Source organism: Gymnodraco acuticeps, unplaced genomic scaffold (assembly GCF_902827175.1).
Source record: "Gymnodraco acuticeps unplaced genomic scaffold, fGymAcu1.1, whole genome shotgun sequence".
NCBI lineage: Eukaryota > Metazoa > Chordata > Actinopteri > Perciformes > Bathydraconidae > Gymnodraco > Gymnodraco acuticeps.
In genome coordinates, this window is record NW_022991091.1 from 1,004,818 (window position 1) to 1,076,906 (window position 72,089).

The 72,089-nt window shown below is 40.4% G+C and overlaps 1 protein-coding gene across 1 annotated transcript; it reads right to left on the reverse strand.

Moving 5' to 3' along the window:
• Nucleotides 1-18,990: 18,990 nt before the first annotated feature.
• Nucleotides 18,991-29,972, reverse strand: stx19 (syntaxin 19). The gene is made up of 5 exons (XM_034236870.1): nt 29,831-29,972; nt 23,124-23,425; nt 22,621-22,857; nt 22,012-22,224; nt 18,991-20,590 (listed from the first exon to the last, which is right to left on the reverse strand). Exons 2-5 carry the CDS (start codon nt 23,337-23,339, stop codon nt 20,354-20,356), a joined length of 903 nt encoding a protein of 300 aa, XP_034092761.1. The 5' UTR covers nt 23,340-23,425; nt 29,831-29,972; the 3' UTR covers nt 18,991-20,353.
• Between the last annotated feature and the right edge of the window lie 42,117 nt (nt 29,973-72,089).

Genomic DNA, 72,089 nt, shown 5'->3' on the forward strand with positions numbered 1-72,089 from the left:
CCGCCACTGAACATAATAATAAAACAATTAAAATGTTGTATATTCAGCCCTGATTTAAACAGCGGGCCCAAATCCTGGATGGGCGGGCCCGGCCCCATGGGGCCCGCCCATGACGCCGGGTCTGGAAGCACTGCATCGGTCCATGTCGGTGGCAGTTAAAGGCAAGGTGAGCGGTATTCTCCTTACTTTACAGTGATATCTGCACTACTCATCAACTCAAAAACAACAGATTATCCTTGTTAATTACACAACATTGATTGGTTTAAATTGTGTACAATGCTTTTGTATTTTACCCCTTAGATTCGGAGAAACAAATATTTTTTCGAAGTTTAGGATGGCAGAAGACACTACACTACCCAGAATCCTCAGCTATCGTTTGGGACTACACAATGGGTGCGTTTCACTTCGGTTAAATGGATTCCTTGCGTCCCTCACTTGCGTCGTTTCCCTGCGACTAGTCCCTCCCACCAGGAAAGCATGGAGAGACGCAAGGAAACCACCAGAAGCAGGGAAATGAGTTTTAAGAGCAATGGGACGTCCTTTCCTCCGGAGCGTCACGTGAAGCGACGTCCGTTTGTGATGACACCGCACAGCTGATGTCTGACAGCAGCTCTGTCCCTGTTGTTTTCACAAACACCCCCGCCTCTGTTAGTACACATTTACTGACATATACATTTGTATCATCTGTTGTAGACCCAAATAAATAAAATAAAATAAGAACTCATTCTCAAAAGAGATAAACGCCATTCTTAAAATGTATAAACGAAAAAAGTGATCATGAAAATGTTTCCAATAAATGAATAAAATAATTTTTGACCACTTTGTTGTTCAGATATATCACATATTTGTAACTAAATGATACATTAATTGAAACAAACCACAGTATAGACTGAGGAGTGACTCTCGTGAGTTTCATGTATTTTCTTCACTGCTCTCATGTGTTACGATCTCAGGCACTTAGGATGTTGGACCCAATTGCAGACAGGGAGACAGAGGTAAAGTATTGGTAAGATACTTTATTTTTCCAAAAAACACGATGAACAAAAGAAGGTCACTAACTAATCTCAGGATGAGATGACAAAAAATGAGACCAAAAGGAAAATCGCTCATGTAGTGAGGAACAAAACTATTCTTGAGCATTAAAGAGCATAGACCTGACCATGGCAAGAGACAATACGAACTGACACTGAACACTGGGAGACAGGGGAATTTAATCACAGGGTAACTAGACACAGGTGGGAACAATCAGGGGCGGGGCTGACACTGATGAGCACAGGAGACACACAAGGAGTGACAGGTGAAAACAATCAGGAAATTAGACACACCAGGGAACTAACGACAGACATGAAAACACAGGGAAAAGAGACCAGACAATATACAGGGAGGAAAACATGACAAGGAGAACAGAAAAACACCCACACCTAGACATAGAAACGTGACATAACAAAATAATCCTGACAGAACCCCCCCCTCAAGGGACGGATACTAGACGTACCTAAACAAATAAAAAAAAACGTCCAGCAGGGTGGGTGGAGGGGGTCCGGAGGACGGGCCTTGACTGACAGCCCAGGGCACGGCAGAGGACCAGGAAGGGGTCTCGGGCGGACGGCCCGGGGGTAAGGCAGAGACCATGGATGGGGTCTCGGGCGGACGGCCCGGGGGCAAGGCAGAGTTCGAGGAGGGGGTCTCGGGCGGACGGCCCGGGGGCAAGGCAGAGTTCAAAAAGGGGAACTCGGGCCGACGGCCCGGGGGCAAGGCAGAGTTCGAGGAGGGGGTCTCGGGCGGACGGCCCGGGGGCAAGGCAGAGTTCAAAAAGGGGAACTCGGGCGGACGGCCCGGGGCAAGGCAGAGTTCGAGGAGGGGCGAAGACCACAGCTCTCAGGGGACGGGCAGGAGCCGGTGTTGACCGGACAGGAACCGGAGCCGGTGGGACAGGTGTCGGCAAGATCCCCCACGGAAGAGGACAAGGAGTTGGCAGGACCCCCGGCGAGACAGGTGATGTCGAGGCCTCCAACGAAACAGGACATGGGGTTGGCAGGGCCCCCGGCAGAAGAGTCAGGGCTCGAGCTTAAGGACGTCCCGTCGTCCCGGGGCCGAAAAAAATAGTGTCGGGGAGGATAACAAATAATTTTGGGACGAATTTGGGACGAGAGTTACAATCAAAATACTCTGCTAACTCTACTACAAACGGCGATGAAAATGAAACCGACTGCACGTTTTGTGTAGCACACAGTTATTAAACCTCCTTGTCAACATAAACACACACGCACAAAACATTTATAAACCCGCGAAATACACACACATGTAGACAGCTGTGCCGCTGGCTGTTAGCCAGCCGCCCAGCTGGCTGTCCCTGCAAATTCGCGGGTCTAGCTATGTAGCACTGAGTGTGTGTATTTCGCGGGTTGAGTGATGTACAATGGCATCCCGTGGAGGAATTCTGAAATGTTTTACCGTAACATCACAAAAACGCACAGCAGAACCAGACCCTGGAGCGCCGGCCTCTTTATTTACTTACTCCTCTTCATCCCCTATGGGTAATAAGGCTGAGATGAGAACTCTCCATCGTATTTAGTCCTTAGCAATATGCTGCGCCTCTCCCCATGTAGGGATGGGTACCGATCCCCGGTATTAAACGGGCCCCGGGCCGGAATTATTAAAGACAGTGGTAAGGTTAAGCTCCGACGTTATCAGATACTATCGGTACTGGAGACATTTAAAAAATATGTCATATGTATTATTGCTACATACACATTATATCGCAGTTTTAGTTTCACCAACTCCATTTCTAATACAATAAGACTACAAAATGCGTCTATGATGTATTTTCGAGCTTTCCAATCCAGACGAGATCTCTCTCTCCCGTCTGTGTGCGAGGGGGCGGGGCCGTTTGTAAAGGTTTCCTGACTGTGTTACAGACTGTCATCCTGGTTAGTGCTTACTCTGGGTTCTGTCTTCAGGACAGAGAGTTGGATTTTTTTGTTAATTGGATGGGACTTGATTGGATTCAATATTAGAGTAATTTTCTCGTTTGTGTGTTTGTTTAAATATATTTGGCCTTTGTTTATGTGATTGAATGATTTACTCAAATAAAAAGGTTGATGAATTATCCTCTAATGATTTGTATGATGTTTTATTTATGTTAAAGGTCACTTTGAATGATTTTAACTAATGATAATGTAGAAAAACTAACATTTTAAATTCGGGACGGTCCACATTAATTTCGGGACGGCTTAGATTGTATTTCGGGACGGTTCCGGAAGGATGGGGAAAAAAGTTAGTCGAGACCCCTGAGAAGAGTAGTCGGCGGGACCCCCAACGGGACAGGACACAGGGCCGGCAGGACCCCCGGCAGGAGAGCAGTCGGCGGGACCTCCAACGGCACAGGACATAGGGTTGGCAGGACCCCCGGCAGAAGAGTAGTCGGCGGGGCCTCCAACGGCACAGGACACAGGGCTGGCAGGAGCCCCGGCAGAAGAGTAGTCGGCGGGGCCTCCAACGGCACAGGACACGGGGTTGGCAGGACCCCCGGCAGAAGAGTAGTCGGCGGGGCCTCCAACGGCACAGGACACAGGGTTGGCAGGACCCCCGGCAGAAGAGTAGTCGACGGGGCCTCCAACGGGACAGGACACAGGGTTGGCAGGACCCCCGGCAGGAGAGTAGTCGGCGGGGCCTCCAACGGCACAGGACATAGAGTTGGCAGGACCCCCAGTGGAACCTCCAACGACACTTGAGTAGGGACTTGAGTGGGAACTCGAGAGAGGGCTTGAGAGGGAACTCGAGAGGGGACTCGAGAGAGGGCTTGAGAGGGAACTTGAGAGGAATCTCGAGAGGGAACTTGATCGGAGACTCGAGAGGTGACTTGAGAGGGAACTCGAGAGGGGACTCGAGACAGGGCTTGAGAGGGAACTTGAGAGGAGACTCGAGAGGGGACTCGAGAGGTGACTTGAGAGTTGACTCGAGAGGGGCCTTGAGAGTTGACTCGAGAGGGGACTCGAGAGGAGACTCGAGAGGAGACTTGAGAAGAAACTGGAGAGGAGACTTGAGAGGGAACTCGAGAGGAGACTTGAGAAGGAACTGGAGAGGAGACTTGAGAGGGAACTCGAGAGGGAACTCGAGAGAGGGCTTGAGAGGAAACTCGAGAGGGGACGGAAACATAGCTGTAAGATCCAGTTCTGGAGCCGGAAACATGGCCGTAAGGTCCGGAGCTGAAGCCTGGATCATGGCTGTGTGGGCCGGTTTTGGAGCCGGAAACATGGCTGTAAGGTCCGGTTCTGGAGCAGGGACCATGGCTGCTGGGGCCGGCACTGGAGCCGGAACCATGGCTGCTGGGCAAGGAACCTGAACACGGATCCATGGCTGTGTGGGATGGTACTGGAGCACGGTACCATGGCTATGTGGGATGATACTGGAGCACGGAACCATGGCTGCTGGGGCCGGAAAAATGGCCGCTGGGGCCAGAACTGGGACCAGAGTCATGGCTCTTGGGACTCGGGCTGCTAGCCTGGACTTGCGACTCCTTCTCTTAGAAGCCGCCTGAAGGCTTCGTGGACCTCCAAAAGCCAGACGAGTTCCACGAAGCCGCCTGAAGGCTTCGTGGACCTCCAAAAGCCAGACGAGTTCCAGAAAACGACTCCTGGACAGGAGCAGGAACTGGGGCAGAAGCATGGGTTGACCCCAGATGGAACACACGAGACGTCTGCAGTCAGCAGGCTGGAAATCACACATCCAGAGGAAGTTCAACATTCAGCCAGGTACGAATTTCACCAAGTCTGGTTTCTCCATAGCCAACCGGTGCGCCTCTACCAGAGCGGCCTCCCTCTGCCGAACACTGGACGCTCCACTCCACCAATCACAGGAGCAAGCCAAACAAAAGGAAAAATGCTGTAGCTCCACCTCAAATGGATCATCTGCTGGGTCCATTTCTGGTCAGTTCGTTCTGTTACGATCTCAGTCACTTAGGATGTTGGACCCAATTGCAGACAGGGAGACAGAGGTAAAGTATTGATAAAATACTTTATTTTTCCAAAAAACACGATGAACAAAAGAAGGTCACTAACTAATCTCAGGATGAGATGACAAAAAATGAGACCAAAAGGAAAATCGCTCACGTAGTGAGGAACAAAACTATTCTTGAGCATTAAAGAGCATAGACCTGACCATGGCAAGAGACAATACGAACTGACACTGAACACTGGGAGACATGGGAATTTAAACACAGGGTAACTAGACACAGGTGGGAACAATCAGGGCTGACACTGATGAGCACAGGAGACACACAAGGAGTGACAGGTGAAAACAATCAGGAAATTAGACACACCAGGGAATTAACGACAGACATGAAAACACAGGGAAAAGAGACCAGACAATATACAGGGAGGAAAACATGACAAGGAGAACGGAAAAATACCCACACCTAGACATAGAAACGTGACATGACAAAATAATCCTGACACATGTCAAGAAGCATCAGATCAGTGCATGCACTGCATCGTCCAATCAGTGAGCGATACACAGTAAGGGGGCGGAGCGAGTGGCTGAGGATTTCACTGGAGGATGGTCTGGTGGTTCCTCGGTTATCGCTCCTCCATTATCGCTCCTCGTTCCTCGGTCCTCCGGCACAAATAAGGCCACTGGGACGCTACTCAAGATGGCACAGACAAATCAACTTCCGGTGATACAGAGACCGAGGAGCGAGGAAATAAAAAATAAGAGAAGTGAAACGCACCCCATGTGCTTTGCTTGACAAACCCCATGATTAGTCCTCATGCTCTGTGATTGGATGTTGGAGTGGCAGTGCGCGAAGCTTACGCCGAGCGTCAAGCAGCACTTTGAAATGGAATGAAACCCATCAACGGCACACTATCCAAAACAGGCATTTAATGTGTCCTACCCCCCCCTCCTTTAGGTCACAGGCTAAAGTAAATACAAAAAGAAAAATAGTAAAAAGTGAGATAGTGCAATAAGAGTCTACAAGTGATTGGAATATGATATATTAGATAAATAATTTCTAAGTAGCAGCCAGATGAATGTTATGGATGTTGTTTCAAAGTTCAGGTGTTTAATAGTCTTATGGCCTGTGGGATGAAACTGTCCCTGAGTCTGGTGGTTTTAGTCCGGATGCTGCGGTACCGCCTGCCAGACGGCAGCAGACAGAACAGTTTGTGGCTGGAGTGATGGGGGTCTTTTGTAATGGTTAAGGTTAAGGTTAATAGAGTCCAGAGCCTCTTTCAAGAAGAGATTGAAGGGCCATCTACTAATGACCACCCTTGTGAGCTGTGAACCCTGATTTAATTTGATCTCATGCTTTGTACTGGTGGGTGTCTTGTGCACTCATCCTTGGCTGAGATTGATATTGAAAGTGGATGAGATTGTTGATGATGTTGGAAATTGTTGATGATATTGGTGATAGGGATGTCCCGATCTCATTTTTTAGCTTCCGATCCCGATATTTTCATATAGGTTCCGATCCGATCCCGATATTTCCCGATACTGGTTTTCCGATACCGATTTCCGATATCACTTTTTGTGTGGGCAAACAGCATTTAATTTCGTATACATTAAGAAATAGACAAGCACCCAAGCTGTGCTCAATAGATTTTATTCTCTCACTATCACAAATAAGAGCATTTTTTTTGCAATAATAATAAAACAAATCTGATCTTTCAGTTCCCTTTATTCTGTTAAATAGGACTTTGGTTGTTCAAGTTGCCAGTAGTTAGAAACTATAGTATGAATATTCTGCAGGTAAACTTTACTATCCAACATAAAGTACCCTTTACAACTCAAAAGGTTACTCATTTAACAGCAGTAAATAAGTAATAAGCAGTAAAGTAAGCTTCACTAAACTTGACTTCTTGGAAGTAAGTAACCATAACTTAAAAATCTTTGCATTAATTGTACACATAAAGTAAACATAACATAACGTACACAAAGTTTTGGTTACTTATTTGAGACAACGAGTTTCCACCCTTTTTTCAAGTAAACTGAACTTATTATTTTTCACAGTGTGGGTAATTAAGGGATCTCAGAGACATGTAATCACTAAACTTAAACATTTTTACAGTGTAATAGAGCTCCTTATTTCCTCCATCTTAATCTACTGCACTGACTTCTTCAAAGTGTAGTGCAGGTTTTTTTTTAATGAAAACCAACCTGCACCTTATCGGCTGTCAACCGGTTCCTTTTTTCATCAAGGACATTCGACACTGCACCACTGCACTAAACAGTCTCCCAAAATGTCCTCCGATGTACAAGGTGCACAAGAAACTTCATGGCTGTATCAGCCAGTGCGGGTCGCTGTGTAGCATGTGCCCGCCAGTAGTGTAGAGGATTCTCTGACCTTGGGATGGTTTGTTCAGCCAGGTAGGCCTCCACCTGAGTGACGACTGCTGACGTACTCACAGGCCTCGACTCCACCACATTCCCCTCTAAGATCTCGTCATATAGCCTGACAAAGCTGCACAGCCTACACCGCCTCGACGTGGTGACTTTCTTGGAGGCTCTTCTGCAGACACCACACTGCCAGCCTTCCTCTTTCTCTCCATGATCTCCACCTCTCTAATGAGAGCCTCCTTGGCAAGCTCCTGGTGGTCTGGACTTGTGAAGAATCTGAAAATGGATAGAATTTAACTTAGTTAAAAAGGATTATTTGTTTCTTAACATATTTTGTCGTCCCCTTAGCATATCGAAGTTATTGTTGTCAATGTCATAGAACAACATTTGGAACATTTATTTTGATGTTATAATCAAATGGTGAATTGATTAGGCCTGAGCAATTATATATCGCAAAAATAAGTTTTGAAACAAACAGGACTTGCCTTTCTTTGTATCTTGGGTCAACCAATGTAGCAACGGAGATTTTAACATCTCAAAAGTTGCACTGAATATTTTTCCTGCTGATAGGTAGCCTCTCAAAACTAGCTGTTTTGTCATTAATACGGTAGGCTACTTCCAAGTCTAACAAACGTATTGAAAGCCTGTAGTCTTAGATAAGACAGAAAACAGGATATTAATGTTTCGTTTTAATTATTTGCTGTCGCAATAACAACTAGTGCTAGTGGCTAAGCTGATGTGAGTTAGCTGACAACAAGCGAGGCTAACTTTTCTGCTAGCCTGTAGACGTGGTTGCCGTCTAAAAGACACGTTATCTAGACATCATTTTTAAATAAATCCAGGGCACACGTAATTATAATTGGGAATAGGGAACATTTAATATACATCCAGTATATCATGTCAAAATCATCAAATGGAAGTTAACCCCATGACCATTCATTAAAAGATGCTGTTGACGGAATTAGCATGAACTTTACTGACGTGGGTAATGCGTAGCTAAACATCAGTGGTCAATAACAAGAAGGCTTACCTTCTTCACGTTGTCTCTCATAACAACATGCACCTTGTCATTATCGATGTCCCACTTGGCGAGCATCTCTTCTATAGCATTCCGGATACGCATTGAAGTGTGTGAGAGCCACGCAGCTCACTTGCATGTAGCACCACGTTGTGCAAAGTAAAACTGGAGTCTATCCAGTGGGCGGTCAGACTGAGGAGCGACATCGGGGCTACACCTGAACTCCACAGGTCTGTGGTGAGGGCGATTGAGGTAGCCTCCTTTAGGTGCCGCTGCACTTGTTCACGCACTTTGGTGTGCAGGGCTGGGATGCCTTTTTCAGCAATGTAATGGCGGGATGGCATCCCATAGCTCGGCTCCAAATAATTTATTAGACGACAAAAAACTGAGTTTTTCACAAGTGAAATTGGCTGGTCGTCCTCTGCTATGCACTCCACAATCAGCTCAGTAATCTTGCGAAATCTCTCGGAGTCTCGAGGAAGTAAATCCTTTCGTTTCAAGCTGTCCCGCAGTGTTTGTTGATGGAGTCCATCAGTCGCAGACGCTGTCGCTTTACAGTAGGCGGCGTGTTCGTCGGGGTGGTGCTTTTTAACCTGTTAAGCCCGAAGGTCCCCGCCGGCGGGGACCCTGTTTTTTTTTTCACAACACTGTGTCTCAGGGTATCTTAATATTTAAAAACCTATTAATGTGTTATACCAGATTAACGAGAAGAATCTCAGCTAACTGACTATACGAACCATTTTTACCGAAACAAAACACAAGTCTCACAAGAAGCGTTAGCATTAGCCCTTAGCTAAAACGAGCAGATGCTACTTCCGGTGCTAACTAGCAAAAACGATCTTTAAAACTTAATATTCTGCACAAACTACATATTATCTGAAAGCTGATACTCCACAGATTATTTTGTTATAAGTATCATCACTGTAGGACACAAACTCACTGAGATATCAGCCAGAACAGAGAAGAAAAAAAACAACTGTTTTCAAAACCATAACAATAATTATGTCTTACCGTTGCTGTTTTGTGATCAAAGCTCGTGTTCAAGGGAATAACAACGCTGCTTAAGGTTAATCCAATGTCTATTAGTCACTTTAGAATTGTTCCTGATAATCTATCATTACATTCATGGCAGCAGAGTAGGTAAAACGTTTTGCAGTCCCGAGCTAATGCTGTCTCACGTGCTGTTTACGCAAACCTCTCTCTACTTGACGTAAGTGTTTCGCGGGACTTACTAACTGTCACTCGATTATATTGGCTCTAACGGTTCAGAAAAGGTGTCAATCACCCAAATCTACCAATGGGTTCCAAAGATATGATCCTGCGTAGTATAAACTACGCCCGCTCCGGCTTCATTACGCATTACGCAGCCAGAAGGGAGAGCTTCACCACCGAGCAGGTGCAAGAGATGCTAGCTGACGATAGCTCATACCAGATGACTCGTCGTCGGATGATGAAGATCTCCTCCAGCCAGACCTGGATCCAGACAGTAGTGACTCGGATGTTGAACTTCCACCACGGGAAAGGAATGTAATCTCTCTGTTTTTATATATTACTTATGTGTTTGGTGGAACTGCGTCACAGTGCTAGCTTAGCCAATAAGCTACAGGAATGATTAGGCAAAATGCTAAATAGTGTTACTTGTCTTTTTGGAGTTACATTTTCTAAATGAATGGCCAGTGAATGAACATGTGTTTACTTATTTATTTGGTGTAATATTATTCATTTATAGTCCAATATTATCCTTTTTATATATTACTTTTGTGTTTGGTGGAACTGCATCACAGTGTTAGCTTAGCCAAGAAGCTACAGGAATGATTAGGCAAAATGCTAAATAGTGTTACTTGTCTTTTTGGAGTTACATTTTCTAAATGAATGGCCAGTGAATGAATATACATGTGTTTACTTATTTATTTGGTGTAATATTATTCATTTATAGTCCAATATAGTCCTATAAGTATAAGCCAGTGAATTAATCTAATCTCTTTGTTTTTCCACATTTGTTAGATGAGGAGTGACCCCAGCAGGACAAAGCCACACACCCAGAAGACTTTCAGGGAGCAGCTTGCTGCAGAATTGTTGGAGTTTGCTGAAGGCCCTGCTGAAGGCCCTGCACCTCCACCACCCCCACCCCCTCCTCCACCACTCACATGCATGTCCGAGTATTATGGGGAAGATGCCACCAAGGTCAGGAAGAACTGCAGGAGGTGCCTAGATGCTGGACTCAAAAGGGTGAAGACACCTGTGTACTGCAGGAAGTGCCAGGTCCCTCTGTGCTTCACTGTCAAAAATAACTGTTTCAGGGAGTGGCACGACCTAAATACTGGAACATTCAGGTAGGTATAAAGTTCAGGTAGGTATAACGTTTTGCGAGTGTTTATTTAAAAAAAAAATACTTATACTTAAATATTTGTTGTTTTTACAAACCTACAGTGTGGTTTTATTGTATAGTACATTGGTAAAATGTTTGTTTTTACATGCCTATAGTGTGTTGGTAAAATGTTTGAAATAAATCTGCCCCAGTTAGAGTCAAATGTTACCTATGTTTCTGTTTTTTTTTATTGTGCAAGTACACCTACATACAATGACCTACAGTGTGGTTTTATTGTATAGTGCGTTGGTACAGTTACATACACACAGCTACACTTACACATACACACCTACACATACCCACACAGCTACACACACCTACACATACAGTACCCACACAGCTACACTTACACATACACACCTACACACACACACACACACACACACACACACACACACACAAACACACACACACACACACACACACACACACACACACACACACCCACACACACACACACACACACACACACACACACACACACACACACACACACACACACACACACACACACACACACACACACACATACCTACACGTACACACACCTAGTACACACACTCACAAAAATATATTAAAAAAAATATATATATATATATTTATTTTTTTGTGGGTGGAATGAATACCTATAGTGATTATTCAATGTAATACAATAATTGTTATAGTCTGGTACCTGAAAAAGGTCAAATGGCACTGATGGAACCAAATGTGCCCAAATGTGCCCAAAGCTTATTCCGCCTGGACTTTATTTTCATAAACCTCTCTAAAAAGGGCAAATGTCACTTGTTTTGCCTCAATCTTGATACAGGGTACCTATTATATGTTATACTTTGGATTCCTAAAGCTTTTAGGCTACTAACCCATCATTCAAGGTTGGTCTTCACTATAAGTAATGTGTTTTCTTTAGGTGGAGACAGGAATTTACATTTTTTTGCTATGTTCCATCTGAATTTACTCTGACACAGAACAATCTATATTGATTCTGACACTTCTACATCCAACTCACAGATGTAACCTTGCTTTGATAACAACAATTATTCATATAAACCTTTTAGAAGTGAAGTTATAGTCATTTGTTCTGGGAATGTCATTTTCGAGCCTGAAACCTGAAAAACAGGCTCGGGGTTTAACAGGTTAAGATGTTTTATTAGGTTTGTGGTGTTAGCACCACCTCGTGAGACTTCCACACCACAGACTTTGCATGTCGCAGTCGGCGACTCACTTCTAGTTATTTTAAAATGATGCCAAACTGCAGACATTTTAACTAGCTAACGATATGTGTCCGTTCCACTTTTCCAACTCGATAATGGCGGCTGATGCAATAGAACAACAACGACAAACAACGTAACAACGTAACAATGGAATCATGGGAAATATTAAATATGGATCGGCCATGACATTTAATTGGATCTGCCGATCCCGATCCACCTTAAAACCCAGTATCGGGGGCCGATCCGATCCGGGGATCGGGATCGGGACATCTATAATTGGTGATGTTGTTAATGATGTCAGGAATTATGTCTTGAATGTTGTTGTATTATTGTTTTATTATTGTTGTATTGTTTTAAGTGCTGGACCCCAGGAAGAGTTGCTTTTGTCAAGAGCAAAACCTAATGGGGATCCTTAATAAACATAAACATAAACCTGGTATTTTTACTCCAGTACATTTATTTTAGTTACTTTGCAGATTCTGAATAATGATGTGAAATATAAACAACCCTTAAATCAGACTTTAGTTACACCTGAGTAAAATTCAGTGAAGGTGATTGTCAAGTGCCAACAATCAGGCGAGATATTTGATAGTGGGTGCTTGAGAAGACTAAACATTTATCTGCAGATCTCTATAAAGTATATTCATTACTCGTTATTCTCTAATCGTTCATTAAAGACTGTATATAATGGCTATTTTGCACATCCCTTTTCAGATTTCAAGATGTTCTAAGGTTTATTCACATATCATACACAACTATGGTGTAGTTATGCAATGAATGAAAAACTTGGGTCACAGGTTCCTCAACAGTGCATTACAAGACATCTATCAATATGTGTATACTTCCACCATTAAACTGTCGTATTCTGCACATTTCTTATTCTATCTACATACATCTTATAAGAGTATAATAAATAATATCGGTTAAAAATAAGTGCTTCAACATAGTTAACATTGCAGGAAAGTTGATTGTCAAGTTCCAAAACAAACCATGCAATATATTAGACTTTAAGTACTTTGTCAGGCTTAATATTTATCTGTAGATATCCCCAACGTTTTTTTTCTTATTCAAAAGAAGACCCTCTTAAGCCCCACGGACCCGTATCCGGGCCCAAAATCACGTAATTTGCAGGAAACAACGTATAAGGAACCTTCATATTTAATAAACTATGAATGTTTTATATCCATATAAAGGAAAAAAACTAATTTAACTGATCTTTTTCATTTAAAAAAAAAAAAAAAAACTCAAAATGCTAACGGTGAGCCTCTGAATTAGCCCCGAGCGAAAAATGCTAACCTATTACTGCACCAAAAATCACTCCTAGCACCTTTATTACTTATCCTAGCTGCACAATCAACACATCGTTTATGATCATAAGGAGACACAGAATCTAATGGTACCCACTCAACACTCAAAGATTACAAATTCGCGGAGAAAATAACAAAAACCTACAACAAAACATGTGGCGCTAGGTAGCCCAAAACGCTAACATAGTTTACCTTGGTCTTGGGTCTGGTCAAAACTGGTCTTCAATTGCATTAAAACGATAAAAAACGATGGTGTAGTTAATCCATAGGTTAATCCAATGTGTCTGTGTCCCCTTTGAAATGTTCTGATAATCCATAAATAATAAAAACAGCTTTTCCGTTTCCAGAAATCAGAGATGGGATATTCCTACGCTAGGCAACCAGATTGCATTTGCAGAGACGCAAGCTTGTTTGAACATGAGAGTCTATGGGACGATTTCCCTTCGATTCTATTGGCTCTAACGGTCAGGAAGACATGTCACATGTCAAAATCGAACAAGGGGGGCCAGAGATATGGAAAATCCACCCAAATGGCCCCAGAAGAGTTTTTTTGTTGCTAAATCTGTCTAAAAAGGTCAAATATCACTTGTTTTGCATCAATCTTGATACAGGGTACTTATTATCTGTTGTACTTTGGATTCATAAAGCTTTTAGTCTACTAACCCATCATCCAAGGTTAGTTTTCACTATAAGTACAACATATTTTGTGGACGGACACTATAATTTACAGTTTTTTACCATGTTCAATCGGAATTTTCTTTAAAATAAAAAACATCTATATTGATTCTGACTTTTCTACATCCAACTCACAGGTTTATCATTACTTTGAGAAAAAAGATTATTAATGTAACCCTTTTAGAAGGGAAGATATGGTCATTTGTTCTGGGAATGTCATTTTCCAGCCTGAAACCTGAAAAACAGGCTTGGGGCCTAACAGGTCAAGTATTCTTTAATGTTTGAATAAAGCCTTATTGCTTTGTCTGTTTTGCACATCCTCCTGTTAATATCTTTGGATGTCCTGCACTAAACTGTTTTATTGTAGAGATCACTACAGTATCTTCTTGATGCCATCCCCACCATACGTCATCTCACATCATTCAGAGCTGATTGGCTGTAAGTACGTGTGCCGCGAAAAGTGTGGTGTGTGAAGAGGAGACGAGAGAGCTGCAGTGACGCATCCTAAAACCCGGAAGTAAGCTGCGCATGGCTTCCCTCGACAAAAAAGCAATGAGTTTTCTCCATAGGATTTTAGAAAATAGCTCCAAATAACCACAGATGGAAATTAGCTATTAGCTATAATCTGGCATATTACATCTCTTCTCTTTGCTGAGATTAATGTTTTTGTATGCATGGTTCTTCTATAAATAAATTAATACAAATAAGATCTGTGGGAAACAAACCTGTTAGATAAATGCACGTTTTGTTCAGCCGGATAATATCCACATGTCTGCCCTACTTTTATAATTTTCGAATCATAAATCTATTGATTAGATTAGATTTATGATAGACTTTTGAAACTACAAGAACATAAGGAGGACTTTTACAAAAAAGTAATAGAGATTTTTATCCAGAAGGATAGTCAAATGGACTTAATCTTCAAGTCAAGGTAAGACTGCAATTTTATTGAAAATGGGATCTTACTAAGAGAGGACAATTCAATATTTAAATGATACAATTACATTTTTTGGGTATCCTTTTGTTGAACTGTCTGTTTAAAATTAATTGAAGCATCAGACAAAAAAAGCTTTTGAAAATAATATTATATTTTGATTTAGGTCAAAATATAATATTTGTAAACCTGAAGAGTCAGTGCCAGTGCCTCACCAGCCATGAACCTCACTGCAGAAGCTTATAGACATCTACGTTTTTTGTGCCCCACCACTTTTGTACATATAAAAACGCCACTGAGCGTGTGTGTGCAGCAAGAGAGATCGTCGGAGCAACACACTCATCCGTTAGAAACCAACAGTAAGGTTGTTTAACCTGTTGAACCCCATCCCTGTTTTTCAGGTCTCAGGCTCGAAAATGACATTTCCAGAACAAATGACCATAACTACACTTCTAAAAGGGGAAAATTAAGAATCTTTTTTCTCAAAGTAATGATAAACATTTGAGTTGGATGTAGAAAAATCAGAATCAATATAGATGTTTTTTTATTTTAAAGAAAATTCAGATTGAACATAGTAAAAAACTGTAAATTATAGTGTCCGTCCAAATTTGTTTACTTATAGTGAAAACCACCCTTGAATGATGGGATGGTAGACTAAAAACTTTAGGAATCCAAAGTACAACATATAATAAGTACACTGTATCAGTGACACACTCTGGTGGCTATCATGAGCAGCTAATTTGTATTCTCCGATTTTTGCATACAAATTGAATTATGGATTATCAATATTTTTTTCAAAATGACAGACACATTGGATTAACCTATGGATTAACCTTCAGCCGCGTTTTTTCTCGTTTTAATGCCATTGACCACGACTTTTGATCAGAATAACAGCTAAAGTGAGCATATCTCCGTGTTTTGCTACCTAAAGCTACAGTACGTCGTGTGTTGTCTGTATTTGCTTCCCCTGTCACGAGTTCTGATCGCTCAGTGATGATTCTTATATTTCTATAATCTGTGGACTCTCAGGATGTTATCTAAGCAGATCCAATAAGTATATCGATCGGTATAACTAGAGTTCTGTGCTAACGGCCTTAAGATTGTTTCGCTCGTGGCTAATTCAGAGGCTCAGCGTTAGCTTTGTGTTTTCTTTTGCAAAAAAAAAAAAAAAAAGATCAGTTAGCTGAGTTTCTTCCCGTTACATGGATATGAAACATTCATAGTTTATTAAATATTAAGAAGCCCTCAGACGCTGTTTCCTTCAGATGATGCGTTATTCCGCCCGGGGGCGGGTCGATGGAGTTCAACATGTTAAAGTCTGTGTTGCCGTTTTGTCTGATCCACCGTCCACCGTCATCATACCCTTCTGTCGCTTCACGTTTCCTGATTAGTGTTTACCGGTCATCTCCCAACCACCTGGACCAGGACTGGATTTCCCAAACCGACTGGATTGACTAAAATGACTGACATTCTGCCGTGGTAAATTGACTGTTTTATTTATTTTGAAGAAAACCCGAAGTGGAACGTTTTGGATTTAAAAGTGAACTGTGGGAAGAAGGATTGTTTAATTGTTTGTGGGGTATTCGAAATACACTTGCTGTTTGTGATTATAATTTTGAGTTGTGTCTTTAATTATTTTTCTAATGTCATTCAATGTTGGGTGTTTGCAGTGTATACACCTTTGTGCAGTAGGCTACAGACTTACTAAAACTGACTGTGACTATCAACATCTTAAATGTCAGGAGAGAGACCTGACTGGCACCCTAAAAAAATAAATAAAGAAACATAAAAAAGCAAGTCAAACTGTCACAACGAGTGTTACAAAGTGATGTCACAATGTTTAGAAAGAAAACAAAGGAATCCAATGGAATCCCCAAATAGTGTCCCCTTTAATTAAAAGTAATACCTTTTAATAATAACAATAATAAAAGCCCATTAAATGAGGTACTTACCTCCCCTGCCAGCATAAAACATAATCTATAAGAGGCTGAAATAAACTGTGTTGTTTTTCTAGTCTATTTGTATTAACATTGTGTACATCCAAGACTTACGAATCAATGCTGCCATTGTACTCTATGCTGGCTTTGTAGCTGCTACTGCAACTGTCAGACTCACTGTTCAGGGTCTCTGTGATTTATTAAATTCTGAGGGTCCTGATATCTCTTCGTTCACATTTTGATGGGAGTGATAAAACCAGGCAGTAAAGTAATGTCAGCTCTCTATAAACACAGCTGGTGTTACTCACAGGAGGGCTGCTTTGATGTTGTTCCGAGATTTGGAGATTGTCTCTGTGATACTCGTTGTGGCGGACAGGGCAGATACAGCAGGAGAAATAAGTACAGTGCATACCCACCTATACAAGTCACTGTATCTCTGTCGGCAATGATCAGCGCTGTAAACTCTCATATGTCTGAGATGTTCACATTATCGTTAAATCCAAAGTGATTTATGGGCTTTGTATAGAGAGTGGGCAGAGGCACTTGCACTGATATGTGATGATGTGGTTATATTATTGAATGTGGAGCATCAAACATAGGGATATAAATGTGACTTATCTAGTTTCAGCATAATTCAAAGCTGCATTAATCTTACCTTCTCCTGCATCAACATAATCCCGTTGTAAACATGTTTTTTATTGTATTTAGATGTTTAAAAATTAAGGTGACATCGTATTTTATGATTCTATAGATTTAGAGCTTATCCTGGCCATGTTAAAATGAAATATATAAACTGTGTCAGAAATATAACAATGATGCTTGGTAGTCAGGAATCTTTCATCTGGGAACAGGTCTTCTGTATTTCTGCCTGTGCACAGATGGTGGTGCAGCTAGTTGAAACTCAATAATGGTCTGAAAGTCAGAGGTTAGATATGGTTGGGGCATGGAAGAGGAACAAACTACTCATTGGCTTCAGGCGAGGTGGTTTCAAATGAAATATTGGTTAACGACTTCAGAGCCGGCAGGTAAACAAGATAAATCCACAGAGGAACCTTTAAACATTAGATAACGGTAGCTGTACAGGGCAGCTCCCAGAGTGTGTGACTGTTTGAATGTGAAGCAGGGCGTTGCTGGGAAAAGAGCAGCCTACTAACCCTCCCTCACAGAGAGAGAGCGAGAGAGTTTCGGTCAGATGTCCGCAGGTTTCTGATCTTCCACTGTGCAGTCTCCCATGGCCTTGTGTTCTCATGGACGACCTATATAAACCCCAGTAGCTTTCTTTCAGGTCCCTCTGCTTTGCTGGGGTTTTTGGAAAAAGTCCAGATAAATGTTTTGAATTGTTCCCACTTCGTATTTGATGGTGGCTTTGAATATGCTCCACATGTTTGGGTTATGACAGCTCAGTCTGTAATACATTCACCCTGAGGCATAATAAAGAAAACACAGTCCATCCTGCAATTTGTATTTTTGTGGAGCAGGAGTTATGTTGACACGTACTCAAGGGTGAATTCTTAAAAAGGCAAGTACTTGTTTTGAGTAATGGCCTCCACAAGCTATTTATAATGGCTCAACAGCACTGACCCCGCCACTACAATATCTATATTTTCATTCTGAAACCGTGTGGGGGTAATTTCACATCTTATGCGTTGCAAACATGTCTGTGGTTGCTTTTCACAGATTAAACATTAATAGATAACCCATTTCCTAACCGGCAATTATCTTAGTGAACACTGGATGGCATTGTTGCTGTTCAAGAAACCCTCAATTTGCAGCTGCGCTTCATTTGTCCTCACTAAATCTGTGAGGAGGGAGAAACAGTGATGTGCTGCAACATAGTGTATTCCTTAATGAACATAGAATGACTTCGTATTTTTATGTCTTGGTTAAAAAATGTCATTTGAATCTGAGCAAGACTGATGACACAAAGATGTTTAGATTTAGGAACATGTGTTTTAAGACAGCAGAAGCCATCAAACACCTCACTTTACTCCTGAGGCATCATAGGAAATACTAGTTAAATAAAACACATCATAGCAGGTAGTGTTTGACATGAGTTATGTACTCCTTGTAGGGCGACTACATTGACATTGACACAGCAAAAGTCCAAATGCATATTTACTTTTAATGTTTTCTTAAGCTAAGAAGTATTTTTATTTGAAAAGGACATTATTTGTTTTCTCTAAAGTTAATGGTTGTGTTTATTCACCCTTCCCTACAGGAACATCTAGTAGCCTGGGAGCTATTCGGGAAAAGCGGACAAACCGGATTTTCCAGGCTATATCTGGCACACTTTCTTCACCTTTATTTTGTCCTGGACACCAGACACCATGGGTCATTGATTCACTAAAGAATCTCACAGCTGATGAGAGGCTAGTTAAGAGCCATTTTGCTGGTACGTGAGAAAAAGCATAAAGTCTCCTGAAATTAATTAGTGACTCTTAATATGTTAGTCGCAACACCCTCCAGGAAAATGTGACAGTAATTTCTACTCTGCATGAAGTAAAGCGTGAACAATTTAACTATAACCAGTTAACAGGTGTGAGTGTGCTGATCTGTTCAAATCCATTCTGCTGGATAACTCCTAGGTGAGAGCCCTTCTCCTGCTTAACAGCCACTTCTTTCTTTTTTAGCGTCATTATCATTTTAATAATAATTAAAACTATTATACAAATAGATGCCAGCATTTTTCATTGGAACAATGTCACAGTTTCACCATATCCCAAATAAAAAATTAATCTAGGGAAAGGAAATATTTCCTCCAATAATAAACTTCAATCTTATTTTTCAACTTTTTCATTTTCTGCAGTTTGTCACCAGGGCGGAAATATTTTGATCAAGGATCGTCGTTATTCAACGTTTTACTTGAATCCCCACCTCTGTGAAGTTGAATAAAAGAATTAAAAAAAATTCACCCCAAATTACCATACTTTGAAATGCAAATTAGAATAGTGACTAATTGTGAAACAAGTGGTCTATTTCACGACCATGTGGACCAAGAAGGAAATTAATGGATAAAGAATCGACACGTTTAAGAAAGCGTATCTTTTCCCACAAGGGTACATTTTAAATTTAGATGAAAAAAATAGATAAGTCTTAAAGTGCACATAATGTATACACAAATAAATGGTCACATGTGGTCCTGTGACAGAGGAAAGCTAAGAGGCTCATTGGTAGAAGTCTTGACGTCTTGTCTTGGGTCTTGCTGATCCAGCAGTGAGAGGCAGTGGTCTCGGCTTGTTTGTGACCTCTGTCAGATGACAGTGAAGGTCTCCAATAAGCAGCAGTGTTGGTGAGCAGCACTCACTGAACTGTCTCTTCCAATAGCAGTTGTCTCACATCCTCTTGAAAGAAACAAGTGCTTCAAATACCAATTCTGGCTTTCACCCTAATTGTTTTCCATGCTCTGCTGAATCTATCTTCACCTTCACACTGTTCAACAGCAAAACGACAGAGCCGTAATAACCTTCACTTTAATGGTACTTGAATCCAAAGTTCCTTATTCCCAACAAGTAAGTGAGACTTCTAATATAAAATGTTACTCGGAAAGAACGTTGAGGTGAACACATGTTTATAAGCAAAATCTCCAGGGTGGGCAGCAACAGCAGCACAGCTGTCGCAGTGGGTTATTCTTCTTGTATCTGGCGGCCATCTTGAATTGTTCATTAGATTTAGCCACATAATCCTGAGACCTCTCCACATTGGTCTGGATGTTCTCAATGTAGGAGCCTTGTTCCTCCACCAACATGAAAATGTCCATAAACAGGTCACTCAGCTCCCTCATGTTGTTCTCCAGACTCAACAGCTCCTGTTGGGGGACATTGACAATGATACTTGGATTAATACTGTGGATATAGAGTGCATTAGTCAGGGGCCGGAGGTGGTGGTAGACAGAACCGGGAGACTTAAGATGCAATGAGGGAACAAATTCAGCTCTTTTTACAACTTGGCCTGAGCACTGAAAAGACTCACTTTTATACGTACCTATTACGTTTAATTTGCTGGTTGTTTCTAGCGTATCTCACCTCTAGAAGTTCCTGTTTGTCTAATTGTCTTTTTCATTTTGACCATTTAACGGGTTCACTTCCAAAATTAAAGGCCTGTAACTACTTTGCATACACTTTTCTAATGTATATAGTAACCTATGTTTATATTTGTAAGTGTCTTCTTACTTTTTCCTTATATCTTTTGTTGTGCTTCCTATTGATACATCATATTCCTAATCAGTGGCGTTTTTATATGTACAAAACTGGTGCGGGGCACGAACAATTTAGATGTGTATACCGTATATAAGCTTCTGGTGCTTTACACGTAAACAAATAGCTGTAGGCCCCGATAGAGAGAGAGGGGGGGGTATAAGGAAAACACAGATACTCATCACCGAGGTCAAAATATCAATCGATCCAGCAGAGCAATAGCCTATAGGCAAAAAAAGAAGATCAACAAAATATATGACATAAAATGAACTTACCAAAGCTGGTCAACTTCATTCCTTTTCTTTCAGTTTTACTGATTTTAATCGCTATATTCTGCTCTCTCTCATCTCCTCTTCACATCTACACTTTTCGCGGCACACGTACTTACAGCCAATCAGCTCTCTGAATTATGAGATGACGTTTGGTAGGTATGTCAGTACAGTGCCCCATGGTGATTATTTTTTTGCTGCAGACATTGAATAGAAAAATACTGAACATTTTAGAGTGGCCTTTTATTGTGGCCAGCCTAAGGCACACCTGTGCAATAATCATGCTGTCTAATCAGCATCTTGATATGCCACACCTGTGAGGTGGGATGGATTATCTCGGCAAAGGAGAAGTGCTCACTATCACAGATTTTTTCAGATTTGTGAACAATATTTGAGAGAAATGGTTATTTTGTGTATATAGAAAATGTTTTAGATCTTTGAGTTCATCTCATGAAAAATGGGAGCAAAAACAAAAGTGTTGCATTTATATTTGTGTTCAGTGTATATCTATATCTATCCAATTTCCTCTTCCATTTAATTTCTTTCCTTGACCCATTTGTCATAGTAAGATACGGTCATGTGTGAGACAAGTAAAAAATGTGTGCATTCACCAAATAGGCATTAAAGTGGGGTTATTTAGCTTGACTGGGGAATTTAAACCGATCTGCACTGAAGCTTATTTAATTTATTTTCTTTCAAAAATCAAGATATAGAGATTTTCAGCAATACATATGTTTTCCTGAGTTGTTTGCCACTATCCTCACCTTGTGTCGCTGTTCAATCTCAGATAGTTGTGATCGTGTGATTCTGGCATCATTCAGCAGGTTCTCATTGAACACCTCCCATTTTCCTGTGGTCACCATTTCATTTGCCTCGTCCTCCGTCACATCCCTTCCAGATACCTCCAGCTGCCGGATAATGAAATGCTTACAGCGCTCCTGCTTCGTCGGCAGACCTTCATTATACTGCCACATTACCTGGACATAATTATAGCAAAAAGAGAGAATAAAAAAAAGAAATGGGGAGCGGGAATGAAAAATGACAAAGTATTTGAGTTCCACCTTGCTGGTTCTGGCTCTGCTATAATGTGACTCATACAAATCTGTTCATTTATATTATTTATATAGTGCTCTACGTTGCTCACAAATAAGCAAAGTTATATGAGCACTTGTGGATTTAATTATCTGATTCACCAGCAGTTGGTATGATCTTGCTTGAAGTGAATATATCTGCACTTTCCTTGTTGTTCAGTGTTTTGATTCTTTATGGTTTTTGCACCTATTGTAATCACTTTGGATAAAAGTTTCAGCTAAATTATATGTAATGTAATGTAATATGAAGTATAATAGTATTGGTCGGTTCATCTTCTCAACCTGCTGGAATTTGGAGTGTAGTGATGCATGCTGGGAGAGTTGTATTCTGGTTGTAACAGCATTAGGTCCCAGTTGGTCCTCAGTCCTTTGGACCTGTTTTGAAAGAGCATCTAAGCGTCGATGGAGGCTCTCGGCCTTGAGCTTGATGTCCCGGGTTATACTGCTCTCCTTCTTCATCACACTGAAATGACGCATGGTTGCAACCACGGTCTTTTGCTGCTGTCCAAACTTAAGGACCTGTTTGTGTTTAAGAATAGACAGAAAGATCTCTTCAGCAACATTTACATTTGCATGATCAAACAGTCTTATTTTATATTATTTCTGATAAGTTAAATATTATAATAAGTAAAATAAGAAAACAAAGAACGTAATTCAAAAAGAACACATCATGAAAATCAAGTAGCAATGGCAATCCACCCTCCGTTAATAGCCATAAATGCATTACATAAAACATCAATTAAGATAATTGCATGCTCCTTTGAGAAAACATTTAAATAAATGACCTCTGTGTCCAGCACTGTGATATCATCTCTGATTCGTTGGGCCTCAAACAGGAAATTCTTAATGACCGGCTCTTCCTCGAACATCACAGCCTGTGGCGTTATGGCCGCCATAGAGTCGTCATTATCAACCTCCACTGAGGGAGAGACGCTGTTCTCAGATGCTGCCTCAGAATAGTCTTGAGTCCTCTTCCTCAGCTCCTCCAAGCGGTCTCTCATCGTGGAAGAACTTTCACCAAAGCTTCGTCCTCAGGACAAACAGTTTTTGTAGAATGTGATGTGTTGTCAAATCTGACGAGAAGTAGCTGAAAAATAAAAAGAACATGAAACTTTAATGATTCCTGTCCGTAACGGGATTTTTGCAGAACATAAACGTTGGAAAACAAGGCAGTAAAAAAAGAGACCATTGACAGTAAATAATTGAATGAAAATGATCACATCAGCTCTTGGTAAACAGGTTAGAGTTACAGTGAAAGAATGGATGGCATTATCAATGAATTGTAAAAGAGAAATTTAGTGTGCTGCACATTTCTGAATTGTTCTGGCTACAGATTTTAAAGGGATATTTTAGAGAATTAGTCACATTACAACATTATACAATATATGTTTATGTATTTGGTTGGTATTTTCACAGGTTATAAATAACTAAAAACTGTCAGGTAACACTACATTCAGGAGTCATCTAAGTTTAGTTGTTTTAAGTGAATAGTGCTTTAGGATTTAGGTGAATGTGTTTAATGGAAAGTAATGTAATGAGTACTCTACCTATAATCAGTATGCTTTGAGTATTTAATGTCATGACATGTTCATTGTTTACCAAGCTGCCCTGTTTACCACAAAATTGCGTACACATACAACAGTTTTGTATCCGTTTTGGATCAAGAAAAATATGTTATCTCCCAGTATTACTGTCCCAATTTTAAATATATGGTTAACATTGTAAGGTGAGACATAAGCAAAATGTTGAGTAAGAGATGATGGTTTAATCATGGTGTAGCTGCATAGGAAGTATATGGGAAATAGACTAGAGACTAGACTGTACCAAGAGCAGTAAGTTACCAGACTTACATCGCTGGTAAAATCAACTACTTATACTTGGTTGAATGAATGCATTATGTGAAACCACTTTGTGTACTTCTGGGGTATAGCTTCAATTATGCCCAGGTACATTGACATAAGGTGATCAATAAACTGCATGAAATAATTTCAAGTGTTTGTCTGAAATAAATACCTTATATATTACAAGCCGAAAGAAATAAAGAACAAATAAAGTAAGAATGGCACATGCACTTCACTATACATATAGATGCTATCCAACAAAGAAAGTTATATGGGATGGGAATTACACAAATAATCGTTATTTCAGTAATGATCTGCAAGCTGTCTCCTACACTTGCAATTTATATAACTAATGTGTTGTTCCAGGTACATCATTTCTGCCAGGATTGGATGTAAGTGAACATATTTTCCAGGAAAGTGGATCATTATCGCTCTAAAAGAGTGCTATAAGTGCCTAAACAAAACCACACAAAAGTTAAATAATGAGTGGATATTGTATTGCAAGAGTTGATATTATAGGAAAACAAATACATTACTTTTTTTACGCTTTCATCTAGCAATATTGTGCCACTTGCTAGATATATTTATTTAGTTTGAAAGTATCCATTAAAATTAGCTATAAACTTAATTTTTAAAAGAAACAGGACACCCAAGTTCTAAAAAATGACCAAATACAGTTCAAGCTGAAGGGAAAAGTTAACTGTGCACCCTGGTGTGGCTGGTAGGAGTCAAAGCCGGATCTGTTTTTGTTTACATCATTATAAGTTCATCTGTCTGAGCATACAACCCAGTCTCATGGCATTTCGTGTTCACCAACACGATTTTTAATCTATTGATTCGTGTTCACCAACACGATTTTCCCCTTTTTTTCGTGTTGCACAGCACGATATTAAAAGCAATGTATTTCTACTGGTAATGACGTTTTCGTTTGTGTCGGCTGCCCTTAAAGGCAATGTGAGCGTCCATTCTCATTGGATAACGGAGAATTGTACACCCGGAAGTAAGTATTCCCCTTACTGTCGATTGATTTTACAGTGATATCTGCACTACTCATCGACTAAAAAACACCAGATTATCCTGGTTAATTACACAACATTGATTGGTTTAAATTGTGTGCAATGCTTTTGTATTTTTCCCCTTCGATTCGGAGAAACAAATATTTTTTCGGAGTAAAGGATGGCAGAAGACACTACACTACCCAGAATCCCCAGCTATCATTTGGACTACACCATGTGCTCTGTTTGACAAACCCCGTGATAGTCCTCAAGCTCTGTGATTGGAGAGTGTGCTCCGAGGGTTACCGAGCCTCGAACAGCACTTGAAATGGGATGGAACCACGGCAGACTGTCCAAAACTGGATTTGAACGAGTCCACCGCGTCCCCCCCTCCCCCACCCCGTCCCCAGAACTACACATGCTGGCTATTCTGTTTCGCAACATGTTCTTTATCTATGGCACGTCTCTACTGGGAGTTGTAGTTTTAAAAGACGTTTTCGTATTTTCCATAATAAGAAGTTGCCAGTATTAAACTGTGTACATCCCTGGAGGTTTAGGGGGTAGGAAACACTCAAATTTAAAACATATAATTAATAAATGGGTGAAAATTGCTTGTGCCCATAATGGGCAGCATTAATATATATACATACACACATGCCAGAAGAGCTTTATTTAACAGCTGGTCTTATGTTTGTGACCCCTGTTGTTAATTGATAACATTACATTACATTACATTAATTGATAAGCCTGAAACATGCACTTGTCAAGGTTCAGAGGCAAATTTTGCAAATATGGCAGTAGCCATCAATCAGCTTAAGATATACTTTATTGATCCCAAGTTGGAACATTTGCGTTACATCAGCATGTGTTACAGTTGTATGCAGTGGTGTTTATTTGTAAATAATTTAGTATAATCACACAAATTCTGTGTTTTATATTTAACAATTCTGTGTTCTTTATTTATTGATCGTTCAATACCTGACAAGGCCGGAGATGAAATATCTACATACATCTTATAAGAGTGTAATACATTATGTATAATATCAGTTAAAATAAGTGCTTCAACATAGTTAACATTGCTGGAGGTATGCACAAATATTGATAGATGTCTTGTAATGCACTATTGAGGAACCTGCGACCCAAGTTTTTCATTCCATGCATAACTACACCATACTGTAGTTGTGTGGGCCTATATGATATGTCAATAAACCTTAGAAAATCTTGAAATCTTGAAAGGGATGTGCAAAATAGTCATTATATACAGTCTTTAATTAACTATTAGTAGAGAATAACGAGTAATGAATATACTTTATAGGGATCCTATTCATATCTAATAATACAAATAATGAAATTCAATAACATGCTTTAACCACTAGGTGTCCCTTTATATCAGCTGTGCACCTTTATGGTGTAAATACAGCCTATCTACCAATTGGATCAAATATAAAAGTCAGCCGAATTAGTGTTGATACTGCAAGGAGACGTATTGTGTGAAAATAAATGTAAGATGTTGTTTAATGGCTGATATATTTATGATCCACGTCACGTTTTCAGTTCCTCATGTGTTTGTCTAGAAGTCTTCTCATCAGGGCTCTATAAATACAGAACTACGGCAGATATGTAATATTTAATGCAGCCGAACCGTGTATTACAATGCCGTTACAGTATGTATGTGATGACTTTCAAAGAGAAAAGCAAGCACACTCGGAATAAAGTATTATTTAAAAAAAAAAAATGTTTTCGGTCTGTTTCTGGTATTTGTTAATGACGATGTGCTGTGAGATGTGAGACTGGAATTGCACAGGGGAAAATAACGTAGGCTATCTTTAGATGCGGATTTTGTTAAACTAATATGTTTGCGCTGTGGACCAACACTATACATTGACGGGTAGCAATAAAGATAACACAATTAAACAGTTACACAACATAACAGAAATAATATCGATAGCAGCGTCCCTAGCAACCACCTTGGTAACAATGAACATTTCCTGAAGTAATCTTCGTAATAATTAGCAAACTAAAGATCATGTACATCCACTGCACACATAATCTGAAATAACAACTCATATTTCTCGCATCAAATGACATCAAAACGCATTTTAATGGCCAAACTAACTTTAAAATAGGCATTTTCCACCGAGAATAAAACGAAGTTCGGCCATGTTTTTTTTTTCTGCAGGGAGAAATTTGAAGATCACGTGACATAGACGCCAGCCATTGGAATGAATGGTGAAAAAAAACGGGGTTTTTCAAACAGAGCACATGGTGTAGTCCGATAGCTGGGGATTCTGTGTAGTGCAGTGTCTTCTGCCATCCTTTACTCCGAAAACATATTTGTTTCTCCGAATCAAAGGGGAAAAATACAAAAGCATTGCACACAATTTAAACCAATCAATGTTGTGTAATTAACAAGGATAATCTGGTGTTTTTTAGTCGATGAGTAGTGCAGATAACACTGTAAAATCAATCGACAGTAAGGGGAATACTTACTTCCGGGTATACAATTATCCGTTATCTAATGAGAATGGACGCTCACATTGCCTTTAAGGGCAGCCGACACAAACGAAAACGTCATTACCAGTAGAAATACATTGCTTTTAAAATCGTGCTGTGCAACACGAAATGCCATGAGACCAGGGTTGGGAGGGTTACTTTGTAAATGTAATCAGTTACTGATTACTGATTACATGGCTCTGAAAGTAATCCGAATACAGTTACAGTTACGTGTCTTAAAAAAGTAACGTAATCAGATTACTTTTAGATTACTTTTGGATTACTTTCTTTTTCCACAGATGGATATGTTTTGGTGTACAGGAGACACAAAAAGCAAAAGGAATGTGTTTTTACTGTTTTAATGGCTTATCAAGAGCACAACTGAAACACAACATCTGAAACGATGTAACAACATAATTAACTTTTTGGGGATGCAGTTTGGGATGTGAGGAGTGAGGGACACGGCTTAGAACGAGCGTGTCGCCTTCTGTCCTGCCAGTGTTGGCAGGACATGAATTAAAATGTCAAACTCGGACTTCATTTTAAGGACATTACGGCCAGGGGTGTAGAGCTATATTTGTTTAAGCACCGGATTCACAGTATCTGCTGCCCGCAGCTGTTTTATAGAAGGAACACCTTCTTCACTTCATGAAATCTCTGCAGCACCAGGAGGCAGCGGGAGGGTTAACTCAGCCTCTGAGAAGACGAGCACGCAGTGCCTTTCACGCACCGCCTTCACCGTGTTTACCTTCAGAAATAATCATTAGTAAGGCTAAAGAAAGAGCGACCGCAGGCTGATGTGTTTTAACCACACACACGCGGTTTAAACGCAGACTTGTGTTCCTCCATGTTTCGTTGTTATTGTTTCACTGAGCGGACCCGCGATTTTTTTTCAAACGCTTTTTTGGTCCATCTGCGGCGGTAAAAGGTTTTGTGGGCTGTGATGATTCGGCTGTACCTTTAGTAATGAATATTAAATGTTGTGAGGAAATCTTTCCACCAATAATTCCAATAAGTAATCCAAAATGTATTCACTTCAGGTTTACGAAAGTAACTGTAATCAGATTACTCGTTTTTCAAATGTAACGCGAGCTGAATACAGTTACTTGATTTTTGTATTCTGATTACGTAACGCCGTTACATGTATTCCGTTACAACCCAACCCTGCATGAGACTGGGTTGGAGCATAATGAGCCGTATATGCACTCTGCTGTATAACTGTATGAAAAACAACCTGAGCATAAAGTTTATCTGAGACATCACTCAAATTGACTCAAGTTCCTTTTCCCATGAAAGCCGAGTAGGTTGTCAGAGCAGGTTTGGTAAATACTACTTATTTACTTAAACTAAACAGAAAAGAAAGGCTGCAATATGTCAATTCCGACTGCTATTTACTAAATATGTAAAATGTTGAAATAAAAATAGATATCTTAACAGCAACTGCTGAGAAATAAGCGGCTTGTTTAACCTACAAGTCTTTAACTCCAGCTGATAACTTCTAAAGCTGAAGTAAACAAGTGAGGTGCTTGTGATTAAAACCGTGCGATACATAATCTGATTCCCTGTATGCCTTTGGTGAGTGAAACACATTCAACTTTAAATTCCTTAGCATTCAAATAGGCATACAAATACATTCCCTTAGCAGCACAGGGATTTGAGTTTTAGAGGCCGTAAACATAATCTGCTACAAGCACATGATTGTGTGGGGGAAACAGAGTTAGACATGGAGCATTTTGAATCACAGCCTATCCCATTTCTGGATACATTTCAAACAGGAAATTCTATAAAACAATATGACTTCCAATATTTTCTTCAGGCTACTCATCTGCTTCTTAGTCTGTTTTTCTTATATGTCATGTTGACATTCTCTCATCTCCATTCTGGTGGAGCAAAAGCCTCCAAATGTTGTATTTTATCGCAGTTCAAACAGATAATTGCTTGTCTTTCAAATGTAACAAGACAAATTATTCTGCTTAAAATAGTGCAAAAGTCAACTGTAAATCAAGTCTTACTTGCTCAAGATAGTCTATCTTTTAATAGATTAATGTAATTCAACATAGAAAAAAAACGACCAAATACAGTATAATCTCAATGTACAGCACACTTTTACACACATTAACAGTCAGGGGCTGGAGAACATTGAGTCTGAAATGAAGATTTTACCTTGATGTTAGAATTCCATCATGGGTGTCCTGCTGAGTTTTCCCAGAGTTCACCAGGAACATAATCCAAAACAAACACATTATTTGATATAATTACATCATTTTCAGATCTCCTTGCTTTCACTGTAACTGTTAAGCTACCAACAAGCAGGGTACGTTTTTGAAGAAGTTTGGTTGAGTCAGATTCAAGCACCTCCCCTCCTTTTGAAGCCAATAGGAAAGCAGCACACTGAAGGACCATTTGCTTATCTAAAGAAATGAGATGTGACGTGATTAAGTAAATGAGAAGGGGGAGAGGCAGCACAGGGAGCCCATAAATCCTCCCCTCAGGCTTAGATAAAAAAAGTGAAAAACAAATAGAATTGTATTGTGTGCATTGCTAAGGACAAACAATGGGCAATGCGGTTAGAGTGTCAACCAAGGCCTTTGTTTTCCTTTCCGCAAGGTTAATTTCTATGTGAAGTGTCTGGGTTCACGTGGTAAGCCCTCTTGGTCTGGGGGTATTGTACTCCTTAGGCCCCAGTAACTCCGCTGAGTACTTTTGACAGATTTCTACTGACAAGCTCTCTAAAACCCAGGCGCCTTTTCAACACCGAAAGGGTCCCAGTCACTCTTTGCTATGCAGCATAACAAGCTGTGAAAAAGCTGTTTGAAGTAAGCCATCAGAGGGAGAGAGGGGAGACAAGTTTGTAGGATGAGAAGAGTTCGACAGGGGCAAGAGTTCAGTCTTCGTTACTTGGAACTTTGCAGGCTGGTAGCAGAATATCTGTCACACTCCAACCCCTTCAAATGTAGCAGTCATGATGTTAGTGTGATGGCCAAGGATGTGTGGGAGAATACACAAAAAAAGTCTCTGCGAAAGGTATTATTGGGTTCCCGGTTTCATGGGTCCATATTGCTAGAACATTTTAATCCTCTAAATAAAGTTTGTAATCAACAAAAATTGGCAACAGCAATATCACTAGTTTCAAATACTCTCAAGTTGGTGGTTGTGTGTTGCTTCAGTGAGAAATAAAAAAACACATTAACCATTTGATGACTATGCAGAATGCTGAGTTTTTATCTCTGTTGCACCAGATGTTACCTGTCTGTAATAATGCTGCGGCGGTGTGTAAACTGTGAGTCATCTATCCCCTATGGCAAGATATTATGACAACAAAGCAAAATGGGTTTTCCTAGTGTCAATATTCAGCATGGCGGGAGCAAGCTAATTGTGTGTAAGTCTGTTTCCTATGGTTGGTCAGTCATCAGTATCACTGATTAAGGAGAACAGGTTCAATGGGATTTGCTCTCATTTCATGATTTCTCAATTGTTCTACTCTATCTGTGCAATTTAGACATTCTTTGATAAAACCACAGGCGGAAAGATACTGTGCAATGGGCTTTATTCTCTCGTTTTGGTGTACAAGGGGATTTTTCATGTCACAGTTTAAGTTGATGCAGCACACTCTCTTCAGCGAGCAGCATAGGAGAGACAGAGCCCCTTGGTAGGGGGCTCTGCCTGTGTGTCTAGAACTAGGGTTACAATAAGTAACTTTTGTTTGTAGCTTGTAAGTACAGTGCGGCATTTGACAACTCGAGAGCTCTTTATGGAGAAAAGGAGTAAACACAACCAGGCCCTAAAGGAGAGTGAGGCTTACATTTATCAAAACAACATTTCAAATAAATGCAAAAATTCTGATGCATTTTTTATTATGTTAAAGTTTGCTAATATTTTCCCCATTCTGTAACATATGTTCAATTAATCACACAAATACATATATGAGTGTAAACTCTTTTTTTAACATTTATATTTTTTTAGACATTTTCAAAGACAAAAACATAAGGACAAGGACATGGCTCATAAACATCACAAACAGGACAGGACAATAACATGTAGGGTGGGGGGGTAGGGGGATTACAGTGTCAGTTACATGTTATGTATGCATATGGCGTTGTATTTATTTATGATTTGCTTCACAATATAGATATACTTAATTGTTTCCTCATTATATAGATACATAATTAAATTAATAGTTTAATAAAGAAATATACATGTATTCCTTTTCTGATTAATTCACCTATTCATCCATTTCCCATTTAATTTCACTAATTTCGTTATTATAACCATTATTTTTCAGTTTCTTCATACTGTAGCTTATTTCTCTTTATTTATTTGTAATTATTAATATTATTATAATTATCATATTTATGGTTAGCAGCCGAGATGGTTTGAGTCCAGGAAAGCCTTTATCTTATCCCAAAGCCTGTTGTCTGGCTTAACCGAATATAACAGGGAGAAAGCAGCTTCATCCATACTTAAGATGTTTAGGAAGTCCTCCAGCCATCTATTTAAATTGAAGCAGTTGGGCTTTCTGACTTTCCAATTCATAAGGAACGAGGCGTTTAGTTGAAAGGCATGCTAGGGCTATGAGTTTACTTGCAAATTTTGATTTTATGACATTGAGCGGGGATTCCAGCAAGCAGGATCTCAGAGAGTGTACTACGTCCCAAAGAGATTTTACAGCAGACAAGTCCAAAGACAATGTAAAAGGGTACCCACTTCCGCACAACCATGCCAGCATAGGCCCGAGAGTGTTTGATCCATCTTTTTGATTCTACAGGGTGTGATGTAGCTCTCTGAAGGATTTTTAACTGTATTACTCTAAACCGGAAACACTTGGAAATTGATTTCCAGATTCTGTCCCACTCAACTGGGGTACGGGTGATGCCTAAATCCTGCTCCCATCTTTTCTGTGTCTGCAGATTAGTATCAGCGGTGGAGGTGAGGAGAAGTTTATATATACCTGAAATCATTCCTTTCTCGTTTGCAAGTCTTTTTAGGTTCATATCAAGGTGTTCATGACAACCTATCTTTCTACCTTTTGATGTTAAGTTTTTAATATTTGATTGTAATTGCAAATAGGAGGAGAAGAGGGATTTATTCAGATTAAAATGTTTCCATCAACACTGTGAATGGAATTATGATATTTTTTTTTACTATTTGCCCAAACTGTATGTCATGTGCTTGCATATGTATAGTATTCATGTACTTGCATATGTATAGTATTCAATGGGTTACCGCCCGCTGTGAATAGTGGGTTTTTCATAATGGGCATGAAGGAAGGGAAATACTAGTGATGCCTAGCCTCCTTTGTACAAATGTAACCACACTGATAGAAAATTGAATTAATGGATTATTCAGATTGGATTTGGGGCAGTACAATAATTAATTTAAAGATATTGATTTATTGTTTTCTGTAATTATTTGTCCTTCCAGCCAATCCCAGTTAGCTTTTTTTCAGTGTCACTCCATAACCCCATGGGGAATCTGGCATTATATGAGAGGTAATATAAGTGTCGAGGAAACTTCTGTGGAGCTATGCAGTGGGAGTCACCGACTCAGGAAGGAGACACGGTAGGAGCAGTAGCTTTGATGTCAAACACTGATGGTTTATTTGGAGTTACGGCCGGAGGATTCACATCACAAGTCCAAGAGCCAGAGGTTCTGACTTCACGGTAGAGTTGCCACGTCAATTCTGGAGAGCCTCTCTCTCGTTAGCCCATTTAACTGGTTTCACAGAGAGTAATCAACATATTTTGATAAGATAGTTTAACCAGTTGGGCACACTGAGTGACTTGCGTCTGTCATTTATGGCCTCGAAGATGTCATACCTTGGAGTCCACAAACAACAAAGAAGGAAGTGTCCCAGTGCACCCACAACAACAGACCATCTGTGACCTAGTGTTGACCGGTCACAGAATGGGAACAATAACATTATGGCTGAAGCAGCCTATGTCCTTAAAGGAGATAAACAGACGTCAGGGTTGGTCATGTACGTCATATCTAGGAGTCTAGGACAATTATTTCCCTAACAGTCTTCTCTTTTTATCATTTATGATAACCTAAAACATTAGTCTAATAATAATTTGGTCAATACTTAAATCAATAGGCATCTCTAGATTTGAGTGTGGTCTCACCTTACATTAATTACATCACAAAGTAGAATAAGATTGAAACATTCAATCACAATGATTGATACAGCCAATCATAATAGGAAAAATCATCTCTCATCAGTGTTTGGTCATCTTTCGTCAAAAGCACAATAATGAACACACATAAAACACAGGTGCATAAATAGCTAAAATATTTGTTTTAAACTAATATATTTTATCATTTACCATTAGTTAATTTCACTCATCAAACTATAAAATCAAAACCAGCTTGCCGCTTTAAAGATTTACTTCAAGGCAATCACTAGTCAAAAGCATTTTAAAACTTAGGATCGTAAGAGATCCAGCTAAAAATTCACTGTCAGAGTATAGAATTCACAATGGTGATTTGATCAATCTGTAATCTGCAAAATTGCAGTGTCCTCAATTTTAGGATTACTTTTACGTCTACTTAAATACGCTTTAGTCAAGAGTAAGGCACTTAGTCAAATCAATACATTCATTTTAGTCAAGTACATTGTTCAAAATCTGAAAAGGAAAAGTTAGGCAAATATTCAAAGACTTTTGTAAAAACCTGGAAAGGAAGGATTAAACATTCTTAAAACTTGAATTATTACATTTGTAAATGCTACCACTGATCTGTACCAAATTAAGTCTATCAATTATTCCTATTAGCCATACTTACCTGAGCATCTACTTATGGTACTTGGAAATGATTCTTCTGTGTTTATCTAATGTTGAATATAGAATATCAATTTCTTTAATTTATACTTCTCTAATTTGAGGATCAAATATGCTACATAATTGTTATATGAAATATTATAAATATTAGTTTTGGGCCAAAACTGAAATTAATCCAGTACTTGAAACATCATTGTAGGTCTTTCTGTGCATGGATAATACATTAAAGAGTAGTGTTGTTAAGCCTGATTGCTGGACGATTAAGGATATTAACATTATCTGTGATAATAGTAGAAATATCTTATGATTCAATACTTTATAATCTGAATTAATTTTGTTTCGTGTAAAAGTGTACTCTGATCCGGCAAAAATATATTAATCACCACTATTCAACACATGTCTGGTCATTGGAAATATAAAGACAGTCATTAATTGTACATCTGTAAACATCCAAGATATAAAATCAATTCAAAGTTCCTCTTTGTACGAGAGCTGGAAGAACATGTCCTTCAGTCTTTCTGACTCGTTCTCCTCCTCTTTTTATGACAAAGAGTGTCTGGTGTGTAAAGGCATCCTGATACTGTAGATTAGCACTGAGGTGCTGATTGGCTCAAACTCTTCGTCATCAGAGCGCCATATTTCAACCCCCCAATTGCTCTGCTTTTGTAGCTCATTCAGTGAGCACTGTATGATCCCCCCCAGTGAAACGGAGGCTCATCCGTCTGCATTCCTTTTGCTATCTGCTTGAGAGCAGTGCCAGACAAAACTGCGTATTCCAAGTGGCGCATCCAGGTCTCCCCCCGTGATGGGAGAGGTTAGGAAGATATCTGCCCCCCCAAGAAACAAGGAACCTTGTATGAAGCCTCTGAAGTCCTCGCTCGTCCCGCAGGGTTGTCTGCCTGAGCCCACCGAGCAGAATGGTGAAGAAGCATCCCATCTCCTCAGATAGTTGAAGATTAGAATCCTCTCATCTCGAACGACCTCGTGCCTCCCTGCCCGTTGCTGGGGGTGCCCTCTGCAGCCGGAGAGTGTGACTCTATCTCTCTGACCCTTGGCCTTCAGAGCTGTCCTAGTTATTGGGGTAACACTTGATAGGGATGTTTTCCTGAGTGAAGACAACTCAAAGTAATGGATTAGCACATTATCATTTAAATACAAAAATAGGATAGGCCCCTCAGAATTATTTGGGAGCCTTCCTGACACATGCACATTGTTTAGAGTCGGCGAGGTCCTGATAATTTATTCCGGTAAATTACTCTGACCTACTAATTGACCTGACCGAAGTTATTGAGTCTATGTAAGTTTGCTGCTTGGCTCAGATCCACCAACGTCAGCAAGATCTCACCCCATCTCACCAAACATTGAACTGCTGTTTCAATTCAGACAACTCTTTTTTAATCTGTTTAAGGGATCCCGAAGGATTTTGATATCAGTAAATGGAGTGTGCTCCTACCTAAGTGTGAGTGGCAGGGTGCAGTCTTACCTTTTAAGCAGGAGAGGAGAGCACAGGTTGTCTTTTAAGTTATCCCAGTCCAAAAAGGTGGGATCAGTTTATTTGAAGAAAAATAGGTCCAAACTAATACAGGGTTTTTACCTTCTCTCTTTACAACATTATAATCATACTAAAAAAAATGGTGCTGTGATCATGTTCAAATATGAAACTTTAATTCACAGTCTTACATTTATTACCAAAATGTTTAATTTCAACTGCCCAATTCAGTTGTGACATTTTAAAATCTCCCGATATAATTTAGAGGTATTTCCTCATAAAAAGACCGGTGACAATAAAAAGCGCATTCAACTTTTCATTCACCAAATCAATTCACATCAGTTTCATACCGGCGGGTATAACATTCAAAAACCCGTTCCTATCCGCAATTAATTCGGAGGAAGATCCTCACAGGTGGCGGGTTATAATATTCATACACTTTTTCCGACACAGACGGCGGATTAACATTCAAAAACCCATTCCTGTCCGCAGTAATTCGGAGGAAGATCCTCACAGGTGGCGGGTTATAATATTCACAAACACATCTCTCATCAAATCATTCCACTCAGCCAACAACCAAGAAATTCGAGAGATATTTACCACGTGTGAGAGGACCTTACCGAGAGCTATTAACCCAGCTCTGAAGGACAAAGCCTACCGGGAGAGAGTCTACCAGGGGAAACCCCCCTCTCTCTGGCGCTCTCTCAAAAAACCAGTCTCTTTATGCTCAAAAAACCGGATCGAAACCCTAAAAAACAAACACCTCCTCCACACCCAATTTGTGGGAAACTGGGCATGGCCTCTAATGTACAGGGCTGGACATGACCCGACATGTTTTTCTCCTTCAGTAAGGAGCCCCCCTCCCTGTGAACTGCTGTCAGAGGAGAGGGAAAAAACAGCCTACTCTCTTATCAGACACCCATAATTCTTATAGGCCTTACACTCAACTTAACAAACCACTTGGTTTTGTTTATACTGTAACTATAGAAAAACCTAAAATATGAAGCATTTTCATTGTGGGTTATACAAGAATATAATTGATTATATTTGATTATAACTAACTTTCGTTTTAAGTATTAAACATACTATGAAAACTCTCAACACCCTCTTTTCAAAACGCAAAGTTATCAAATAGCAACAGATACAATTGTAAGCATACATACATATTCCAAAACCATCAAGAAGCATTCTCATTATGGGTTTATACAAGAATATGATTGATCATATATGATTTATAATTAACTTTCGTTTTAAGTATTCACTTCATATAGAGATCTCAACAACATGCATACATGTAAGGTTTGTGTTAGTCATTTAACATGCAAGAATCATATACTCATCAGTCCAAAGTAGATAAATGTTATTGTAATTCAAAGGTGAGCTCCCCTGTGGATATCACCCCCTCTCAATGATTCTAAATGTTATATTAATTCACCATTTACCGTTTGATAAAAGATTAGTTTATCAGAAATATTTTTCCTCTTCCATAAAACAGGTTTGAGAAATAAATGTTCCAATATAAAATCAATTACTCAATATAATTGACTCTTCCCTCCCCTTTCTTACATATGTCTCATATGAAATAATAACTTAGGAGTCTATTTAAGCATGGTGTAATCTATAATCTATTACTCGAGAAGACTCAGTATCACCTGTGTGCAATTGCAATTGTGAGAAACATATTATGCAGGAAATGTATACCTTTGTTGAAAAACAAAGCATATCTGATTTGAGAAGAAAAGCTTCATCCCCCCCCTTGAGTTACTACTGAAGGCATAGCATGAATGGAATTGGGTGTCTGAGGGTGTCACTACTGAGAAACGTCAAACAAATTCAAAACCTTACATTTGAAAACAGGTTTGCATTCCTCCACTTAAAGTGACGTTATCATTGGAAACAATCAAAGATAATTGTTTTGATGTAAAATCTATCAATTGAATCGTTAGAGCAGAACAGAATGGTCGTATTGTAGCCTGAGTACCATGCAGCCTCTAGTTTTACCAGGTGGAAACATTGTCCATATAATGTGAATACATGTAGAACTAAGAGGCCACTGACATTAGGCCTATTTTAAAAATAGTAGGGGCTTTTAACAGCTTGCAAACCTACAGGCATCCTCTGCATAGCAGTATGAATAGCCTTAAAAAACAAACAACCCACTCTGTGGTAACGAGAGTCATATTTCTGAACCAAATGCCCTAAGTGAAGCCGTTAGTCTCATCTGACTGACCCAAGGGTTGGTGCTGGTGTGACAGGGAGGCTTCCAAGTGCAGATGAAAGCAGATGTCAAGCTTTCAGTTCATGGCTCGGTGGGGGGGAGCAGATCCACGTGAGACAGTGTCAACGGCTGTAATGTTCAGTTTGAGGAGCGTCATTCTCTCTGGGAGCAGGAAATGGTGTCCATTCTCGGACCAGACCATTAATGTCATTTCATGTAGAGCAGCCATAGCATCTCTGTGACTGCACCCAGCCGGACTGTAGCAGAGTAAAACTGGCCGGGTGACTCTTAGTGAAGCCGTCCAAGGCCACAGACAAAATGTAACCACGTACCAACAAAAGGGACACAAGGTCATCAATGTCTCTCTTTACCATTGGCTTAATTGCACAACGAATGAGTGGAACAAAATGTGGAACACTAATCCATCATGTGAAATGTTCAGTTAATCTAAATAATGACTTATGGGTTGAAATCAAATTAACATTGACATTAGAACTAAAGTCAGTTAAAATTGGACTTGCACGGATCAGAATCTAAGCAATACACCATTTTCCCAGCTCTGTAATGAAAAGGATAACAAGATTAGGTACATTACAGGAGTGTTAAAACACCCAAACATGCACACTTATCTTATTCTAGTATAGATTAGAGGACAGGTCTAATGTTGTGAACGAAATTATCAAGTCAAAGTTATTTTATTTATTCTATGTTATGTACCACATTTAATTTAATAATTAATCTTGAATTACTAAAAACTTTAAAGAAGGCAACAATTTACAATTTGGATAAGGTGAATACTTATCCAGTGTGTGTGTGTGTGTGCGGGTGTGTGTATGTGTGTGTGTGTGTGTGTGTGTGTGTGTGTGTGTGTGTGTGTGTGTGTGTGTGTGTGTGTGTGTGTGTGTGTGTGTGTGTGTGTGTGTGTGTGTGTGTGTGTGTGTCTGCCCAAGGTTTAAAACATTTGGGACAGCACAGCAGTGAGAATGTTATGAGAACCAATCTGTTGTTTACACTAAACTCGAAGGAAGCTAGACTGGAACATTTTAAATAAATCAAAACACTTGCACATTAATTAAATACATTTCACATTTAGCTCGAGCTGGGTTCAATACTTTTCTTTATGGTATTTAAAATTGGGCTCGAGTAGAACCCCTGGATTTGGCTTGCAACACAAAATGATACTGAGTCTCTGTAGGACTTGGAAGTGTTATGATTCAAAGTGTGGGCCTGTGATTGAGAGGCCCTTGGAAAACAACATCTATTTTTTAACTGTAATTACTTATTTTAAAGAGATTGCAACATTATACTTTTAAAGAATTGCTCAATTAATTTAACACATTTATTATGCACACAATAAAAACTTCAACAAATATATTGATCCTGGCTTAACCAGCGACCTTTACTCTGTTGTTCATAAGCTCGGTTTCAGAAAACTTGTCAGTAGTTTAACAACTATTTTAATTTTAGTAATGTCTATAGAGACCAATTGGTTGATACGGGAAATAATTTGAAGCAGTTTAATAAAGAATGTTAAACTAAAACTGTAATTGAACTTCAACTTATATTAATTCTCTGATTCCAGTGGCCAGTTGGAATAGACAATCAACACAGTTTCCATTTTGCTGCAACAGCGCAAAAGGTTTCAACAACAATTAGTATTATGTCTGAGTCTAGTTCTGCTTATCTGCTTTGTTTCGGAATGTGTTCAATACATTACGTTTTTATTCATTATTACTATACAATACATAGATTAAGAATAAATGAAACAAATAATACAACATTGACCTACAAAAACAGATTTTGCAACTCTGATCTCCTCAGGCAGGTCTCTGAGGGTTTCGGGGCGCAGGACGGGCATAGGGTTTATACAAGGTCACAAAGATATCTTAACATACCAGCAATACCATTTAAGAATGGATTCTTAAAGCAATATAATCTTATTTTCTTCTTACACCTAGCGCTCACCCTGAACAGTGGGCTTCTTGTTTACATTTTCCCCTGCACACTCAGAGGCAGGACATAAAAACACTCTTTTGCTATTTATTTTCATTTGGCAGCACATTTATACGACCAGAATTTTGCTTTACATCTTTATATTATTTATTTTTCTCAGGTCATTTACTTTTGGTGAGATAACTAAAGTTTAGTTCATTTTACCCTGTCTATGGACTGATTAATTATTAGTTGTTACAAAACATACACAAGACGGCGGGACAAACCAATATAGACCCCCATACAAACAATCAAACATACAAAACATGAACTCGTAATAAACATCAGCGCGACAGCAAAGCTCATCCAGCTCAATTTAGTCCGGATTTAAGAGATCTTATGGGGTGGGGAATTATCTCCAGTGGGGCGTCTTCTCACGCCTCACCCTTGTATACAAGTGATTTATCGGTACCTGAAAGCCGTCCAAGAGCGATAACTAGCTTATCCTCTTGCGACAACCACTAGGCTATTTGTTTCTAGTGGCGCTGTGCCCCCCCGATCGGAGCCCACAGACTTTTTCCCTGCCCTTTCTCTCCAAACAACAGCTCAGTTGACTGTAGTCCGTACGACCAGCCTATATATATACTTGCTATCGAGTTCACCTCAAGGTGAAACACAGTTTGCCTATGCTTGCTTGCCACTACACACCTCTGATCAATTAGTCTATAATTTTATGTATGCACTCCTGACCGCCACCTGCTCCTCAATGTCTAGGGAACTGTGGCGCATCTGGCGATGCACGCACCTCGTGCTGGCCCGTCTAACCATGAGAAAGCGGTCCTAAACAACGTGTGCTTTTAGACCGTCCCGTTGCAATAGAGACGGCGGTGTTGTGAGTTAAAGCCTATAGGCAATAAGCTGTGACTTTCTCCCTCTCAGCCTGCACTGCTCCAGCCCCACACACACGGGGAGGTTTTACACACACTCCCAAGGCTGCAGCCGGAGCCGTTTTTACAGAGAGGTGATAACAGTATGGTATCTCTGGCTGCTTATTTTCAACTGCTGTGTTTGGCTGCTAAAATCCTCAGAATCCGGCGATTTGTCCAATACAAATCTTTGACATTGCTTTCAATTCACACAGAAGCTCCACTTCACTGATGCCTTCCTTTAAGGTATCTCTAAACATGAGCTGTGTATGCCTGTATGGCACTTCCGTCCCGAGCAGCACACACAGAGGAAATCAGCCAGGACTGAGTCCCCAGACACTGATTCCCTGGGTTTATTATCCCCAAATGTTCATTAACCAAAACGAAACGCAGCTGCTAAGTTTCACAGGTAATTTTAGGATACCGTCAATCACAGATTCTGGTAAGGCAATGTCCAAATGTAGATTTGAAAATCACACTTACCAGAATCTGAAGATCTGTTGGCATCCTGCCGACAACGCCAATTTGTAGAGGAAACTTCTGTGTAGCTATGCAGTGGGAGTCACCGACTCAGGAAGGAGACACGGTAGGAGCAGTAGCTTTGATGTCAAACACTAATGGTTTATTTGGAGTTACGGCCGGAGGATTCACATCACAAGTCCAAGAGCCAGAGGTTCTGACTTCACGGTAGAGTTGCCACGTCAATTCTGGAGAGCCTCTCTCTCGTTAGCCCATTTAACTGGTTTCACAGAGAGTAATCAACATATTTTGATAAGATAGTTTAACCAGTTGGGCACACTGAGTGACTTGCGTCTGTCATTTATGGCCTTGAAGATGTCATACCTTGGAGTCCACAAACAACAAAGAAGGAAGTGTCCCAGTGCACGCACAACAACAGACCATATGTGACCTAGTGTTGACCGGTCACAGAATGGGAACAATAACATTATGGCTGAAACAGACGTCAGGGTTGGTCATGCACGTCATATCTAGGAGTCTAGGACAATTATTTCCCTAACAATAAGTATAAATTGGATACCCCCAGTCCACCTGTTCTCCTCGGCATAGACAACTATTTTATGGTTGATTCGTGGTTTTTTATCCTTCAATATGAATATGAATATATGAATTGAGAGAATATAGTGTTTATTTCTTTAAACCAATATTGTGGGATTTAAAGGGGAATTGAGGATATTATATAGGTCAATCTTGGTAGGACATTCATTTTTAACACATCCGCCCTTCCCCACAGCGATAGGGGTAAAGAAGTCCATCTTTTCAAGTCATCTTTAATAGTTCTAAGTAAGCCTGGACCATTAATTTAAACTGGACCGAAAATCTTGTTAATTGGTGATCTGATGTTTATGCCCAAGTATCTCAATCCATCAGCTTTCCAAACAAGTGATTAGAGTGAGTCTGCCAGTTTAATGGCATGGCTTCACTTTTACTCCAATTTATTTTACATCCTGGAAAATAAGCTAAATTCTCTAATAACCTCTAGCACCTTAGGTATAGAGTTTAGTGGGTCAACTAATGTTAAAAGGATATCATCAGCATATACATTTATTTTGAACTGGTGTCCGCACAATGAGATACCCATAATTCCTGGATTTTCCCGGATGGCACAAGCCAAGGGCTCAAGAGCTAACAAGAGAGTGCAAACTCTTGATTTTATATCATTCCCTGAACAAAGTATTAATTAATTATTACATCACACAGAAAATGTCAACTTGCTATACAATCAAGGAGCCCTATAATTATTTTAAAATGGTTACGTGTGAAGAGAAAGAGAGAAATAAAGAGTCGTAAGACAACAATTCCACAGCAGCCTCTCTTGCCACAACAAAGAGAGAGCTTTTTAAACACTGCCAGATAAAATATTCAGTGTTTTCCCTCTGAGGGAGAACAAAAGTGTAAGATAAAACTGATAAGGCATTGGAGGCCAATACTGATATGGACATAGTGATACTCTCAGACTGTTCAGTATGTTTGAAGTTGACCATTTTCAGGTGACAATTAAAAAAAGACCTCCAATGGCATAGAAGTCCAAGTGTAGACCCTAGTAGACTTTTTGTCAGTGTTAAGATGACATGAATTACTACTTTTAAAAATGGTTTCCAGTATCAGCCTAATGTTCAGGTCTAACACATGGGAGAAAGAAAGAGAGAGAGCAGTAATGGGGAAATAAACGAGTGAGGAAAGAGACGGTCAGATGTGCAAGGATAATGAGGTCAAAGCCATCTTCATTAGGCCAATCACAAAGATTGATGCTGAGGTCGGTGACCTTGCCTACTTAAATGTGGAAATCAGAGATCTGGATATTAAATGTTCCTACAGGCCACTGTAGGTTAATTTAAGTTTTAATTTACTGTTAAGAAGTGTAGACATTAATTGCTAACCCTGCCAAAACCCCTGGTGCTACACAAGCGCTACAAGTGTCAGGCTGTTCAACCACAGTATACTTACTCTGACAGGCCAGACCAGGGCAGAAGAAGATAGAGGTGTCTTCTTCCAGCAAGCCGTAGTAGTAAGTAAGGAAACTGTAACATTTCCAAATCTCCAAACAATTCCATTACTTAACAACTAAAATTAGGCTTTGAGGGAAATATATTTTCTCCAAAGAAAAAATATTCAAATCTGCAAAAGTACCTGAAGGGATGAGGTCAGGGCGGCAGAACGGTAAAAAAACACTTTCTGTCAACACTGACCTTGTTTAGCTCACGTAACATAAGACACATAACAATTATAAGCAACATTTGATGTTATAATGAACATAACCAAATATTTTTGTTGCATTTTTGTTTTGATTTAATTTAGTTTAACATGACTTTCATAAATGTAAACTCTACGATAATCACTACACTGTTTGGGGATGTGAATACCGGGATACATGCAGTTGTACGGTATGTGCAAGGCTGCACATAACTGGTGTGCAGGTGCGCATACGAGAGAGAGAGAGAGAGAGAGAGAGAGAGAGAGAGAGAGAGAGAGAGAGAGAGAGAGAGAGAGAGAGAGAGAGAGAGAGAGAGAGATTCATTTAGAGATTTATTTATTTGCGAGTTGCATATGAACTCAGGGTCGGCCCGTAGCACTGGCGTTATAGATGTTCGTCTAGGGCGCCAGATCTGGGGAGGCGCTGCGCTGGCAGTTCTGGGAGGGAAAAAAACATTTTTGACCGTTGGGGCTCATCCTAATTTTCGGCCTTGATGTAACAATACTCATAATTAAGTAAATGTAACACTCTTTTCACCCCGGTTACACGTTTCATTTGCCCTGTACGATGGGCGCTGTAAGTGATGAAAATGGGGGATGTTGGCTTATCTGGCGCCCGCAGCTCACAGCCAAAATGCGAGTGACGGCCCGTCTACACTACAGGCGTCAAAAAATGCTTTCAACGCTTCGCCCATTCATTTGAATGGGGTGACGTAGGATATTTTCAAACTTCGCCGAACTGCATTGTGGGTAGCATGGCAAGGCGTTGCAAGCATCGCGAGCGTCTATCGGCATCAAAAGTTGAACAATGTTCAACTTTTGAGGCACGATGCTTGCTCGAAGCTGGCGTCAGCCAATCAAATCCCGTTTTTGCAATTCCCGCCAGTACAAGCGCTAGCCAATCAAACCGCGTGCAAACTGGGAGAGCCGGACCGCAGTTCATTTCCTCATATGCCAAAACGAGAAATTACGGTAGCAAATCACCCGGTTCTTTCCGACCAGAACTATTTACCGGGATACAAACCGGAGGAACCAGGCATGGAGGGAGGTGGCAGAGACAGTGGGTGAAACTGGTAGGTTTTCGCCTGTTTGGGGAGTTTATATCCAGTTTACTTCGTTTTAACATTGCTGTTGCTTTGTATGTCGGGGGCGGGAGATTCATGTGATTGGTTGTTGGTCGCGTTGCTCGCAAAAAATCGCCAAGCTTCAGACACGCCCAGCTTCAAGCTCTTTCGATGCCTGTAGTGACGGGCCGTGAGTCCACACAGCAGCATGCGTTGACGCTTGGCGGTGGGCGTGTCTGAAGCTTGGGGATTTTTTGCGAGCAACGCGACCAACAACCAATCACATGAATCTCCCGCCCCTGACATACAAAGCAATAGCAATGTTAAAACGAAGTAAACTGGATATAAAATCCCCAAACAGGCGAAAACCTACCAGTTTCACCCACTGTCTCTGCCACCTCTCTCCATGCCTCGCTCCTCCGGTTTGTATCCCGGTAGATGAACAGAGACTGATCATACAGCACCGGGTGATTCACTACCGCTATAATGAATTTTCCCTCCATTTTTTGGAATATGAGGAAATGACCTGCGTAGTCTCTCCCAGAGCCCTAGAGAGATAGTATCTCTAGGGCTCTGGTCTCTCCCAGCATACACGCGGTTTGATTGGCTTGCGCTTGTACTGGCAGATTTGCATAAACGGGATTTCATTGGCTGACGCTTCTGCCGAGGCGCCAAAAGTTGAACATTGCTCAACTTTTGAAGCGAGCAACGCCAGCAACGTTCCACGTCGCTTCCCAAAATGCAGTTCGGCTAAAAGTGACGTCACCCCATTCAAAGTGAATGGGCAGAAGCATTGTAAGCTTCAACGCACGCCGCTGTGTGGTCACGGAGAGAGAAGGGCGCACCGCCCGGTACCGGCACTGTTGTTATTAGAATCTGGTGCTAGCTGCTCTAACGGATGTAAGAAGAAGATGTTTCTACAATAATGTGGAGGGAGAGTCCTCTCCAGTGAGACTGAGAGGCTGATAACTACAGCTCAGTGAGGTAAAGGACTATGAGTGTTTAGATAGTTCACTTTAGTCTAAGTTCAAACAGTTTGGTCACAATTTATGTAAACACATATTTCCAAGGAACTCCTTTATAATTATTGGGATAAACATGTTTGAAATCATTCCAATGTATACTATAGGACAGTAACCAAAAATATCCTTTAAAACTGGAGAGATAAAAAAAAAAATGCATGAATAAATTCATTTGTTATTGGCTATGGTAGGTTATTGGGTATGTTCACATACTTATTTGATTACATCCACTTGTCTAAGATGACAACAGAGACTTTCGACCCAAACCCAGCTGTTGACTTGTGGATCAGAGGCGGATTTAGGATTGTAGGAGATCCGGGGCTTAGCCCAGGAGTCGTTGGGTTGGGGGGGGTGTGCAGGGGTACAGTGCTATTTTTTATAAATGGGGGGTGGACCGAACATCCTTTAGGGGGGGTCGTCGCCTCCTCTCGGGGGGTCCGGGGGCATGTTCCCCCGGGAAGATTTTTTTTTAAATAACGAAGTTGAAAGCATCAATCTGGTACCTTAACTCACTCAAATAGTCGTTTACTTATTAAGGTGAAACGAATGTGCGTAGAGTTTTAAAGGATGCGGATAGTCTCACCTTGATTCTGGCGCATTGCTTATCGTTTTATAGATCTATTCTCATCCACCATCTTTGTTTGTGACGTAAAGAGTGTAACGGCCCGTCCACACAGCGGCGTGCGTTGACGCTTGCCGGCGGGCGTGTCTGACACTCGACCAACAACCAATCACATGAATCTCCCGCCCCTGACACACAAGCAGCGGTTTGATTGGCTAGAGCTTGTACTGGCATATGATTCGATTGGCTGACGCTTCTGCCGAGGCGTCAAAATTTGAGCATTGCTCAACTTTTGCAGCGAGCCACGCCAGCAACGCTCCGTGCTTCGCTTCCCACGATGCAGTTCGGCTAAAAGTGACGTCACCCCATTCAAAGTGAATGGGCAGAAGTGTTGGAAGCTTCAACGCATGCCGCTGTGTGGACGGGTCGTAAGAGTCACGTTTCTGAATCGGACACTCTGAGTGGATGCAGTCACAGCCAATCGGAGTCTGATTCAGAGGGTTGCCTGTCAGTTCTGTTGTTATGTGTACTGAAACGAGAGCCGGTATAATTCCACGCGTGAAAACAAAATAAAAATTGGAATACGTTATTTTAGTGTCTTAAAAGTAGACTGAGTTATGAAGGGTTAACGTTACATCTTAGGATCATTTTTAATCATGTTCTGTATACATACTAACATATAAGGGTATACTTAGTGTGGTTACTCCATGTTTACTAGCTATAACATTAACGTTACATCACTCTTTTTCACTTCTTACTAAGTCAGCCAGAGTGCAGATATCACCATTAGATTAACAAACCTGAAACATCATCCATTTCTTGACTGCTGGTGATGACATTGTTGTCAGCTGCTGATACTGCTGCTGCTGCAGCTTGTGGCCTGCTTCGATGACAATAACTTTCTAATATCCATAACTGTATATGCTATTAGCTTAAAACTCGTCAGGCACTAGGAAGGATCACTTCTTCTTCAGGGCAGGCTACGCAGTACGCAGGTGAATGTCCCACAGTGGCTGCCTCTCTGGTGGACTCCGGTACTGCACATTACTCCCGAGACGTTTTCCAAAAAAATTTTTTTAATTACATTTTTTTTTTTTTTTTTAAGTGAAACATCCGGGGCTTTTCAGAAAACATCCGGGGCTTGAGCCCAAGTAGCCACCCCCTAGCACCACCACTGTTGTGGATGCAAGCATCTAATCGCAGACTCAACCAGAGAGAAAGTAGTAGGCCTACATCATCAGCTACCATGTCTGACAGAGAGGAAGACAGTGAGGAGAACAGTCAGGAGGGTAGTGATGACAGCTTGTAGGATTACTGGTCGTGCTAATGTTGTCTTGTGTTCACCTCTGCATGTGTGTTCTGTGTTCACCTCTGCATGTGTGTTCTGTGTTCACCTCTGCATGTGTGTTCAGTGCCGTGTGTCTGGCAAATAAAGTCAAGACCCCCTCAAAAGTTACGGTTTATTTCATTTTAAGGATGAGCACCAAGCAACATCTCCAGGTGCTCCTTTGAGAACCAGGGCAAACAAGTTATGTGCACCCCTGGGTATGTGGCCTTAAGAGGTCCACTAGTCTTCAGATATGGAGGGCTCTGAATGAGAGAACATTTTTTTAAGAAGTTATTAATATTATCATAGTCCATATACAAGCCTAAGGACTGCTAGTTTGCAACCCCTTCAACTAACTAATGTTTCCCCTTCTGTCTCCTATTTAAATCCTTCCCTGCTTTAGGTAGATGTCTGGAATAAAAAGTAGCAGGCCTTTATCCTCTCCTGAGAGCCAGGATAAAGATCCACTTCTCCACAAAATCAACCGTGTCTAGCTTTGGACTCGCCTCCTCTTTTTTAAGCAGGCATTTCAACCGTGGGTCATTTCACCATAGTGTCATGAGGCTGTCATATCATCCTGTGGCCTGTGTGGCACGAAGGGAGGGTGCATTGCTATGCAACACTGCAGACAAGCTTATTGGTACAGCACATTGAGCAGAATAACAGATTAACTCATTTACTTTCCCAATTGTTGCTGGGTTTTTTTGTATTGCACTATACTGTAAAGTGCAATCAAAACAAAGTGACTTGTGTTACTACAGTTATCCTACCAAAATAAATATTGGCACCAAATGGTTGACTGTATGCCATCACGGTAATGTTTTAAATATCAAAACAATATAATATCTATACTAGATTGTTTGCAGTTTCCAACATATAGTAATACTTTGATATAACTATTAGTCATAAATGGTAAATTGATAGTACATTTTACTTGAGTTTCTAAATATTTGTCTGTTAACAAGCCATACAATTATAGATTATAATATTTAAAATATATTAGTAATGGTATAATAAAAATGAAATTGTTGTTTGTTTTTGTAATATGAAATACATATGATATATCATATATTGGATCGTAGCAGAAAGAGTCATACAAACAACATTTTGATTATATTGCGTAAGAAATAATTATCTATCTAAATAATGTCTTATTTAACATTCAACCAGGTAGCATAGTCATCAGATGCAACTTTATAACAGCCATTCAAATATTTTGTATAGATGATTTACAAACCCATTATTATACACAATGTGGTACAGTTATCTATGTAATGTTGAAATCATATTTATAACCAATTTCCAAGGATTAAATATCCTTTGGAATTCTTAAAAAGTCAAAGTATTCATAAACATACATGCTTGGTATTGAGCACATGCTTAGTATCCTTATTTACTTTTTGGGTGGGGGCGGAGTTGAACACATTCAATAAAGAGTCTCCTGTTAATAGAATTATGCAAATTAAAGTGTGTAAAAAACAACGTGAAAAAAATGGAACAGCCAGAGCATTGTGAAGGACAGCACAGCGACAGTATATTAGGGGATGATAGATCCTGGATGGACTGGTGAGCTTTATTTCCACGTAAAGAGGAGAGCAAACACATTTAGTCAGGATAAACAGACAGTGGTGGCCAGCCCTGTGTGTGTGTGTGTGTGTGTGTGTGTGTGTGTGTGTGTGTGTGTGTGTGTGTGTGTGTGTGTGTGTGTGTGTGTGTGTGTGTGTGTGTGTGTGTGTGTGTTTGGTCCCCTATAATACTCGTCTCTCCCTGTTTGCTGGGGGAACAGGGATTTAACACAATGAAATAATCAAACATTGGCTTCATAAACAGGCCCATTCCTGTAAAAAAACAGCTATGATAGACTTAATCCTTAATAAAACACAGTTAAGGTAAAAGTGTGTGGAGGGCGACAGACAGAGTCTCTACTCTGGTGATTGTAACGTGTGTAACGTGTGTATGTTTAGTGAATGTGCACGTTAGCTAGTGTTTACATAGGAAATTGCGTAATTTGAATCTTATCCTAATGTAACCATTATGGGCCTTCTGTCCACTATGTAAAAACACCATAAATTGCCATTTTAGAGGTTGTCAATTTCCGAGTACACAGCTGCGGAAAGATTTGGAGCTTCTTGTTAATGAGGAACTTAAATAATTCAAATAAAGCATGCAAATTATGCACGTCATAACTCCATTCATTCACACATAAATACCGCACATGGAGCAAACTGGTACATCCAATGAGGGAAGTATATTTTTTTCACTGAATGACAAAATAATTACAGTACGGACAAAGAAGGTTGCTTTTAAGTCATAAGCCAGAGGTTACTTACCAGAATATGACATCATATATATATATATATATATATATGAATAAACATGTAAATAGTGATCAAAAGATTAACAGAAGCCTCTAAATCTATTTAACACACAAATAACACTTTATGTTGGTCTGATTTCAACAGGAGAAGAGTAATACATTATAAATAAAGGGGGAAATGGGTTAAAAAGGCAGCAGCATTTGGGCATACATGTTCATGGAAATAGCTGCTATTGTCAACTAATGTAGTATCGATCAAGCCTACAAACAGTATCACATCCATCATTTTGGGGATGGATGATTTTGACACATGAGGTATGTGCGTGTGCATTCATTTCTCGGGTCTCTATCATCTACAAAAAAAACAAAAAAACGAGTCACACCGTTTCACCATTATCATAAAGGTCCAGATCTGAGATTGGCTGTTGTAAGCTGCCATTTCCTATCTCCAGGGGACAGTAATTGTCATTGCGGCGGTGAAGTGGCGATGTTCTTCAAATCCACACCATGACAATGGCTTTGGCTCTGACAGTTGGATGACAGGGAGGAGGAAGAGGGGGTTGTTGCAGTACAGGCCAGTTCAGCCCTATAACACACGTCCCCGCTTCCCTAATACACACACATACATGCACTTAACATATACACAGGCTCGCCTCCCACCAGCAGGCCACCCCTAATCGAGATGGAAGAGCGCTGTGGCAAATCGAAACGCCTGCAGATGACAAGGTGGGAATGGATTGGCTCCTGTGCCCTTGTCATGTTGCTCCATCTACACCAAACAGAGAGGAAGACAGATGGATTCCATGGCAGAAGGCCGGGTGGTGCAGGAAGACAGGTAGGAGAAGACAGACAGCAATTAATTTGAAATGACGTTGAATTAAAATATTATTAATATACTATGAGAACATAGTAACTTAAAGGAAAACATAAATAAATATACCTGTTTGGCTGGCTGAATGTAAGTCTATTGTAAACAGAGCCAGTAACAAATCTTGCAGCACATACTTTCATACACCCAAATCAAATCTGAACCTTGCAATATCACACGCACACCAAACACAAGGTGGCTGTCAATATTAGTTCGAGCTGCATACATTTCAGCTCTCATCAGCTTCAGGAACAACATTTAATTTTGGAACGTGTGAGTTCACTTTCTCTGAATTTAGAATATCTAATTGGACGTTTTTCAAACCTGTAAATGTTTTAGAGAGTGTACCAATGCTGCTTACAATTAGGTGGCCTTGTTCGGTGAAATTCAATTCTGATTCTTCATTTTCCCTTACCTTTAGACTTATTTGGGACGGTCCAGTAAAACAATGTTTCTAAGGGAAACATTGTCAGAGATTATCTGAGGGACTTTTACCAGACATATATTTGAAATGCCAACCAGCTCGTCCTCATCCACCAAGGCTCCTCTCTTGTAAAAATCAGTAATCAGTATCTGAGTATTTCAATATAAAAGTAATGTGACCTAATTACTCTACGTTACTTTTAGATTACCTCAATATCAAATGCAATGCAAATTCATAAAAGTGAGAAGAATAATCATAAGATGTTTTTTACTGAAGTGTTATGTAAGACAACAGAACAATGTGACCTTAGAAAAGAAGAAACCAATATATTTATGATCGAAAATGTGTCTTCTTAAATGTTAGGCTAGGCTTACAGAATAGTGTAGTTTACAAATGCTGTTTTAGTTTAACTGAAAAAATGAAAAGCAAAAAGCTAAATTCAGACATTACATCTTAATAATAAAATGCATTAAAACATTTTAATCCTGCTATCCCTATTTAAAAACATGTACCAGTAATCTGATTACATATTATTTTTATGTAACTGTTAGGAATACAGTTAACTTTTTTTGTTTCCTGATTACGTAACCCAGTAACATGTACTGTAATATTTTTCTTAGGTAGGTCCGTAGGTTATCATGAATTCTGGTAATCAGCTTCCAATCACATGTGTCCGTATTAACAGAAGATCTTTCTGAGTTTTTTTCACAGATTTGTTTTCTTCTTTGTTCAATATCTCCTTTCTGGAAAGGACTTTTCAATAATACTGGACACAGGATGCCTGCGAGTGATCTTTTTCTAAAGTGAAGATATCACTGCAAAAGCCAATCCTGTCTAAAGTGCTGCAGGTGCTGGAAGGCATACTTATGGTGCATGTTATCCAATAATCTACCTACACAGACTGGCTGGTGATCCCTTTCTATCCCTGGCAGTATTTGTTTACAGGTCAGTGATCTCCAATTACTGGGAGGAGATCTGAAACATGTTCTTAACAATCTGTTTCCTTCTTTAACTTGTCTCAAGCATCAGATACGGTGATAGTGTGTACAGTCTCATGAGGGGAATAGCCCGGTACTTTACACTGGTAGAAGAGATCATTAATAGCCAGAAGGTTACTTCCAGTTCAAATGAAACACTGATCAAAACAACTTCTTGCAGTTCAGCAGCACATAGTTAACCCTGATGCAGGTCAATCCTATTTATTTCTAGGCAATGACAGCTCCAAACCATGTAATGAGTGAGGCAGAGGGTGAAGAAAACAGAGTTATCTTAGGATTTGTGTTCAATTATTTTCAATTAAACTGCATGACCCAAGTTTTGAGGAATATGGGAGTTGTCACTCGTCCATGCTGGTCTGATCATCACTGGCATTCCAGTTAAAATGCTTGGCTGATATTTTAATTAGTCCAAGGATTCTGTGGGAAATGTCACAGTGCTTACGATTCAACCTTTATAAGATTATATGCAGACTGGTATGTTTTTCCTAAGGTGATGTGGTAGCAAATGCTGAGAGGCAGGTTAATGTTGTTTCCCTCCCCTGGGGGATTAATCACCTGGTCTCATAACTACAGTACCTGCCAACATAATCATCCTTGAGAGATAGGGAGGCTCTGCCAACAGAAAACCTGGCAGACAGCAGGGGGACCAGCGAGAATGCAGGAAAGGGAAAAAAAACACATATATTTTGTCATACTACCACTAGATATTTTGTAGCTGTCTGCTTCTTGGATTGTCTGTTTGCGCAATACAGTCTCACTCAGTGAACGTCCAGGAGCGATGCTTGGTCAGGGTCCTATGGCGTGCAGTTGTGACGTGCCGAGTCTCCTTCAGCTTCATAAACGGACGCAAAGAGCTTTCAACTGATTGAAATGTATTCCCATCGGCGGCGGTATTTGACGCTCAGGGAAGCACCGCATCGGTCCATGTCGGCGGCGTTTAAAGGCAATGTGAGCTTCCATTCCCATTGGATAACGGAGGATTTTATACCCGGAAGTAAGTATTCTCCTTACTGTCGATTGATTTTACAGTGATATCTGCACTACTCATCAACTAAAAAAAAACAGATTATCCTTGTTAATTACACAACATTGATTGGTTTAAATTGTGTACAATGCTTTTGTAATTTTCCCCTTCGATTCAGAGAAACAAATATTTTTTCGGAGTTTAGGATGGCCGAAGACACTACACTACCCAGAATCCTCAGCTATCGTTTGGAACTACACCATGTGCTTTGCTTGACAAACCCCTTGATTTGTCCTCAAGCTCTGTGATTGGTTGACCTCCAACTGCATTCCATATAAAAAAAACATTTCGTAAAAGATAAAATCATACTTTATTCAGCAGTGCTTGCTTTACTCTTTGAAAGTCATCACATGAATGCATTGTAATAAATGGTTCGGCTGCATTAAATATTACACATCTATCGTAGTTCTTTATTTATCTACAGAGATCGGGCCTCAGAATAGACCGGAAACTATTCTTTTACCGTTCTGTTTTAATTTCACAATAAAGTTAGTAGTAATATTTTGTTTTGATATTATTGTTTTTTTATTAACCTGTTCAACCCTGAGCCTGTTTTTCAGGTCTGAGGCTCAAAATGACATTCCCAGAACAAATTACCATATCTTCCCTTCTAAAAGGGTTAAATTAATAATCTTTGTTCTCAAAGTAATGATAAAGCTGTGAGTTGGATGTAGACAAAATAAAAATCAATATAGATGTTTTTTATTTGAAAGAAAATTCAGATTGAACATAGTAAAAACTGTACATTATAGTGTCCGTCCAAATATTATTTAGTGAAAACTAACCTTGGATGATGGGTTAGTAGACTACAAGCTTTAGGAATCCAAAATACAACATATAATGAGTACCCTGTATTGAGATTGATGCAAAACAAGTTAAATTTGACCTTTTTAGAGAGATTTAGCAAAATAAACTCACTTCTGGGGTCATTTGGGTGGATTTTCCATATCTCTGGCCCCCCTTGGTTGATTTTGACGAATGAAATCTCTTTATAACCGCTAGAGCCAATGGAATCGAGGGAAAGTTCTACACACACAAACACATTACCATATAAGGAGTGAGAGTGACGCGTGACCAAAACCGGAAGCTGCATACACTCTGTTGGCTACCATTAGCAGCTAACTTTTTTTCTCCGAGTTTTACCTAAAAATGGAATTATGGATTATAAATAATTTTTTCAAAGCGACAGACATTATCAACCTATGGATTAACCGATTCAGCCGCGTTTTCTCTCGTTTTAATGCCATTGAACACGTCTTTTGATCAGATTGACAGCTACGGTGAGACGATCTCCCGTAAAAGCTCCGTAAAGGTACGTTTTGTGATGTCTGTGTTTGTTTTCCCTGTCGCGAGTTCGGATCACTCAGTGATGATACTATACCTATATAATCTGTGGAGTCTCAGCTTTAATCGGATATATTGTATGTGCAGTTACGATAAGTAATAAGGGCATCTTTATCTTGAGTTCTGTGCCAAAGTCAGTTTGCATTTTTTCGCTCAGGGGTCATTTAGACGCTTCTTATGAGACTTATGTTTTGTTTTGGTAAAGATGGTTCATATCTTCAGTTAGCTGAGATTCTTCCCGTTAATCTGGTGCTACACATTAATAGTTTCATAAATGTTAAGAAGCCTTGAGACACAGTCTCGAAAAAAAACGTTGGGGGGCCCCCCGGGCTTAACAGGTTTTTTAACTACTAGACCGCTGGGTCATGTTAAGACCATCTTTTCTGTGTTGCTGTGGGTTTTTTCCATCGCTTTTGTGTTACAAATATCAAAACAATAACAAAATATATCCGTCGTAAACCAAACCGGAAACAGCAGTATATTTGATTGTATTAACACTGTAAACTTGACAGCTTTTTAACCTAAACCACCTTCTGGTTAAAGCACGTTATTACACGTTTAGAGTAATTGCAATGCAGGTAGATTGTGATGCTTTTTAATGACTGTTTTAAAATGTCTTTCATTTTTGTAAAGCACTTTTGAATGTGTTATATTTTATGAAAACATTTAAACATTAAGAGTACATACAAAATAGGAGGAAAGTAGAAGGTCAATGATAGAAATATAGAATAAAACATATCAAGAAGATACTGTAAATTATATCTAGAATAAAACAGTTTAGTGCCGGATGTACAAAGATAATATTAATATGAGGATGTTCAAAACAGACAAACTAATTAGGCTTTATTTAAACATTAAATACTACTTTAGGTTAAGGTCTTCTTTTAAATACATGTAAGCAAAAAGTTTTGGGGGTATCTGATAAATATTAACCCTGGCAAAGTACTTAACGTGTAATATATTGCATGGTTTGTTTTGGGACTTGACAATCAACTTTCCTGCAATGTTAACTATGTTGAAGCACTTATTTTAACCGATATTATACATATGTATTATACTCTTATAAGATGTATGTAGATAGAATAATACATTTGCAGAATATGACAGTTTAATGGAAGTACACACATATTGATAGATGTCTTGTTGAGGAACCCATGACCCAAGTTTGTCATCATTGTATAACTACACCGTAGTTGTGTATATAGGGATGCTCCGATCGATCGGTCACAGATCGAGATCGGCCGATACTCACTCTCTACCGATCGATCGGTGCTCTCTAAACATGCCGATCACAAGAGCCGATCGCATGACGTAAAATACATGACACTTTTCTCTGTGCGCGGCAAAACAAGCTCGCCAAAATGGCTTCACCGGTCTGGCATTATTTAAGGTGTCCGAAAAAGACAGTAAAATAGCGGTATGCAACGTGTGTGTGAAGCAGAAATCCTGCAACTCCGCCCGGCCGGACCTGTGAGCGGAGCGAAACACACAAGAGTTAGACCAAACACACTTAGCTATTTTATCTACCTCTGGAACAAGCTAAACTAGTTATAAATATATTTATTCTTCACTGTCAGGTCACTCATTACTGGATCAGTGAGCTGCATGTGATACTGACAGGCTGTCAGGAGAGGGAGAGAGGGGGAGGGGGAGAGAGGAAAAGAGAGCGCTTCCGCTCATTTCTCCCGTGTTATTATCCAAAGTGAATATAAACTTCAATAATGTACATTTTTTTAATGTAATAATTAAGTTGATTACGTTTAAATCCACCATTTAGAAACCGCCCACTCGATCGGTATCGGCCGATACTGATTCCGGCGATCGGCCTCAAAATTGGCGATCGGAGCATCCCTATATATGATTATGATATGTCAATAAACCTTAGGATATTTTGAAAGGGATGTGCTAAATAGCCATTATAGTTTTTGATGAACGATTATAGAATAACGAGTAAGGCAAGGCAAGGCAAGGCAAGTTTATTTATATAGCACTTTTCTGTATGCGACAATTCAAAGTGCTTTACAAAACAAATTAAAATACTTTTTAGGAATAAATACAGTAAAAACACATTATATAATGGCATTTTACAACAGGCATTACAAAGCAAGAGTAATGATGAATATGCTTTATAGAGATCTGCAGATACATTGTGTGTCTTCTCAAGCACCCTCTACCAAATATCTCGCCTGATTGTTGGCACTTGACAATCACCTTCACTGAATTTTATGCCCCGGCCACACGAGGACGAAAACGGTCGTTTGCGTTACTGTTTAGTGTCATATAGACCGTTCGGCCACACGAGGACGACCGAATACGGCATTAAACGACTGCGGAAACGACAACGGGTCCCAAGGTGGATAGAACGGCATACGCAACGCTCTGGGGGGTCCAACGGCTCCGTGTGTACGCCCTATACGATCATTTTCTGATAATGATGAGGCAATAGCCCCGCCTCTCCCCACCTCTGCTGCTCACCCCCGCGTCAAAGTAAACTGCACACTGAATTCAGATTATTTATCTTTCTCTCGATATGGACATAAACGCGAGTGAAGTCTAATCTGACAGGACGGAGACACCTCTCAAACTACATAAACTAGTTATAAATATGTTTATTTTTTTACTGTCGGCCGGGTCACTCATTACTGGATCAGCTGCTGCATGAAACAGACACTGGCGCTGTCCAAAGAGAGGGAGGAAAAAGAGAGGCTCCGTGTATTTTATTATTATATTATATAGAGTCGTTATTCATTTGTTTTAAAGCTCAATAAATAACAAAGAAGATCTTTGACCGGCACTTTTATAATTTTGTCGGAAGATTTAAACTTTAATACACGTTGACTGGCGAAAAACTCTGCCCGGTTCCCTCGGCCCCCACCGCGGAGAATAAACAGAAGGGCAACCATGACAACCATGCTTCTTCGCTGCTTTTGTGGAGGAAGTTACAGCGCCACGTACAGGCTCCTGCATATGTACTGCAGCTTCTCCAGCGGTTGGAGCTAAACGGAGCTGTCTCGTGTGGACAGACACTATCCGGATGACTATTGCGTGTGGACGGAAGCTTTTTTGCGATTGCGTTTGCGTTAATCCTATGCGTTTAGCCGTTTTCGTCCTCGTGTGGCCGGGGCATTACTCAGGTGTAACTAAAGTCTGATTTAAGGGTTGTTTACATTTCACATCATTAATCCAAATCGGTAAAGTAACTAAAATAAATGTAGTGGAGTAAATATACCAGGTTAACCTTAAAGAAAGCCCTCAGGATTATAAAAGACCCCCATCACCCCAGCCACAAACTGTTCTGTCTGCTGCCGTCTGGCAGGCGGTACTGCAGCATCCGGACTAAAACCACCAATTCAGGGACAGTTTCATCCCGCAGGCCATAAGACTATTAAACACCTGAACTTTGAAACAACATCCATAATAACATTCATCTGGCTGCTACTTATAAATGATTTGTCAAATATATCATATTCCAATCACTTGTATATAGACTCTTATTGCACTATTTCACTTTTTACTATTTTTCCTTTTGTATTTACTTGCACTATTTTTTCTGTGTATCTGTTTTATTGTGTTGCACTGTTGGAGGAGCCTGTGACCTAAGGGGGCAGTGGCGTTTTCTCCTGGAGGCCAAGGGAAGCCAGGGTTCCCCTGTTTTTTCGGATTGTAGGTATAATTTTAATAAATAAATAAAAACACTTTGTTTAGTTTAGGAAATTCTTCTTTGCTGTGTGTTGCTGCCGGCCCGTCTCTTCCCCATCATCATTGAGTATTTGAGTAAAACAGCGCCCCTCTAGATGTTATGGTAAAACAGTAGATTGCACTCACTGTTGCGAGAGGAGGCTAGCCGAAATTGGCTTCCCTTGGTGAAAAAAAATGGAGGGATTGACCAATCAGACAAGGCTCACGTCATGCCCCTACCAACCTGTGATTAGTCAGAGCCATTTCAAGGGAAGCCAGAGGCGGCTGGCTTCCCTTGGTGCAGTGACGCGTCCTAAAACCCGGAAGTAAGCTGCGCTCACGTTCCCTCGACAAAAAAGCAATGGGATTTCTCCAAAGGATTTTGGAAAATAGCTCGAAATAAGGTCAGTGGAAAACGAACCTGTTAGATAAATGCACGTTTTGTTCAGCTGGATAATATCCACATGTCTACTCTACTTTTATAATTTTCGAATCATAAATCTAATCGATAGATAGATAGATAGATAGATAGATAGATAGATAGATAGATAGATAGATAGATAGATAGATAGATAGATAGATAGATGCAATTATGGAGGGTGGAGATTTGGAGTATTTAATCAAACATAATTGTACTAAACTTCCGCTACAGCAGCAACTACAAATAAATATGATGACAGGCCAATGCCCAAACTGGAGCTGTGTACAGCGAGGAAAAAAGGAGCGAATCGGACGTAAAACGTTAAAGCTCTCCTGATTTAGTTTGTGAATGAATGCTTATTAGAGTTTCGGCTGGAGAGTGCGTGTGTAAGTCCTGCATCTGTATGATACACAGGGCCGGCCCTAGACTTTTGGGTGCCCTAAGCGAGCTTTGGCTTGGGGGCCCCCCTCACTCTAGCGCAATCTCACTACACACAACACGGAACCAACTTGTGTCTTATGATGTTAGCATAAGCACACATATTGTATAAATAAGCATGTAAACACCGTTGACCTAACCTCCTCTAGGGGGGTCCGGGGGCATGCTCCCCCGGGAAGATTTTCTTTGCACTTTGAGAGCAAAATTAAGAGATCTATGGATACATCTCTCAACACCCATATGAAACAGAACTGTAAACAGATTTTTCTTTATGGACATTTTACAAATCATTTAAAGGTGGGGTAGGTAAGTTTGAGAAACCGGCTCGAGATACACTTTTTGTTATATTCCATGGAATGCTCTTAACATCCCGATAGCAATGAATATCTTAAGTGCTTTGACAAAAAATCCATTAAAAATGTCATTTGTGGAAGCCGGCCCGGCTAAAATAACTGGATGGCCTACCTGCCTGTCAGCCTTCCATCTGTGCACAAACTTATCTTGTTCCCTCATTGGTCATGTGCGCGTCATGGCCTTTCTCCATGGAGATATTTTCTTGCCAGAAACTTCCTTTACCTTAGTTGGAGCAATGGCATCTATAACATTTTTAATTTTTGAATTAAAATGATCTACTAGCTCATTTACTGAGATGTTGGCAGGGGCAAGTGTGGAAGAGAAATTCTGAGTAAACATTTCCCTAGTATTTTCAGTTAAACATCGCTTTGTGGTTACCTTTTTTTGAACATTTTTGTGAACAGAAATAGAGCTCTCAAAGAAAACACAGGAATGGTCAGAGAGTGCAACATCAGTCACCACAACCTTAGAGATATTCAGACCCTTTGAGATAATTAAGTCCAGAGTGTGCCCCTTATTGTGCGTGGGCTCCGTCACATGCTGAGTCAGTCCATAGCTATCAAGAACACAAAACAGTTCTTTAGCCCCTCTGTCCTGGGGGTTGTCAACATGGATGTTAAAATCACCAACAATGACTAGACGGTCAAAGTCAATACACACTATAGACAGCAGTTCAGTAAAGTCATCAAAAAAGCTTGCACAGTATTTGGGTGGTCTATAGATATTTAGGAACAGAGCTCGAGAGGAGCATTTCAGCCGAAGGGCCACATATTCAAAAGAATCAAAGTTTCCATACGATGTCTTCCTGCATTGAAGGGAATCATTGAACAGAATAGCAACTCCACCCCCTTTCTTATGCATTCTTTCCTGACTCATAAAACTAAAGTTGGGAGGGGTTGATTCGATAAGAACAGCTGCACTGTTATTTTGTTCAATCCAAGTTTCTGTTAAAAACATAAAATCGAGATTGTGCTCAGTGATTAAATCATTGATTAAAAATGTTTTTCCTGCCAAAGACCTGACATTTAATAAAGCTAGTTTAAGTTTGTTAAACACACTATCAGTCATGTTTTTTGTAACAAGCTGTGGCTGACATGGAATCACTGCTAAATTAGATACACTCACACAAACGTTTGAGCGCTTCCTGTTTCTATGATTCACCGCTCTTAATCTATTACCTATCAACACAGATATCGGCAAAGCTACTGGCAGAAAGGGCCCCGACATGTCCTGGAAAGAGTTGAGAGTGCCATACGCCCTTGAGCCTGGACCCATCACATATCAGTAAGAGTTTGTTGTGTTTTGTACACACACATCCTTATCAGGCTTCGGAGACTGCAGATGCCCCCTCGAAGGGAGGGGAGGTGGTCGACGTAGGCACGGTGATGGAGACGGGCTAGATGGTGCGGGGGTAGAGGACATGCTGCCAGGGGGGGGAGGTGGTTGACGTAGGCGCGGTGATGAGGACGGGGGAGATGGTGCGCGTCTCCGCGGTGATTTTGGTGGGCGTCGTTGAGGAGCGGGGGTAAAGGACATGGTGCCAGCCCTGCGTATCTCCTTTGTGTGTTCATCGATCTCCAGGAGGGTGGGCGAGGGTGAAAGGGTGAACGGAGTATCCTCAAAGGCGTTGACAGGGGGGGGGGGGCAGTGGAGACTCCTCCATGTGTCTCATATGTCTCCCATAATCAGAACATTCCTCAGGCGGGTGCAGTGATAATTCTTCAGGGTTTTCTGCGTGATGTGTTGTGTCTTTCTCGTGTTTTGATTCCTCTTGCTGCTTGTCCTTGGCAGAGGGAACAGATTGATGACGCAGGCAGTTGAATATGTTAGAGATAAACAATTTCACTCCTGACATGTTCAGGCAAACTCCATTTGCCTTGAAAAGATGTCTGCGATCCCAGAAAAAGTTAAAATTGTCAATAAAATGAACAGAATGGTCAGTACAGGCCGTTGAAAGCCAGGTGTTCAGTGCAAACAATCTGCTGAATCTCTCCACTCCTCTTCTGACTGGCGGTAGAGGGCCACTGATGAACACCTCTGCATTTAGAGAGCTGGCAGTTTCCAACAAACATTTAAAGTCTTCTTTCAGCACTTCTGACTGTTGTTTCACAACATCATTTGTTCCAATGTGCAGTACCACATTCTTCACAATCGGATGTTCAGCCCCAATATGCAGGATCTTCTCAGCCAAGTCAGAGACCACATCCTTGGGAAAACAGAGTACTTTGGTGTTGTTCTTATTACACAGACCTTTTACATCTCTTACAGCAGAGTCACCCACAATCAGAGTTTCAGGCCCAGTCGTTAGCTTTCCCTCTAGCCTTTTACTTTAGAGTAGCTATTGGTCCTTACCCTGCTGCGTGAAGAGGACAGGTTATCCAGGTCATCAGATCTCCGGTTCTCGGTCAGCGGAGCGTATCTGTTCTGGATTGGCACACTTGGTGGTTTAGGAGGATTGTTTGTAATTCTCCCTTTAGCAGCTGTCCACTGCTGTTTCCTAGTATGAATAGGGGTTGAAGAGGCGCTCTTCCTGGGTGATAACAATGCAGGCCAGCCGGTCGCATCACAGATTTCGGAGCTCTGGGCTCTGCCTGTTATCCGTCCTCCCAAATCCCATGGAAATGATTTACTCTTAGGCTTTGCACCCAGAGAGTTCCAGGGAGGACTACCACTTGTAGATTTATTACCCGGTACACAGCCCTCCTGTTCCTTGGAATCCTTGTAGCTGCTAACTAGCTGTGAGTTAGCATACCCTTCTCCATTACTTTGCAACACTGGTAAAGTCGTGTCATTCCCACGACATAGTCCATTCACTTCCACGTTAACTTCCAACCGTTGCATTTTCATTTCCAACACAGCCATCTTCTGTATAAGTTTCTGGAAGTCATCTGTAGAGAACGGAGGCATTTTGCTACCAACTAGCTTAAGCTAAATAGCAGTAGCCTACCAGGCTTTAGCTGTTGCTAGGCCATGCTATTGTAAGACTGACGTCGTCGTAAAAATGTTGAAATATGGCTGAAACCCTCCGTCTATTTACGAAGATGAACTGTCCCAGTGATAAGTTAATGTCCAGGAGCCGCTGCTCGAAGTTTTCAGAGAATAATAATAGGAAAATCAGCATAAAAAGTAAGCAGAGGCAAGAGCAAGCAGAAAAGCGTCTGCACTGTAAGAAAGATAAACATAGAAATAAACCACCTTTAAACTGTATTCTTGTTTTGTCATATAGTATTTCATAACTGTTTTTCATTTATTCTCTCTGGCTGTCCATCTCATAATGTTCACATAGAAACTGGCTGTCAATATGAATATCATTCAGAAGAATTATAATTTCTTGCAAAACTCTGTCACAAAGAGAGGTTGCACATTTAAATTCAGGTGTTGTTATGGCAACGTCAGTGGCCAAACAGCCACATTTACTGCTGCAAATACGTTCAAACACGCTGTTGGCATGTAAAGCAGTGGCAACAATGCTACCATTTCAGCTGACTTTTTCTCAGAAATACACATAACATCCATATATTTCAGTGCTAGGTTGATGCTTAGCTAAGCTAACTATAAAACACTTTAACTGACAGGACTCCGGATCAACTGTGTACTCAGTGGCGGCTGGTGGAAAATATTTTTGGTGGGGCTGTTGATATAGTGAGTAAACACATTTTTTTTGGGAGAAATAACCCCTTAAATTAAGACTTCTGGTGATGTAATGGCGCGTTTCCAGTGCAGCGCGGAGCTCGCTTTAAGCGTGCCGAGCCGTGCGGGGCCCGTTTTTGGTTGCGTTTCCACTTGGCCTAGTACCGGCTAGCGGGTCCTAATTCACAGTTTTTCTGGCCCCATAAAATCGTGGTTCTAGGGCCAGGAACAACCAGGCTGAGTCGGGCTGAGTATGCTAAACTAGAGAGAGAATCGCTGGCAAGGGGGCTACAATGACAACAAGATGAACATATTTTACCGTGATTTAATTGTAATACACGTTTCAAAATGATGCCGAATTAACAACATACTGATACCGGTTAGTAAAAACCATGAATTAACGCTTTGACAAGTCTGCAGACAGACGGCAGGCGAAAAACCCTTTTAAAATGCGTGTTTACTAAATGGAGCTTGGCTAAGCTAACGTTATATATGCTCCGACCGTCCACACTCACAACAACGGCCTATACAGACATAAATAAACCAGCGACTGTATTCTCCATGACACAGACAGTCTGTGGTTTGTACTTGTTTAACTTTTGTCTAGTTTCTGAACAGATCGTATCTGTCCCCGGCTGTTTGAAGAGCAAGCATGGGAAACAAAAGACAGCATTTACCTGTTTGCATCCAGCTAGCCATGCCTTTCTGGTGTACCAGCTACGCGAGAAGCCTCGTTGATACGTTTTGTCTTTTTCACGAGCTTGCTGCGATATATAAAAATCGGGTTGGTCCGGTCCAAGGTCTTTAAGTATCAATTTATCTCCCAAACTTCTCCTTTCGAAAGGATTGGAGAGTAGTTCTTGCAGGGAATTGGGTGCGGACCGAGGTCCGGCGACTCCACCTGCACACGAAGCCATTCTCATCCAACTACTGCGTCACCTTGGTCACTCACGAGTCTAAAAAACAACTCACGTCAACGCACCTAAGCAACGTGGGCGCCAACGTGGGCGCCAACGTGGGCGCCAACGTGGGCGCCAACATGAGCGCCCTCGTGACCAAAATATTTGACGGCGCTGATTGGCTGATTTTGACGGCGCTGATTGGCTGATGTTTTTTATTTAATTTTTTTTTTAATATTTTTTTTGTATGTGGGAAGAGGTTGGGCGGCGCCCCTAGCGCCCCTATGGGCCGGCCGCCACTGTGTGTACTGTAAGGTTGAAATCACCAGGTAACGCTAAAAAACATTACATTTAGATTGTATAACAAAGTGTTTATTTTATATATCTGGCTAACAAGTAGCTATAGCCAGTTTAGCTTACCCCCGCGATTCAAAGTAACGTCAACGTAGCTGTAATTTATGCTTTGCTTACATGTTCGCATAACTTGGAAGTTTACTGACATCTACATACCTTGTTTACCTGGCTCGAGTGGTGGCTCTGGGGTTGTTGTGTGAGCCACCACTTGAGGATTTTTGTCTTTTTAAAAAAAAAAAATTCTTATGTCCATCTTCAAAAACTCTGAGTCCGACTGACTGTTTATTTTAAACATTGCCACAGCTCACAGGATAGGTACCTGTCAGCCAATAAAACAGATGTGTATTTCTATTCAACTCTCTTAAATTAATTAAACATACTTATCACGGCGACGGTGCTGAGATAAAAAAAAAATTTTTTTAAAAAAAATTACATTTAAAAAAAAAAGATTTTAATTTTGTTTTTTTGCTCGGGGGCCCCTTAATGGCTGCGGGACCCTAAGCGGCCGCTTATGTCGCTTAATGGCTCGGGCCGGCTCTGATGATACAAATGTGTGTAAAATGATACCGGGCGCTGTAATCACTCACCACCACCTCCCCTCCGACCCCAAAAAAAGGACGTATTATTGGCTTCCTTGTCGATGGAAAGTGCTGTTTGATGCTCCATATAAATTTTGCGCACTGCCACTCCAACATCCAATCACAGAGCTTGAGGACTAATCACAGGGTTTGTCAAGCAAAGCACATGGTGTAGTCCCAAAGGATAGCTGAGGATTCTGGGTAGTGTAAACTCCGAAAAAATATTTGTTTCTCCGAATCGAAGGGGAAAAATACAAAAGTATTGTACACAATTTAAACCAATCAATGTTGTGTAATTAACAAGGATAATCTGGTGTTTTTGAGTTGATGAGTAGTGCCATTATCACTGTAAAATCAATCGACAGTAAAGAGAATACTTACTTCCGGGGTAAAATCCTCCATTATCCAATGGGAATGGACGCTCACATTGCCTTTAAATGCCGCCGACATGGACCGATGCGGTGCTTCCCTGAGCGTCAAATACCGCCGCCGATGGGAATACATTGCAATCAGTTGAAAGCTCTTTGCGTCCGTTTATGAAGCTGAAGGAGACTCGGCGCGTCACAACTGCACGCCATAGGACCCTGACCAAGCGTCGCTCCTGGACGTTCAGGGAGTGAGACTGTGTTGGTTTGCGTTGCTGTCTCTATGTTTTTCTTAATTGTCTCAGTAAATATGATTCAACTGTGGTTTGTTTAACCATTCAGGCCAGTGAAAATACAACTCTGAAATACTGTTGGACTGGTTTTAGTGAAATCGTTTATTTTAGAGAACACAAGAAACAACACTAGGATTTATTCTCAACTTTGAAGCCTCAACATCTACAGGAATGTGTTTTTATCTAATTATAAGCATGAGAAAGTATTGATTTTTCAGCCCAATATATTTTCCATCTGTCATGATACATGTCAGTAAGACAGGTGTGTGGGCATGCTCAATATTGTACATAGAGCACAGATGTCAGGGAGAAAGACTGAATGCAAAACAGAGGAAGGCTTTCTAGCAATATGTCAAATTGAGATCGAATCCATCCCATTTGTTCCTGTTAGCTGGGCGTCTCTCATCGACATCTGCTGATGAGAGTTTGTCTTGGACGATGTCCTTCATTTCACCTCCCAAGGTCTCTCCCAGTACTCCCTCCCCTCTCCTCCCATTTACACTCCCTTCCACGCGTTGAGATCATAAATTGCTGAATATAAAGCCTTGTTTCCAGTCCGTTAGACCCGCCAGCCGATGCCAAGGGCCTTCACATCCCGTTTTGCACCTCTGAAGGCACTTAGGTGGAAAAATCTGCCTCTCTCTCCCTACACCGTTGTCTCTGATATGTGCATACATCATTCAAGCAGCAACCCACACACAAGGCTTAGATGCCGTCCCCCCACAAGGCCACGTTGTAGCATGGCCATTTATTGTAAGGGGGACACTTTGTTAGAAAACCTTAGATTACCAAATTGCTTCTCCAAAAGATAATATATATCTGTCCTGACAATTTATCCTGTAATGGCCCAATGTCCTGGTAGAGTCCCTATTGATGCTCAGGCAGAATCTGTTGAATTGACCAGATAAAATAAAAGAGAACTTTTCAGCAAAAGTCGTTGTGTGGATGTTTCTGGAGCAATCTTTATATTGAATAAATGTGATAATAATCCCATTTTGTGAATGTATTGTTAATATTTTTGGGATTTTATTATCTTTTTCCTTCACACAACTGTATATCAGCTAACCATATAACAAGGCTGAGACACTCATCTTTTGCTTGTAATAACAAGCATTGGATGTATTAGATGATCATGTTGCTTTTTATTTTATAGAAACAGAACATTTGCACTCAAATACATATGGTGTTCCTATTTATTATGGGCATGAAACCGATTTGTTTCAGCTAGAAACCATCAGCACCTTAATCATAGCAGCACAAATGGCCATTCTTGAACAAAGGTAAGGTTAAAACTCCCATAATTGCCCATAATACGATCTCTCCGTGAATTATCCGCCCAGAAACGGCCCCCACTAATAAAAGAGGTGTATCCACGCGTCGGTAAATAACAACGATTAGTGTCACAAGGCGAAAGGTCATATGCCAAAGGTAAAACACCCAAGAATAAAAACATGTGACATATGAAAGGCCATTTCAAGGCGGCTCGTTTATGAAAGAATCCTATCATGCAATTATTATTATGTTTGAACTTAATCATAAATTGCAATCTCAGCTAGTGTGATTATCCTGATGATGGCTTCTAGTGGAAATATATTTGTTTCATATCCATAATATATAGGAATACATTGGTTTTGTGCTGTGTGTCTGTGACTGTCTGTGTTTTGTTTCTATTGGTTTTTGTCACTACTACCAATACATTATTTAAGATTTTGAGCTGTGTGTACAGTGCTACATAGTATATTGTTTTCGTACTTGTAATTGGATCAAACTTTCATTACATTTTATGAACCAACCAGTGCACTTGATGCCATGTCCGCACAAATCATTGGACTGGGCTCTGGCTTTCTTCAAGCATTGGCTACCAAGCATTATGATGTAAGTCCACACATGGGTGGCTGTGGCTCAGTCGAAATAAGTCGATTGGGTTGTTTTGGTCACATTCTCTAGCTACTGTAGATGTAAGTCTATTCAAAACAAAGCCAGTAACAAATATCGCAGAATGTACTTTCATACAACCAAATCAAATCTGAACCGTGCAATGTCACACACCTAGCAAACACAAGGTGGCTGTTAAGATTTGTTCGGGCTGCATACATTTAAGATTTCATCAGCTTCAGGTACACCATTTAATTGTATAATGTGTGAGTCCACTTTTTCTGAATTGACTATGTCTGATTGTACGTTTTTCACAGCTGATAATGAGTGAGAGAGTGTACCATTTATGCTAGTACTTGAGTGGCATTGTTGAAACTATTTTCCCAGATACTTCCTTTTCCCTTCCATTTAGACATACTTGGCACCATCCAAAAAACTGTAGCTGTGGCGCTGGTGGATCCTGGCTGAGGCCCGATTAATTGCAGGGTTGGCAGTTCAATCCCTGACTCCTCCTGTCTACATGTCAAAGTGTCCTTGAGCAAGACACTAAACCTGGAGTGCTTATGGGTGAAGCACTTTGTCCCATTAAAGGAAAGGTTAATGCAGACACTGTCAAACCACAGGATTCTCTTTGTAGATCTTCAATATGGAGTTCAAACTGAATAAATATGGCATAGACAAATCAGAAATGAATTGGCCATACCTGCTGCATTTCCTTTTCATAAAGTGATGGGTACAAAAGGTTCTTGCTTTTTTTTGCAGGTAAATCTCAATGCACAAATGCTGACAGTGGAGTTATTTATTGGGAATCGTCAATAGACTGTATATGGCATCGTCACAACTCAGCGATCAGAGCACAACGTGGATGTGGCATGACCTCCATAAACAAATCCCTGCACGCGTAGTACATACAGTAAATACATCAAACTGACACTGCATATGCGCTGGTGTGTTCAGACATAATAGTTTTTACAGGTCAACGACAAACACACACTGCTCCTTGCTGAACACACAAAGAGCTGAGCTGTTGTCAGGCTGTCACTGTGAGACAATGTCAGTGTCGAATAAACTGTGAACTATGAATCTCACCATGCCAAGGATATTCAGGTGTTTTAACTTGTGTTGGTACGTCGAGACTTTTTATCGAAAGGTGGCCTTGTTACTAAGCAAACAGTGTAACTATAGCCAATAGCTGGAGTGTCTTTCATTAGTAAAGACAGATTATGTAACCTTATCATTCAAAATACAATTGAGATGCATCTAAATATTTTTAATCATAATAACCGGTACCTTTGTTTGTCTCGTTCTCTCAGGTCAAATTCTAGTTGAGCATATTTATCCAAAGGAATATATCAACGTTTATTTTTCGTGGGTTAGGGTTATGGTTAGTACAAAACAAGTACTACTCTTGCATGACAACATTTAAGAAGTGGTCTGGAACATGCTTCTCTGACTTGCATATCTGCGGACATTAACAGAGCTTGTTAGGAAATATAACAGAGCTTGTTAGGAAATATTTGGGTGTTTTTTTTTCATTCATTTTTAGCAGGAAAGAGAGAAACACTGTTTTTCTGTAAATGTTTTAACCATCCTCTGATGTTGACTCAATCTCTGCAAGCTTCTGCAACCCTACATATACCTGAATATAAGCACTGTATAACACAATGCCACAAGGATGGTTTATTTCAATATACAACACAGGGTTTTTCTACAAAATGCAGTTAAAGTGCCATTTTGCTACAATGTAAAACATTGTAGCAAAATGGTGGATTGTAGAGGATTTATAACTATAAATTGGCTTGCATAACAGTCTTTCAGGTGACTAATCCAGCCCATAACCAACTCCAACTTCCAGGCGTTGAAAAGTGAAGCCTATGTGGAAGAGACACAAACTGCAGTTCATTGAATGGCCACATGAGGCTGACTCCAACAGGGATTCATTCGTATAGACCCCCATGTTATAAAGCTCAACTTTACAGCAGATATAAACATGTTTACAGCTGTGTTTTGTTCAATACCTTGTAGCGCCACTGAGCTTTTGGAGAGGGATCAAATACTCTGTATCAAAACTGCAACCCCAGAGGAGTTACAGCATATAGCATCTTCCAAACCCTATAGTCATCTTTCTTCTTGCCAAGACAGATGTCTGCAGGTTCCCGAACAGAGCAGCAGGTGAAAAACAAATGTTATGTGCCAGGCCTCGTTTAACCCAGATACAAAGGCTCATCCACTGTTGCCATAACGCTGTTTACGCCTTCTCTACTTTGGCAGCAAACTGTTCAAAGTGTTTGCTCTAGCTCTATGATATTTTGATAGGTTGTTTTGTATGGGTAGGTTGTCAAGCCCTCTACATGAACCCTTGGTAATGTCAGCTGGAAACTAAAGCATTTCTGAGGGATTATTTTTACATTATATTTATAATATATGTATATTTAAATATAGTATTTCGTTTTTACTCAATGTCTATTGTGTTCAATTGTAACATGTAGAGAAATCCATGTGCAACTTCTCCATATAGTGCATGTATAGTCACATTTTAAATCATTGTGTCCTCAACTAAAGTGTATGTGTATGTAAAACTGTTCCTGAATATATTGACTTTCAAATACTCGTCAAGGTGGTGTGTTAAGATAGACCTGATTGACTGCAGCAACAAAGCAATTAGGATTTCTTGGGGGATAATATAACACACCTTATAATCAAGTCATCAAATCTTTCCTTCCATCCATCAAAGGGTGAAATGTTCCGAAATACCTGTTATACTAAATACGACTTTAAACATTAAGGCTGTTTCATTTGCAGTCCCAGAGGAATTGCTCATTTCCTATCAACGTGAGTCCCTCTGCTTGCATAAACCCCGGCTCAGACTCTATTAAAGTCATGTAGGACACAGGTAATTTAATTCATAAACCAAGATTACATCGGAGTTGTAATGGCCCTAATGATGAAGCATGATGTTTGAGTTTCGGTAATAGGATTGCTTAATAGGTGACAGTATCCAGGCTATTATCAGATACTAAGGAGGACAACATACACTGAGAAACAGATGTATGTATCTCCCCTGCTGGCAAACCGGACCGAGAGCAGCATGTGCTATTCGTCTCAGACGTCCTTGACATCCTGAATTCCATTGTGGGGTGTAAACATATGTTTTATATCTTTACTATCTAGGGACAATGAACAGAGCACTTTCCAAAAACACTGGGTGCACATTACAACCATAGTTTAGTATTCTCAACCCCTGATAAGCATTTTTTGAATATTGTGGGCACTTAGCTCAAGGGCATTTTGTCAGAAGGTGTTCAAGGAGAGGAACATACTTGTATTTCCCCAGGCCTGGGAATAGGTTTTAGTCTTCCATTTACAGTACAAGACCTCCAGGCCACTTCTGTTTAGCACAAAAGACTACTTGAATGTCTTGTTGAAATGTACCCAGATTTAACACGTAACACAAATGCTTTTTCTTGGAATCAGTTAGATTCCAGTTCAGCCACCTAAGCTATGATACATTGGGAAAGATAAAAAGTGTTTTTGTTATTGACAGATTACATGTTGTCACCTTGTTCTCTACTCTTGCTTGTTTTTCTATCGCTGCTTCGCACTTTTATTCCTTCATCCTTCAGAGTAGACAGGTAAAGTTGTTTAAGGCTGAGGAACTAGAGCTTAGATAACCCTGAATTTCCACCCCGGAGGTGTAGGAAGAGAGGTGCTGACACAGATTAATAACTCCTGCTCTCTCTATCTTTTTCTCTGCCTCTCTGCCTTTTCTCTCTCTCTCTTTCTCTCTTTCTCTCTTTCAGCTGGCTGCATATCAGCAGCTTCCTTTCCTATTTGTCAAACATATGAATAATAATTACACGGTGTGCTAATTCATTGTCTCTCTCTACCAGTATTCTTCGGAATTCATGCATACTTAATCTGCTATTATTCTGATATGGGTCATTTCATGGCAACAATGGGCTCTGCATTTCCAGGTCTGTGGTTTCTCTTTGGTCTTGGACGTTTCATTGCCTGCAGGGTCCATGGACACATTTCCTTATACAGCATCAGCACACAGGTTTGCAGATATATGCATTTTTCATATCTTCAAAAACGAACAGTATGAAAAAAGGCAATACCGTAAGAATTAACACAAAAAAAACAGTGAAAAAAGGGTGTGACATGAGGGAAAATAATTAAACAATTTGAAATAGTATACATCATGGATAATCACATTATGCTTTACTAGACAGTGCAGATTATGGAGTATTTCCTGCTTGTAAATCGCCACTGGTAATTTAACTTTAATTGTGACAATTTTCATCCATCGGGTAATTGGCTTTTGAAAGTGGACCTTGCATTATCCCCGGCATTTACTGTATGACGAACAACATTTAGCATAGTGAAAAACAGGGGGAAATTACGAAGCTCTCAGAAGGGATGCTTATTCTAGAGACTCTACACATGCAGAGGTAATGAGTTAGCAGTCAAGACACACCAGCCGCACAATAGAAGGAGAGGAAGAGGACCGAAAATAATATGGTGTCTACATAAT

What these genes read in the sequence shown, in the direction of transcription:
- stx19 (XM_034236870.1), bottom strand. Translation starts at nt 23,339, where the DNA reads ATGAGAGACCGCTTGGAGGAGCTGAGGAAGAGGACTCAAGACTATTCT. An exon ending in TCACAGTGCTGGACACAGAG is followed by an intron (nt 22,858 to 23,123) that starts GTCATTTATTTA and finishes AAACACAAACAG; the next exon opens with GTCCTTAAGTTTGGACAGCA. An exon ending in TACACTCCAAATTCCAGCAG is followed by an intron (nt 22,225 to 22,620) that starts GTTGAGAAGATG and finishes AATTATGTCCAG; the next exon opens with GTAATGTGGCAGTATAATGA.